The 53,296-nt window shown below is 42.7% G+C and overlaps 1 protein-coding gene across 1 annotated transcript; it reads left to right on the top strand.

Annotated features, from left to right (window-relative positions):
• The first annotated feature begins 6,553 nt into the window (after positions 1–6,553).
• SCGN (secretagogin, EF-hand calcium binding protein) lies at positions 6,554–31,123 on the top strand. The gene is made up of 11 exons (XM_062500612.1): positions 6,554–6,626; positions 7,148–7,218; positions 14,635–14,727; positions 15,291–15,380; positions 16,262–16,318; positions 17,208–17,285; positions 27,038–27,093; positions 28,554–28,599; positions 28,715–28,774; positions 29,651–29,719; positions 30,995–31,123. The coding sequence occupies exons 1-11, from the start codon at positions 6,554–6,556 to the stop codon at positions 31,121–31,123; spliced, it is 822 nt and encodes a 273-aa protein (XP_062356596.1).
• The last annotated feature ends 22,173 nt before the right edge of the window (positions 31,124–53,296 follow it).

The raw sequence follows: 53,296 nt of genomic DNA, 5'->3' as shown, positions 1-53,296 counted from the left end.
CACTGCTTATTAATTTATTAATGTGGAGATAATTTCTCTCTCCTATTGCAAACAAAAAAAAGTACTGAGAATAATTTTTTTTTTTTTTGGAAAATAGCAGAAGGCTCTGCTTCTGTTTGAAATTTGTAAGAGCTGTGCTGCTTTCCCCATGCCCAGGCATGCTAATTCTGGGTGGGTTGTGCCTGAATCCCACCTCTGAAGATTATCCTCTGCTTGTGCTGAAGCTTGGGGGAAGGTTTCAGGTAGAAGCACAGTCCTTTGCTTCTCCTGGAGCCATGAGCCAGAATAGTAACAAATAGCACAGGCTAAGTATCAGATTATCATTTAATGCCTGTCTGCTGCTGATCAGGCCTGGAAAGCAGAGCAGTCTTTCCCCATCCTAAGAAAATGGGGAGGACGAAAATCGCAACATAAACAAATGGTGCCAACCTTCTCTTTCCTTCTAATGTAGGAGCTCCCCATTCCAGAAATAAGGCATCATAGGAAGATCTGCCAGGCACTTTCATAGCTTTCCTATTTATTTCCTATGTCCTCCTGCAGTTCCTCATGCCTCTTCCCAACAGGGTGGCCCTCTCACCAGCACCACAAGTGCCTTTGAAGCCACCTGAACCATTCTCCGTTAGTGTCCAACATTTCCAAAGCCTCACCACAGGCAGGGAAGGACTTCACAGCAGCTAGGGTGTCTTCCCCAGTGGGCAGAGAGGGATGCGCTCATTTTTAATTGAGAGCAATCAGCTTCACCAAACAGAGAGTGCTCCTGGAGTTCCTCAGGCCATTATGGCACCTTGTTTCAGCAGGCAATGCCAGTGACAGCTTAAATGTTTCTCTTATCATTGCATATGAAAGTCTTCTTTTCGCTTCCTGAAACTAAGATTTCTCCAACTCTGGAGGTCAGTTTTCCAGAGCTGCACGGTCTGTGTATTCAGAGACCTGGGGAACAGGCATCTGAATGGGTGAAGAAATGCAGAAGTGAGGCCTCAGGGTGATCTGCAGGGCAGGGAAACAAATAGTGTAAAAGCTGATGGTAAATCACTAGAAAGCAGCCTAGTGGGTGGTTGCATTCAAGTGCCCCTGGGATTGTGAGATATGCCCTAGATTTTCTGGGGTCACATGTGGTGAGGAGAGGAGAAATCTCAGCTGATTGAGAAAGGCTGGTGGCTGAACTCCTGATAAAACTCCTTTTTCCTCTGAATCCAGGACGAAGCTGTCAGTTCTCAATCAGCATCCAGGGACATAGTGGTCCTCAGGATGAGGCACTTGCTTGGGCAGGAACCAGGACCAGGATGCCAGCTCACCCCCTGGACTTTCTCACCTGGTTGGTCCTGCTGCATCAGGGAGATTCTGCAGGGGCTGCGAGTGTCTTGGTAGTGCAAATTCCCTCCATGCCAAGTACCAAAGAGAAATCGCTCTGAGAGCAATGATGCTCATCAGCACCAAGAAGCTGAACAGTGAGACCCTGTATTTTTGAATAGAGAGAAAACAATCTGTGAGTCTCTACAGAGAAGATGGTGTCATGAGGGATCTGTTATTACAGGACCTAATTTTTTATGATGTATCCCACAGCAAACTGAAGAGGCTCCTGCAGATGGAGTCTCTTCCCAATTAGAAAACTGGTTTTCTTTTGATACCCCTACATCAGCTGTCCTAGGGATTTATTACATGCAGGTTCCAACTGCCCATGTTTGGGAAGCCTGCATGGAAAAGCAAATATGTTGCCATGGTCTCTCCCAGCTTTGTGTTGAGGTTTTTGCTCCAATGCCTCTGTGCTGATGCTGCTTTGGCAGTTTATTATGAGTTCTGCCAGCTGACCCCGAATCCAATCCTTCAGAGCCTGATTTTTCTGCTTTTCCAGTAAGTTGAACTGAGAAGAATAAAGCTGCATGGGAGAAAGAGTATTTAATTAGATTGATAGCAGCCAGGGACGGCAGGAGAGGGGCTGCTAGCTTGGCAAATCCAATTTGGTTCCACTGAATGGAGGAGTCAAGTTAACTCTGTAATTTCTGTTTAGCAGCATTCCAGGAATGCCTCCTTCCTTTCCTGTTTGCTTAGCTGGGTGAGACCCAGCAGAAGGTAGATGAGAGTGCTGTGGAGGCTGTACAGCCCAGGTTTTATGTGGACAACATTTAATTCTAGCCAAAGACTGAAATAATGAAAGTCATGAACTGTAACTGAGACTGCAGTCCGTGGGTAGCATTGAGCAGCATATAGCTGGGGGAAATACCAGCTTTTATTTTGGGAAATCTCAGATCCCTTCTGATGGCCTGAGTCCTGACCCCTTCCCCCCCCCCCCCCCCCCCCCCCCCATTTCAGTGGAATTCTTGTGGGAAGAGGTTGTCTGCTTCCTTATAACACTAAAGGGATCCCATTGATGGTCCAAAATGAAGAAGACAACAGAGGAATGAAGCCTCACAGCTTGGAGGGCTGGCTGGGTAGGATGGAGAAACTTGGTTTTGATGGGAATCTGTGGATGGAAATGTCTGTGGGATGGTAGTCTTTGTGTCACAACAAATCCATCAGTACCTGACCTGAACTGTCATTGCACTTCTTTGAACCCTGAACCTACACACTTTGCACCACCTCAACTAGAAAGATGGATCCAGGATCTAGCCCAGCACAGGAATGTGAGATTTGCCAGGCAGAAGGAGGGAGCAGGATGGAAGGAGGGGCAAGAGAAGGGCATCCTTGTTGGAAAGTGGGGGTCTACTGCTAATGAGCATCTTGTACCCATCTGAGGGTGGGTTAGAAAGAAGAGTTTCTTTTCTGCAGCAGACAGCATCATCTCTGACTTGATTTCCAAGAAATGGCAGGAATAGTAGGGGACTTCACTGACTATTATTTCTATTTTGATTTCCTTTCAGTTTGCCTTTCATTGCTTCTGCAGCATTTTCCTTTGGTGGGATGCTCACATAACCCTTGCTGGGCAGGAGCACACCATCCCCACCCTCGGCAGCCCCAGATGTGCACAGCAGCTCAGCCAGCACACCCACCTCCCACTGCCCTGATAAAAAAATGGGTCTGGGCAAAACGGGGCACACCCAGGAGCTGGGCTGGGGCTTTCTGCAGGACATAAACCACCTGCTCAGTGAAGGATAAAGTGCTGATGGCTGATGGTGTTGGCTTCCTCACTGTCTCTGGTCAGTGCAAAGCTGAAGGAAACTGAAGCCATATGATGAGGAAAATTATTTTCATTAACTGTGTCTGCATGTATTTGGAATTTCTTCTGTAAAAGTGAGGAGCAAAATCATACAACAAATCCAAATATTTGGTTTGGTTTTTTGTTCTATAGTCTATTCATGGGAACCCATATGTTTCATTTCACGTCAATAATTTGAGTCTGGCCCAAAGAATGAGGCATTTGTCAGCTGCCCCTTATTTTTGTTTCCAGATCAGCAATCTTATCCATGCAATTTTATCCATGTTTTACCATTTACAGTTGCCTGATTAAGCCTTTTTACAATGTTAGACAAGGCTGGGGTTTGGCCATGAGCTCCTTATTTTGCTCTTTACTTGGCAATAATTGCCATTTATTAATCTATTATCAATATCAGTTAAATAAAACAGCCTTGCTGGTGTCCTCAGCTGCAGAGTTCCTTGACCCACAGCAGGAACAGGCAATGGTTGTGCAAACATTTCCAGCTTCAAGGGACCTACTGAAGCACATTCATTTAAGAGCCAAGGGTATCTCTGGTCAGGGTGAATACACCTGGTTTTGGGGTTTTTAAGCTTTTCAAAACACAGATTTGAGATCTTCAGCCTTGAACTTTACTGCACAGTGCAAAGCTGAAGCCAAAGTCCTTAATCAAAAGTGTTCATTACTTTTTAAAATACTGCCGACCTCTAACTCTTATTTATTCCTCTGAGGAAATAAGCCAAGGCAGAGTGGTTGCTGAGTTTGGTACATGAGCTGCGCACACAGCTGCTGTCTTCAGTGTATTGCTTTAATACTAATGCTAGTAAGTCCTCAGTTCAATATGCTCCTCAAATTTACAGTGTTCCACAGAAGGTCCAACTGAATGAGTAAAACTGTCCTGAGCTGGTTTTTTGCTTAGTTTGTTTTTCTTCTCATTCAGGTTTTACTGGGTCACCTAAAGCAATTGGAGAAGCTGAACACATTTTAGGCATGTAGCAGGATGGCCACATCCTCTTTTAGGAACCAGGGATTTACCTGCTTCCAGTCACTTTAAGTTAAATTTTGCAATTCCACCCCTAAGAACCCTAAATTAATTTTTTGCAATACTTGAGGTGGGGCAGAGCAGCTAAGCTGTGCATCTATGGGGTGCCTGTATCTATAGGGTATTTCAGGTAGAGGGTTTTGTGGGGAGAGAAAAGGCATAGCTGGTGCAAACAGAAGAAGAGTCCATCATCTCTGCTCCTTTCCCCACCTTTTCAGGTATGCTGGTGTGTGAAATCAAAATCTCTCTCTGCCAGCATTGAGTGCCTGGGATGACAAGGATGCTTAGATGGATGGACACGTATCATCCACATCCTCATGCACAGTTAACAGTGAGCTCTTGTGAGAGCCCCTTAAGCTTGAAGCTCCTTTCTTTCTCTCCAAGCTGGACCTGGTTTAACTGGAGTTGTGTGATGAATAAATGCTGAATAAATACAGGTAGTTAAACAAGGTGTCACTTCTTGCCTGTTCTTCCTCCTGTGAGAGCATGGGGAAGAACCAGCTATGAGAAGCTCTTCTCAATGTCCTGAGCTTTGCATCTAATCCCATAAAATCTAGCAGTCTCCATCCCTGCCAAATGGCCGGGTGCTTTCACTTGCAAAACATTTCAAAACATGGGTAGTGTTTCCTCTTAAGTTAGTTTTTTTAAAGATATCTTTTTAGTAAGAAACCAGTTGTCATAATCATAATACCAGGGGACCTTGTTGATTATCAGCCTTGGTGGTGGTTTCCAAAGCCAAGTTGTAAACCATGTAAGAAACTGATGAACATCTCTTTCCTAAAAACCCGGATCAGTATGCTCCCTGTCTGGGGCAGATGGGCTTTGGGTCCTGGGAAGAGAGATGGGGCCAAAAAGTGACCTTCATGCCATGGAGCAGTGCCAGGTGGCTTCATCCCACACAGGAGATCAGGCAGCTCCCATGAGGCACATGAGGCCACCACTGCCAGGGAGCCCTGGTGAGAAACACTGGAAAGAGGAGACTGAAGGAAGGGTTCCGTGAGAGCCCTCAACCGTGATAGCCCTCAAGCCCTCAAGGCCTTATTTTGGCAATGGGGCAAGGACAGATGATAGAGAAATCTGTGGAGTGACTCTGGTCTTGCAAGTGACTGTCCCTTGCAAGGGACTTGGGCAGGTGTCCCCCAAAAATTTAGCCTTCCATATCACTACCTAATGAGTTCATCTCCCACGCTGGGGTCCCCCACCTGAACATGGTCAGGGAGTGATTGCGACCCTGCTGTTTCATTAAGTCTTGATGATAATTCTTCTGAGGTCCAAAGGTGATCCCAAGGCTGCTGTCCAAGGAATCCCTGTACTGAGATGCTCCCATGCTGCTGTTTAAACACATCAGCTTTACAGCCATCTCCTTTTTCTTTGCACACTGGACAATGCTGTGTGATCTCTGATGTGATTTCCTTCAAAGAATTTCCTGAGTAAAACACAATTCTTCAGGGCTTTTTTCCCCTCTCAGATCAAATAGGAACCTTCTCAGGGCAAATATTAAATACTTTTTAATAGCCTTTTCTGCTGTTTCTGAGAGCCTCTCTAAAACAATCATTACGTGAATAAAATTGAAACTTGTATATATTGAATGAAAGGCAACCTAGAAAAAACTGTCTGTAAGGGTCTCAAAGTAGATAATAATGATTCTGGGACCACACGTGGAGACCAGCTCAGTTTTAGGTGCCTGAAATCACTGCAGGTGAATACACAGGTGACATTCAAATCCAATCTACTCCCAAACAGGGCCATCATGAGTATAATGCACTATCAGCACACAGACCTTGAACCCCACGGTTTCTCCATTTGATCAGTATTACAGCAGGAAGACGATGCAGGTTTCTTTTCATTGTGGTGAGGGATGAGAAGGCGAGAGAGCTCTGCCTGCTGCTGCTCCACTCTCATAAATCGAGGAGGAGAGTTACAGGCTTTCGAAAACTCCTTTTCCACCCCTTAAACCCCACTACTCTGAAGCCTCACATTTCCCTCCAGCACTTCTTCCTTCGTTCGTGGGGGTTTGAAACTTTAAAGGTCGTTTGCAAGCGGCGCACGGCGCTCCCGAAGCGGGGGCTGCTCCGGCCCACCTCGACGGCCGAGCCCCGTCCATGCCACAGCCCGTGCCCGAGCGCACCCGAGAGGGATCCTGGAGGGCGGGAGCTCGGTGGGACGAGCCCCGGGAAGGGGGAGAGTTCCCCCGGCGACCCCCGTGAGGCCGCCCCCGGGGCGGGGCCGCCACCCTGAAAGCCGGGCCCGGCGGCGGGGCCGGGGTAGATAGAGACTGTGCCGCCGGGTGAGGGGGAGCTGAAAGTGAGGTGGGGGCCGGCACCAGCACCACCACCACCACCACCACCACCACCACCACCACCAGCAGCAGCAGCAGCACCATGGAGAGCGGCGCCGACGGGCGCCTGGATGCCGCCGCCTTCCTCGGGGCCTGGCGGCGCTTCGACACCGACGGCAAGTGGGGAGAGGCGTGGGGGGAGCCGGCTGAGGGTGCGTGGGTGCTGTCCGTGCAGGGGGGGGTGGTGGCCCTCAGGGTGTGTGTCTGGGGGGGTGACAAATCCAAGTTTTACCCCCGTGAGGTCCTGTAGGTGTTTTCGAGCCCCGCTCTTCCTCCTCGTCGTGAATATCACAGCTGTAAATCCCCCCTTTTCACCCCAAAAGTCTTGCCTTTTCATCGCTTCCCCGTTTCATCTGCTGCTCTCTCTTTTGGTCCCAGTTTGGGGGGTTATTCCTGTTTCTGAAAAGTTTTCTGGTAAGAAAATCTCTGAACGGAGCATGGCAGCTGTGCCCGGCCCTCACATAAGAGTGAACAGATGGAACTGGGAATCATGGGGCTCCCTTGAGTGGGGCAGGCAGGGCTCCCAGCTGGGATCCTGACCCTGAAGCCTTGGGCTACCCGTGTGCTGCCACCCATGACACGGTTCCTGGAACTTGGGCAGTGCCCCTGACCATTAATATATTTGCTTTTTATTTAGACAATGGCTATATAGAAGGGAAGGAGTTTGACGATTTTTTTCATCATCTCCTGGAGAAACTGGGACCAGAAGTAAGTACTGTGTCGCTTTAGTTGTGCATCAGGTCCAAGCAGAAAAGTTCTGCTGAGAGATGGTTTGTGTTTGTTGTCCATTGATTGCCGACTTCCTTAGCAATCCCGAGGTAAAGAGCTTTTCTCTTGGCAACAGGGTGGCATTTAAGTCAGCTGAGCAGTTTGATCAGTTGTTTCCAGCCCAACAGCTGCTGGTCAGGGGGATATAGCAGTCGGCACCAGCTGAAGGGGCTGGTTGGCAGCCTGGAGAGAAAGTAATTTATTGTTGTTGAGTAGAAACAAATGAAAAAGCACCGACCCACAGCCTGGCTGGCTGAGCTGGAGGGCAATGTTCATGGTTTATTTGCTCAAGCCTGTGCTGATTAGTTTTGTCAATATGATAGGTTTCTTTCCCAGATCAGTTTTTAACTAATATACTGTCATTAATTTTAAATGGTGCTTAGGAAGAAGGCTTATGTCTATATTGCCACAAATGGCTAAAAGCCAAATGAGAGTAAATTCTGGTGTTTCTAAGATCCAGAGCTGGCTCTACAGGGTTTCTGGGCTTCTCCCCTGGTTTCCTTTCCTGGTTTTGGCAGCATTTCTCCTCTCTCAGTGTCTCATTTCTGTGTAAACGGAAGCTGCACTGCAATTTACAGGGGCTGCTTTCCTTGGCTCCAGGTCATTCCTTGTCTATGAGTGTCATCATCAGTGAAGGAGAAATCCTACTACTCAGACCAGTACTCAGAAGTATACAAAGGACATAGTAAGATTTTCACTAGACAGAGTCTGCCCAGATAGGAAAAGGAGGGAACATCTTCCAAACGGAAGGAGAGGGTGTGCCAAAAACCAGAGATGAAACAATTCCTTTAAGCAAAAGTAATTAACAAAGACAGAAAAGGTAGCTGATAAAAGGCTGATAAAATAATGAGTATCAAGTGTAAAATCAAAATTATACTTACAAGCCAATTATTATTCTTGGATCTCTAGGGCTGCTACTGTTAAAAAATAGAAGCTGTGAGTAATTTTTTTCAAGCATATTTTTATTTAATTTACAAGTGAGTTTGGATTGAAATATTGGCAGTTTCTGGAGAAATGTCTTCAGAGCATGGATGGTGAGATGAACAGATAGGCATGTAGAAAGGCTTCAAACGAATCAAAAAAAGACTCAGCAATAAGAATGTTTAGGGACACAGAAAAGCTGATTTGAGGAGAAATCAGAGAGTTCATGATGGTTTACCCAGGAACAAAAGATGAAACTGGGAGCTGCTAGTCTTGGGGTATTGAAACAGCAACACAAAGCGTGCTCAAACAAACTCAGCAACAGTAAACATGAGATGTTGAAGGAGATGTTTAACGTGAGGCTGCAGAGCTCTGTGCTGCAGTGAGATCTCCAAGTGGGGCTCTCTGGAGCGAGCTGATGATGATGATGATAAAATCCAGGATTAACCAGAGATCTCATTCAGGAGAAACTCCAAGCCTTGCTCTAGCCCATAACTGCACTTGTGCATCCCTCACATGAGGGTCTGGGACAGCATCACACCGGCTGAGTAGCAAACCTGGTGTGCTACAGCAGTTTTTGTAGTCTTGCTGATACCAGTGTGAACTCCATTACATTGTGCCAGTTATCAGCACACAGAACTTCCAAAATGAGGGTGTTCTGGCAATGGACTTCCTGCTTTAAGAAATCAGTAATAGTTTTATTGTTAGAAGTCCCTGTTTGGATGACTCCAGCTTAATTCGGCACCACGATCCAGTTTGCACCTCCTTTGCTCCTGCTATCTAAGTTTTGCCATTAAAAGAAATAGTTTAATACAGATTATTAAATGGAGAAAGAACCAACTCCCTCTCCTACTATTAAATAGAAGAAATAAGCTAATTCTGGAAGACAGTGCTCACTAACTTTCAGGGTGCTCAGACAGGCTCAAAAGTGCTTTTTTTCCCTCAAGTGGTTTTTCCCCTCTAGCCTTCTTGCCTATTTTTAGCAGTATTTCTGCTCTGGTAATATTAGGGATAGAACTATATGGCAGTGTGCAGGCAGAGCAGCTGTCTTTGTGGCAGAAAACCCAAGGGGAGCTTTGTTCTGGGAGGCCAAGAGCAGTCCTCAGCCCACTCTCTGGGGGCACTTCAGCACCAAGGCTACCTTTGTAGAATGAGTTTGTCTAACAACATTGAGCCATTTTTCTCTTTTTCTCATGATTTATATTGTACAGGGTTGTGATTATGGCAGGAGGGGTAAAGGGTCTCCTCCGTGTTGGTTTTACTATCCTATAGGAAGTGTCCTCTGTGATAAAAGCAGTGAGCTGGGACTGAGCATCTCTCTGCTGTACCACTCATCTTGACCTTTACTCCTTTGGGTTCTTAACATCTTTGTTTCCTTGCACAGTAAAAGGAGGAGACAGAAATATACTGGCACAACTTACAGATGTGTCACAGGTTTAATTAGTGACTGTGTCTGAAGTGCTACACAAGTGATAAATAATGTTATCAGCACTAGAAGTTGTCTCTGCTTGAATAGAGAATGGCTTCATAATTATATTTTTTCAGCCTGCCTTCTCTAAGCTGTTATTTTTCTTAATGACCACTGTGGTCCTTCAGCTCTGTTTTTCTTCCCAGTTACTCTGCAGCATTCCCAGCTGACACTAAATGCCACGGGATGGGAGCAGCTGGGAAAACAATGCAAAAATGAGCCTGTCAGGAAGCTGAGAGACACAGCTCTTCCTAACATCTCTGAGCGAGGAAAGAAACTTGAAATAGCATCCAGTGGTGGAGGCCAATTAATTATATTTTATTGAACCATCAACAATTGTGGAGGGAAAGAGAAAACTTTGCAACAAAGGTAGACCTGTAATAAACCAGCCAAATCCCAAATGCTGCTTCCTGTCCCTTCTCCTCCAGCAATGGGTGATTTCACCCAAACGCATGTCAAACAACTTTCAGCCTAGCAGAGAGGACAGAATAAAGAACCTGTCCAAAACCTAACCACAAAACCCTGATGGCACAGGGAAGGCTGCAGTAACCTTTGTTGGGTGCTGGGTCTACTACAGGAAAAAAAGCTTTCCCACATTTGTGCTGATGAGAGGTAGAAAAGGAGCCAAAAACGTGATGCGGGATGACAGGGAAAGTGCTCATCTATTGTTGCATGCAGGAGTACGGTAAATCCTAACCAAAGTACACGGTCAAATTCTCAAGTGATAGCACTGAAGTTAAATGAGAAAGATTGGCCCAAATGAGAAATTTGCCCTGGAGATATAGTGTGATATCCCACAGTTATGCAGGCAATCCAACCTACAACTCCATGGGGGTAACCAAATCATTCATGGGATTCATTTTTACAATGAAGAAATGTCTGGCCCCAAAATGAAAGGTTCTTCTTCTAAAGTCAAAGTGTACATTACTGGCCTCATATCTGTACTGTGTAGCTTTTGGCATGATAATAGTTGTTGGTTTTGTTTTCCAACTCTCCTTCTTGGCAGACACAATGTGTTTTCATAGATCTTGTAGGAACTGGGTATCTGTGTGACCCTTTGCCTTTCTATCATATTTGGCTGAAACACTAGAAGGCACGTGTTTGAGCCAGCATTTTCAGAAAATTCTCCAGGTTTTCTTCAAGAAACAGGGTATAATCATCACTTAAATGTAGTTTCATCTTTTTTTACATTCTAATCAATACAGTGGCTGCTTCTAAGATCACGTCAAGAAGGAAAAATAAATCAGTTTATTACAGGATTTTCTTGATCAGCAGGAATTAAATGAGACATCCCATTTAATCAAGTAGGAAAGGCTCCACAGTGCTCCATACATTCGCGTTTTGCCCCCCAGACCAAACTGACTCATAGTTGTGTTTTCATCAGGGCAAAATTCTGCCAAGCATATGAATCCCTTAAGGAGCAAAAATTGAATTAGTCAGCATGAGTCAGAGTGCAACAATATAGAAGGAATGGATTAACAAAGAAGACAGATTACAGCCAGGTTTCCAAACAATCATAACCAGCCATGAAAAAGATATTAAATGCTGTAGAAATTAAAAAAAAAAAGTGATTGTGCCCTTTCTGTAATTACAAACACTGTTAAAAACCAGATTACCTTTGTGATGCTACAAATACTTCTAAAGGGTTTTCACAAAATGGAAGACAAAGACTGGACATGGAAAGCAGTAAATTCATTTGTTATAGCAACTCAAAGCACAGAAGCTTTTCCCTGTAAAACTCTGTGGAAGAACATCTGTCGTAAGAAATTTACTTGTTAACCCTGAAATGTATGTTAACAAAGTCATGGCAATATTTTAAACTGTGTTCTTTTATGAGAATAAAAATGACATGGCCTTCTCCTCATGGTAAGTAGTAGAGATTTCTTTCCTGGCTGCAGTGAGTACATGCAGCAAGCCTTGGAAACCACACAGCATCCACAAACTCAGGGAGGTGCATGCACCTGGGAGAACAAGAAATTTTGAGAAAGGCTTCTCTGTACAGAGTGACTGGAAAAGATGCAACAGCATTCACTTAAATCCTCACGAAAGAGAAAGCTTTGCAAACCTTTGAAACTGGCTAAGGATCTGCTGCTTGAGACAGGCAACCTAATCAAGACAGCATTTTCTGATAAAGAAAGATGTGCTCAGCTGCAGACATTTACTTGCTGCCATTTCCTCCTGTTCCATCTTATGAGACAAGAGGCACATTTTGTACGCTGCTATTTGTTACATCATTATTTAGCTCAGCAGGTAGCCCTACACAGCCACTCACTCACTCCCCAGTGAAATGGGAGAGGGAATCAGAAAAGCAAAGTGAGAAAACTCATGGGTTGAGATAAAGATGTTTTCATAGGTAAAGCAAAACCCAAGGGCACAAGCCAAGGCAAAACAATGAATTCATTCACCACTTCCCATGGGCAGGCAGCTGTTCAACCATGCTGACTTCAGAAGACAAACACCACACTCCAAACATCTTCCTTTTCTCCTTCCCCCAGCTCTGTATGCTGAGCACCACACCATATGGTATGGTATATGTTTTGGGTCAGTTGGGGTCAGCTGTCCTGGCTCTGTCCCCTCCCAACTTCTTGTGCAGCTCCAGCTTCCTTGCTAGTGGATTGATGTTGGATCTCGGGGAAACAGAACAAACCATCCTCAGTGCAATATAAAACCATAAATGTGCATTACAACAGATTGAGGTGAGCCTTCAGATCACTGACCTTGCTTGGTCAAGGGGAACAAATCAGGTAGAATATGGGGGTTTTCCAGCCTTTTAAATGTTTTTGGAATAGAAAGGAAAATAGAGCAAGCTAATTGTTTGCACCACCAATAGGTCAATCTTGAAAACCCGATCTCCCAACCTTAGTTTCTGTTTGGAATGTCTTATTTGATCTGTTGGGGTTTTTTTCAGTCTTCTGGGACTTCTTTGGTCAAGAGAAAGGTCCCCTTTGAAACCTAACGGTCATAACATAAGGTGAATTGTTCTTAGTGTAAAAATTTTTAATATTGAAATAATTTTGTCTTGAGCATGCATCATGGGAAAGCCAGTTTGTGTTTTGTTATTTTATTCTTTGTGAGTAAAGGCTGGGTTTTGGTAGAACTATTACCAGTTGTGTTTCATAAGTAGAATATTTATGAAGAGAGAAAGTTTGTCCAAATTGAAAAATCCACTGTAATGTGACCCCCTCGGACTAAAAGCTTTTGAAGCTGTGTAAATATTTTAAGTATTCCAGGCATTTACTTGATGTATCCCATAGTTTATATCAGTTTATAAAAAGAAAGAAGCTGTCCTATCTTTATGCAGGTAACAGTGTCCCTGCCACAGAAAGCTTTAGTGAAATGGTTGTTAGTAGCTGACGCCAAGTTGAGCAATAAGCATTTTAACAAATGTGTATTTTTAAAATGCACAGAATACTTTTCAAATATCAGTTATGATTATTGTTTTGGAAATAATTCATCCTACTGGGCTGGGAGGAGGATCATTTCAGAGTATTCTGCAAGCCTATTGAAGCTGGCAACTGGTAGGCTCGCCGTACTCCTGGGACGTGTTTCAAAGTGTCAAGGTGCTACCAGAAGGCATTTTAAATAGCGTGAGGGTGAGTTATAATGCCAAGAAAATCAAAGTGTGTGTTCAGTGATGTCCTGTGCCCTCAATACCCAAGCCCACAGGACTTTCTGGCCACCACCATGGGAAAGGGGAGTCCTGCAGCCATGCCCTGGGACTCACTCAGCCACTCCTCCTGGGGCCTGCCACCTTGGATGCATCCTAGTGGGAACACTGCTTGGTGTTTCATCAGCAAACTGGGAGCTGCCACCCTTGGTGTTACACAGTAAGGATGCACCCCAAGGGCTGCACTGCATGGAGATGTGCACTGGGTAAATTTGGGGAAGTCACTCGTGGTCTTGTGTCACAGTAATAAAAAAGGGACTGTACAACCTAATGGAGCTTCAATAGCAGCTGGAAAGAATGAGAAACTGGGTTACAGAACACCCAGGAAGGAATAGCTGTAGTCCCACATCTACCTCGTTGTAAAGATGATAAAACTTTGAAGGATTTTTATTCAGGGATTGGCAAGAAGTTAATTTATTGTCTTGTAAAGACTTCTACAAAGGTATGCCACAATATAGTGTGGGTTATCCTCCCTTCCTTCCCTCCCCACCCACACTGTTGGGAGAGAAGCCAGGACCTGCTCAGTGTGAGTGCTGAGGGTAACATAGGACTTAATTGCTTGGGAAAGATTAACTAGGTGAGCTTCCCAGCCCAGCCACAAAGCTCGTATGACCAGAAGCCTTTTCATATGGTGAGGAAATGGTATTTTGCACAGTCCAATCAGAGTGGGTACCCTCATGGTTTCCCTAAAGAAACTGTGCCTGATGAACCTAAGCATTGTATTTCACCTGTCACAGTGATGCCTGTCAAAACACATAACCTGACAAGTCTGGAGAATTTCTCACTGTATAAATCGATTATGGGGTTGAACAGATACAAAGAGCATGTCAAGTGCTTGAAATTCTGTGCTATTAACCCAGAAACACTGACAGGGCTTGGCGCCAGGTCTTAAATCAGCTGACAGGCAATAATAAGCAACAGTCTAGCTCCACTGATACCTTTCAAAGCTGATGATCTAATGAACTGCAGCGATGTCATTCAAGGATAAGGATATCTTCCTGAAAACAAGCAGGATGGAAACTGCTGTAACACACACTTGAGCAAAACCAAACCCCAGTGATTTAATGGGAGCAGTTGGCTAAAGAAGCAGGTGTCACTGAAATGTTTTGGGGTTTCCAAACACTGATCTTCCAACTGAAAGCTTAGTAGCTGCAAAGATATGCATAAGACTTATTTCCAAAAATTCATCCACAATGGTGTGTCTGTGGGCTTTTAAAAGCATTACCCCCAACAGTAAGAATGCAATAATCCTGGTGATTATCTGTGAGTGAGGAGATATTTCTTGTTTTCCCCATGGCAGAGCACCATCACAGAAGAAGAAGTACAGAGGATGAAGGAGCAATTCATGTCTGTCTACGATGTCACCACAGATGGACGCTTGCAAATCCAGGAGGTATCTCAGTCCAACCCCAGACCAGGATTTCCTTTATAGAAGGATGGAAAATTAGAACAGACTTTTTATAGGGTCTGTAGGAATAGGACAAGGGGTAATGTTTTTAAACTGAAAGGGGGTAGATTAAGGAAGACTTTTTTTTTTTTTTAATGAGGGTTCTGGAGTACTGGAAGGGGCTGCCCAGAGAACTGGTTGATGCCCCATCCATAGAAACATCAAAGCTCAGGTCGGATGGGGCTCTGAACAACCTGATCTAGTTGAGGATGTACTTGCCCATTGCAGGGGAGTTGGATTGGATGGCCTTTAAAGGTCACTTCCAGGTTCTGTGGTTAGGACCAGTAGCAGACCTGGGAGATCTGGCAGATAGAGCCTGGGTGCAGAGAAGGTGACTCATGTAGTATTACATTGGCCAGATCCTTTGGTCTGAAGTTTATTTCCAAAGGAGAAACATGCCAAACCTGTATTTCACATACTGGGTCAGCAGCTACCCAAGTTTTTTCTTTTCTTTCATGGTATGGGTTTGATTTTTGTTGTGGGGATTTTTTAAAATGCTTTTTATCCAGCTTGCAAATATGATCTTGCCGGATGATGAGAATTTTCTACTGCTTTTCCGACGGGAAACTCCCTTGGACAACAGCGTGGAATTCATGCGGGTCTGTATTTCCACACTTCCTCTTCCCCCTTGCACACCACCAGCTTCTTCAACACCAACCCTCTGTGCTCTGTAAAACACATCTGGGGAAATGGATGGGTACTGTGGAAGCAAAACACGTTCTGACCTGTTCAGGTAGAGAAGATTTTACATACTTTACACCAGCAAAACAGAGGTGTGGTATCTAGGACTGGACCAAGGGTACCCAGAGAACTCATCACATTTCACAAACACTCTCAGCCATCTATCAGTCATTCCACTACAGACAAAACATCCCCACTCATCAATTCACCCCTGCAGCTCCTCACCTGCAGTACAGTATAAACCAAGACAGCAGAGCAGGCACATTTTAAGCACCAATTTATCTTGAAACCTTAGACTGTTAGGGCATAGAGAGGAAACCTCCATAAGCTGGGTCAACAAGCCCATAGAACTTTGCCCAGTCCTCCTCTGATTTCTGCCCCTAAGTATCCCAACATGGAATTTCAATTTTTCCAAGACTGCATGTGGCTACTTTTATTTCACATACAAGCCCTGAGCTTCTGCAGATCAATGGGCTGTTGTGTATGGCCTTGACTCAGAGCAGTTAAAGAAAACTGCATGTACAAATTAGGTAAGAAATGCAAAATGCAGCTTTTTAGTATTGTCTTCCTGTTATAGACAGTGTGTCTGCATTAAACGTGATAGCAGCATGTAGCATGTACGGCATCCAAGTGTGAGTAAGAGCTATTGTGTGCAAAGTTTATTTTATTTCATCTACAATTAATTAAATGTTGGCTAATGCAACATCTTGCTCATTATAGAAGTTCTGCTTTGAATCTTTGCAATCTATTATGAGTAACTGCAATATTTATGTGCTCATATCAATCTATCCGTGTTCAGATCTGGCGCAGTTATGATGCTGACAGCAGTGGATTTATTTCAGCTGGTGAACTCAAAGTAAGTTATTCTAACAAATCTCTTTGGGCTTGACCTACCATTCACTGATGTCAATGGGAGCCCTTCCATTGGCTTTACCAATTTGCTGTCTTTTTGTGTGATTGACAAATGGCATTTCTGGATTGTTCATAGCGAATTTAAGGACTTGTGCCTTCTGGCATGGTCTCAGGGGCCCTGCAGGAGGGAGGATGGTTTGCTCCACGTCCTGTTTCCTCCAGCCTTGTCCCATGACCCCAGTTGTCTTGGTGACATAAGGCATCCAGTGAGCCCCACAAGCACTGTCTCACCTTGGCTTTGCACATGTGCTTCTCCCAGCTAAATAGAGCCAAAGCCATTGTGTTCTATTAATGGGATTTCTTCACAATCTCTTCCTGAACGCGCAGGTTTTCTGAACACTGATTTCTCATTAAAGCTCAGGCTATTGAGGCAAGAGCCTGTTCAGAAATTATAACCCAAACACCTTGAGCCAGCAGTAACAAAAGTCCATCCCATGGCTGCACATCATGTGCTGAAGTCTCAGCATGTGGCTTCAACCTGTGTCCCAGCAAAGATGTAAGAGGAGGCTTGAGAGTTTTATTGAATGGCAAATGTTTTGATTTGAGATCAATTAGCAAGTATTGAAGGACTTGTGTTATCTTTTGCTTATTTTGTGAGTCTATTAGGATTCACTCCAGTATGCCTATTCTGATGAAATACAGTTACTTTCAAATTTTTAAAAAAACCCCATGTTTCAGCTAAAAAAAATTGAACTTTGTCAAACCGAAGACACGAGTACTAACCAGGAATGTGAAACAGATTTGTGTAACCCTGCTGAATTTGAATTGAATTTCCTACTGTTATTTCTTGAATTTACCCTAGAGAGTAAAATTTATCTCTTTTCTTACTACAGGATTTCCTGCGAGATCTCTTTTTGCAGCATAACAAGATGGTTGCTGAAGTAAAGCTGGAAGAATACACTGATACTATGGTGAGAAAAGATAGAATTAATGTTGTTTAGATCAGAGTACAGCCTGAAATCTCCTTTAGGCTCAACATCTCCAGGGCCATAAAAGCCCTCTTAAAAGTTATGTGTCAGAGATCCCTGGTGGGGAGTTAGCACACACTGCTGCTGACAGTTCTTTGCACTGGACATCAGCTGTGAATGCATTTCAAATAGTTTTGCTGAGAGTTGAACTCTTTCCTATGAGAAAAGAGCTCAACTTTACGCCAAAGCAGGCTGAGCTTCAAATCCCTTTAAATATAGGTGAGGTGCATCCTTCTTCAGGATATGTTCAGCTTCAGTCCTATCTCCAGCTCATTCACTTCCTCCTTCTCTCTCTTCCTCCTAGCAAATCCTTTTGCTCCCAAGACATGCAGGTATCTGGCTTTTCTGCTCTGCAAAGCTCAGCAAGCCTTGCTGGCTCCCTGCTGCTTCCCTGAAAGACTGAGAGGTTGAAAGTTTCAATTCTACACCTGGCTTATCACAATATAGCTTTTATACTGCAATCAGCAACATAGTATTTGGTGTGGGTTTAGCATCAGTCACCTGAATTTCAGAGGAGCTTATTATAGCTAAACATCTAAAAACAAGAAAAGAAAGGGAAAAAAAAAATCTCATTTTTGGATGTCATTCTCAAGGGTATAATTGGAATTCCACTAGCAGACATCTATCACTGCAATTTTCTGAATAGTTTTCAGATGGGACTGCCTTGTTTCTTGGCACAAAATCTGTGTTTGTACCTAAAAACCAGCTTGGTATGCAGGCGAAAAAGGAGCTGCCCACATATTTTGCAATACCATGTTATATATGTGTGATGTGCGTGTGCCTAGAAATGTGACCCTTTAGAGCAATGTGAGAAAATGTACTGTTACAGAAGAGTGTATATTTTGTTTTTCATATTTATAAGACAGTGAAGAGAGAAAAATGCCAGCTGCAGAAATTATTTTCCAACTGGCAGAATTTGAAAACAAAAAAAGCCCAGAAGTTACAGCTAAGACAAAAATCTTTTTGGTAGTATTTGCTGGTAACAAATATCTTTGCTCCAATATCTGCTTCATTAGGGTTTCCATCCCCGGTTAAGCATCGATCTCTGATCAGGTGCTGGGAAATAGGCGATCTGCAGCTTGTAGACAGTGGGTGGTTCATTTCCTCCAACTCCTTTCCCTTCCCTTTAATTTCCCAAGAAAGATCTGTGATTCCACTACCAGAAGGTAGCTAGGTATCACTACAGCCCAGGGCTGAATGCCAGGAGGTCTAGTTTCTAGTCCCATGGTTTCTTGTAGAAGGGCTTTGTATCTCCAGAGAGGCAGTTTAATCTCTATGTTAGAAGATAAGATTTGATCTGGGAAAAGGAATGGTTTGTATATGTAGGGAATTCTATGATCTGAAATGCAAATCTGGCTCCTGAGGACAAAGGTTTGCCAAGATGCAATGCCAAATGAATCAGGGATGTTAATGGTCATGTAAAAATGAGAATATGGCAGATGATTATTTTTTTCCTTGCAATTCTTTTCTCTAAGCTGAAGATCAAATATGTTTATAAACACACCTGATCCCAAAAGCTAAGGCAGAGTGTGAAATGAACACAGGCAGAATCTTATCTTATGATATCCTGGAATAGAATAGAGGATATGAATTCCATATGTAACAGCAAATTATCCACATGGGCATTATCCTGTAGCAGCAGATACACTCCAAACATTATTGCACAGGAAGTTATCTGAAGTAAGAAGGCAAAATTCCAAGGAGGGAGGAAAGATTCAGCCTTGCATTTGCAGGGCTGGATTAAAGAGGGGAAAAGTGACTCAAAGGTTTGATGTCAAGGCCCAGGGCAACCCTTCATTTCCTCTCTCTTCTTTCCCACTTGGAGTGAGGAGATGCTGGAATGCAGAGTCCCACTCCCACTGGACTCTGCTACCATTACCACTGTTTAGGATAAATGGGTCAGTGGCCCATCCATTTTATTTCCTGACAACAGGCTTTATGTTATAACTTTGACATCCAGAAGCAGTGATTCATTTTCTGCAGATTAGACGTATTTATATTTCTCTCCCCTATTGCTTTGCTCCCCCCCTTTTATCTTTTTAGAGCACAAAGTCCTTGGGAGCAGGACCTGTTTCTGCTGCACATAACTACAGGGTCTCTCACAGGGTGGCCCATCTATCCAGCTCAGGGCTTTTAAGGTCCAATGTAATTATTACTCAGTAGAAATAAACTGTGTCCCAAGGAGCTGTAAACCCATCTGTCTCCACAGGAATATACAGATCTCTGCCCTTTTTTCTGTACAAGCACAGCTGGCTGCACACATCTTAAGCAGCTACTGATATCCTGAGTAGACCCTAGGGCCTTTTGGAGATGAAGGGGGAAAGACAAAAACAATCACTTTAAAGAAGCTAGCCCAGGCTTGAGGGGAAAAGAAAAAAAAAGGCAGCATTTTATAGTTCTGTGCTGAGTATTTGAGTTAGTGAGCAACGTGAGCAGATATATCAACCAACCAGGGTGTGCTAAAATCTTCCCCCTTGTGCTGCTGTGAATGATCTCATACCACATTTTTAAAAAATTCTGAGAAGAGGGAGAGGGTTTTTCTTTTAGAAGAGATTAGTTGTCTCTGGAAAGGAGCATCACTTTATCACATTGCTTAGCAGCCACTTCTTAAGAGGCTATTCTGTTTTCTTGCAACCTTGACATCCTTTCTTCAGAGAACACTGATATAAATCAGGGATTTGATGAAGAAGTGATGAACTCCTATAAAGACAAGAGGTAGTGAACACCTCAGCATTGCACATACTCTGGCAGTCTGCTAAATCAAATCTTGAAGAGCACAAAAGTCACTGGGGAAAATTACAAAAGAACTTTTAAGTTCTCAAGACTCTTTATGGGGGAATTGAAGTGACAATGCTGTGCTGAGGAAGCTCCTTTGTAGGCACTGTTTGGTTTTTTTTCCCCATGCCTACACAGATACATATTTGTATTAATAATCATTAAGTGTGTATTAATAATTATTTACATGCACCCACTTGCAGTTCTGAGTCTTTGAAAACAATCTGTAGGTTTGTTGCCTTTCCATGGGCACCGACTAAGAGCTGTTGGCAAGGAGCAGGTGCTTGGAGGTTGAAGTGAAGCCTGGTATTGCATTGAGCCTCCTGAGAAGAGGCCCCAAGAGTCCTGTAGTGTGTGCTTTGGGAGGCAGAGTGAGCATAGCTGAAAATTGATGGAGAGTTTAAATAGCATGGTGAGAATTTTCTGCCTTCCTGATTTAACACAAGCTGGAGAAATGAAGACTGGCCCCCTTCTTGCTTTGTGATGAAGACACTCTGAATGATGACAGTAGAACAACTTTTTCTGATCCTTCCCACTTCCCTTCAGCCCCTGAGGTCAAGCTGTTAGTAGGTTTCTGGGTCCTGGTGAAGTTTCAGCTCAGAAATACCCATCTCACCTATGCATTTGACAATATTTTTTTTTTATGAGTGACAGATTGCCTACCTGTGCATGCACACAGCTGTGTACTTAAGCATAATATTGTAAATGCTAGGAGCATGAACTAGATTTAAGAAATGGTTTCTGATAGTCTGCAGCTTCCCAGATAGCAGCATATTACTTCTAGTTTGTAATCCCAAGTCTATAAGCTGCATGCAGGGCAAGTTCATTTCTGAGCTTTCTAATTTCTTCAGCAATTTAAGTTGTATATTCTGCTGAAGCAGTCACACATGCAATGCTGACATTCACTTTTTTCAGTGCCTTATGTTGATAATATCAGATGGAGCATAAAAAATTCCTTTAATCTGAGCATTATTATATTTCAGTAAAATGCAAAGGATAGTTCTTGTCCAGCCAGCATGCCATCTTTGCCTACCACAGGTTAATATTCCAGAGAGGAAATAATGTAAGTGCAGTGATTAATAGCCATCTTTGCCTACCACAGGTTAATATTCCAGAGAGGAAATAATGTAAGTGCAGTGACTAATAGCTCAACAAGTATTGATCGTGAATTACAGCATTTGAAAGCTTGTAGATGGTGATGACTGAGGATGAAATCTTAACCCCAGAGAAGTCAGAATAGATATTTTTCCCAGCTGTAATGACTACGGTTTTGCTGGCGTTATTTGCAAAGATTCTCCTGGGCATTGAGCTATGTGCCCTGAGTGTGCAAACCTGCAGCTGAGGGCTCCTCATCTTCTCAGTGCAAAGGGAGAGAGGCTGTCTTCTCCCTGAAGGATGATCTATGCCCACGAGTATGCAGTTTGGATTACTTTTATTGTGCATTGGGGGGATTTCTGGTGCTTTTGTGGCTGCTGTCTGTCCCATCTGCAAGGACAGTGCCAGAGTTTCAGTGTGCTCAGTTCCATGGCTGTGAAAGTCTATCTGTGCTCAGTGCTGATGCCAATGTACTCACATGGGTAATTAAAAGCCAGAGCACAGAAAATTCAGGTGATTTAGACCCTTAACATCTTACTAGTCAAGCTAGCATATCTTAGTTAACAAAGTCTCCTATGACCACCAAACAAAAGGTGTAATAACAGAAAGAGAAATATTTATTGTATTGAAAAAAAGCCTAAACAGAATTTGTTATGTTTGTGCACACACTGAGCAAACTTCCCAAACTCTAGAAATTCCATAGGAGTAGAGTGTGGCCTACAAGATTGGTTCCTAAAGTGCAGTCTTTGCTTATCCATTCTCCTCCTTGTAGTGGTCCATGCTGGCCTCTCTCCCAGGTGTCCGAGAGGACCCACACAGCTGATGAACATAAATCTGCTTCCTGTGTCCCTTCTGTGGTGTTGTCACCTCTGGCATTAAAATTGAGAAGGGATGCAGGAGAAAATCGCATTTAAGCTCAAACTTCATTTCTGAAGATCAAAACCAACAGAACTCAGAAGCCTTCAGGCTTTTAAACACCCCAACAGATAATGCCTTGGTCTCTTAGGAATCAAAACATGCTTAGAAATCCTGTATTAAAGAACTTGTCTGTGTGACACAGGTGGTCTGGATGGGCAGGACACTGAGCTTTTGTCCTGAGGGTAACTTGCTGGCCACTGGGCTCTCCTGCCACTCTGTAAATGCCTTTGTGAGCCCATCCTTCCCTATAGAAAGAGGCCATAGGGAGTCCTGCAGCTTGGGTTGATGCCTGTCTTTATACAGTCTCAAAAACGCCTGGACAACTTTTGTTTCAGCTGTTGGGCATAGGTACCCATTATATATATATATATATATGTATGTATGTATATTAAAATATATTTGTGAGAGTAGGAGGTCAAGTAAAACTGACTCTCTCAGTGTTCCACTTTATTCCACACAAAGAAAGAGAGCCAGAGAAGGTATAAAAACAGGTTTTAGTGAGTCTGCTAATCACAGTACTATTTATTTTGGTTGTTTACTTCTTTCCTTATCTCTGTCATGGAAAATAATTCAGATTTATATTGCTTTCCAAAGAATGTGTGTGTGTGTGTCATACTGTGGTGTTTCTGAGGTCTTTACAACACTGCACTGAGAAAGCAGAGCTATTTCCTTTGCTGAATTAAAAGCTGATGGCAGTTTTGATTTTGCACTTTAAAAAATGGAGATGTAACAACTTTTATTTGCAAACCAAGCTCTTACTTATTCTGTCTGTCTCAGAGTACATTCAGACAAACAGAGGGTGTGCCCTTGGTGCACTGCCATTAAAAAGTCAGTGAATTAATTTGTACAAACACTTTAAAACATGACTGTAAAGGCAATGCATCATTTTATAAAGCATACTGCTAGATGCAGCAGAGCTTTTAGTAAAATTGAGTGCTATTTAAACATGCCAGACCTTGTCCTTAACCACACTGAGATGTTCCGTATCTTCCTGGCAGCGTAAATATACCTTTCAAGAGTGTAAACTGAAAAGCCATCAAATTTAGCATATCAAGATGGTGTGTGAAGGCAAAAGTATGAATTAGAAACAACCTCATAACCATTTGAGTTTTCTGCTTCTCCCATGATGTATGCTTTGTCATATGGGGTGGACACCTTCTGTCATTCTTTGTGTACACATGCAGACAATTAGCATATCAGATCAAACACATGCTTAAAACTTGAAAGTTTAATTAAAAAACATTTCCCTAGGCTTTTCCCCTAGTAATGCAGCACATGATTGCCATGTAGTGGGTATGCATGAGCTCCACTTGTCCTGATAACAGGATTAGGTCTATCTTATTAGCTGTGGTACCTGAACTAATTCAGTGAACACCAGTCTTTCTTCCCTACATGTTTTCCATCTTTCATGTGTTAGTCACTGGGCAACAATTAGCTTGGCCTAGCTTTTTCCAGCCAGTCCTTTTTCTTTCTGTTGACTGGTATGGATGATCAAAATACTGCATTTGTTGGAAAATTGTATTTAGGATAGTTGCAGCAGAAAAAGGCCAAAGAAATAGAAAACACAAAAGTTCTCTCTTACAGAGCTGAGTGAAGGAGGTCAGGGAGGGGAGATGGTTAGCTGTAAGTAGACAGGGTCAGTCACTGAAAGTTTAATATCAAGCTGAAAGATAAGGGTGCAAGAGAAGAATGTTTCCTTCCATTAAGCAGTCCACCAAGGAGTTTATTACCTCTCTATTAAATGTGTTTTAATGGGATCTGCGCTGCTGCAGGAATATCATTAAGGGGTCAAAAATGGGTAGGATTGAAAACCATATGCTCACAAAATTGGTAATAAAGCAGGAAGCCTTTCACATCTAAACCACTATCTCCAATCTAGTCTGTTTCATTAAGACTTCACAGAACTCTTCAGCCTCCTGGTTATTTGCAGCTTCTGAAACCATGAAAATATGCTGCACCCACAAAGTAGAGCAGATGCAGGGCAGGTGGAACACATGAAGTCCCAAGGCAAGGACAGCCATGCTGTGATGCTTATTTATTTATTCCCTGGACTAGCACATGAGGCTGGAGATGCTTCACTGGAAAAGAAACATAAGACTTGCCCCAGACAAGCATATGTAAAATGAAAATTGTGTCCCAAATCTGGCTCTTGGGCAGGAAACCACCTGTACCTGTCCTGGTACCATAAGCTCACATGGAGATCAGGACACTGTGATCACAGACTTGAACTTCTTCCAGAAGCTCAGTGTTTGCTTGAGGCATCACAGAGAGAAAAACACATCTGAGTTTGAAGTCTAGCCCGAAGCACTGAATTTTAGTCTTAGGACAGTAATTCTGAGATGCAGGAGAAATGGGAGAAAATAAAATACACTTTCAAGAGCTCAGAAATATGTAAGAGAATCCAAGTGAAGTACAAAGACTGCCAAAGACAGCAAGTTTTAGTGTATACAGAATACTGTATTTTTGTATGAACCAAAAACCAGTGCCTTCAGCCAGAGCTGTCCTCACCTGGCATCAGAGTTCCTGAGACCTGGGCTCTGTGTTTCTCACCAAAAGCTGTCCTTTCCCAGAAAATTCTGTCTTCTCCCACCACACCAGCTGCACTGCTTTGTGGTGAGTTTCTGCAGACCATGTGGGTAACTAATGCTCCCTGGGGGCCAAAACCAAGAGATTTAGGGTGACATTTTCAAAAGCACTGAAGTTACTGTAGAACCTAAGGACTATGGTATTCTGACCACCCACATGCTGGTACTTCTCTAGTCATCTAAACAGAGGTTGCCTCCATAAGCTTCCTTTAGGCAGCATGTTTTAGAGCTATGATGTAAGTGGATGTAGCAAAGTCACCTGTGGGGGAGAATGTACAAAAGTGAAGCAGTAGGGGTATTTCTCTCTCTCCTCAAACAACAGGCAAAACCAGGTTACGCATTGATGTTCCATTTGGAGAGAGGCTTTTAAAATCTTATCTGGGCTTATTCATTTCTAGAAAGAGCATTAACAATTTTCTGTGACGTGCAGAATAACTCCTTTATCAGCTGAGAACTGAAGGCTCGGGTTTATCTCTCTGATGGCATTGGGAAGCTGTCATTGCAAGGATATTTCTCCCCTTGACGGCACCAGCAAAGGCAGCTTCTGCTCCCACCCCTTCCTCTAGCCTTGAACCACTGCTGCTCCAGAAGAGACCAGGGAAAAGTATCATATTCCTGTGGGAGGTCTAATGGGGCAGGAAGCAGCATGCAAGAAGTTAGATCAGATGGAAAGGAACGACTTGGACTGGTGCAACCAGAGACAACCTCAGGATGGCCTGGCAGCTTTATTTGTCTCCCTAGTTCTAGAGGGAAGGAAGATTCTGAAGTCTTTCCTCTGTCATTTAGTGGCTCTGCACACAGCATGTTTTTGGCAGAGGCAAGTTAAATGGGAAAATAGTTTTATTTGTGTCACTGAATACCCACATGGCTCTCATGATGCCATTTTTCCAAATATCTTAATATGGGCATTCAATAATTCATACAACTTTCATGTTGTATTTCAGTGGGAGGAAAAGTGAGCCCATACCAAGTATCTCTTCAAAAATTCCACCCAAACCTCACAAGTGTAAAATACTCAGAATAATTAATGGTATAGAGTCTGTTGCAGAATCTTAGTCTAAATTTTGTACAATAAAGGGTTACCATGGACTTGCTGTCCTTGCTCCCCTTGAGCAATGGGCAGGGAAGAGGCAGCACTGACAAAACAGGCAAAATCTCCCTGAGAAATGGCTGCTCTCCAGATGCTACCTTTTCTCACATGATTATTAGGCTCTGCCCTGGCTCCACTGCTGGGAAGTGCTCAGGACATGCTGCTGGTTCCCACAGGTTCAGGCTGTGTCATAGGGGATAATCCTGCCTGTCTGAGCTTTGTCAGACAGGGCCTGGTCCAGGCCTTCCCAGCAGCTGTGCAATACACAAAAGATCTGTAGTGAACCAATTACTCTGCACAACCACTAAACAAGCAAATGTGATCTATCAGAGTAAGATTAATGCATATTCCTTAACTGAGTATTTGACAAAGAAAGTTAATCTGTCATAGTAAAATACTCATCTTCTCCCCCCACCCCCACAGTGTGGAATATATTTTTTTAGAAAAAAAAATATATTTTTTGAGCCATGTGTTATTCAGGTTTGCAAGTCATTCAACATCTCCCCACTCCTTTCTTGGTAACAGATCCTTTTTTGTGTCTTGAAGAGAAATGCAGAATCAAATATAACAAATAAATAATTTTTCCCTTTTTTGTGTATGATGACTCATCAAAATTATGCTGTTCAGGAAAAGAAAAGGATACATTTTGAATTCACATTTAACCTCTTATTGTTGACAGCCTGAACCTTCTTCCGAGTCTTAGTGCATTCTAGCAGCAGGACTTGAGCCAAGCAAGCCCCATAGCTTTAGTGGTGTAAAATCCTGACCTCAGTGCTGATTAGAAGGTAGCATTTGCACTTCAGCTGCTCAGAAGCCACAGCAACTGTCAAAGATAAGGATGGAGTCCAGGTGGAAGTGTTTAGAAATTTCCTCCTTTCTCTCTTCTCAGAGCCAAGGCAATGTCAGTATTTAGTTTCTGAAGGTCTTTTCTGCAGACTTGCTTTATTCCCATGTAAAATTTATCCCTGCATTATCCCCAGTATCAGGGAGCACTACTGGTATTTGATTGCTTTGGGTTGTTGTTGTTAGACAGTTGGTGGGTTTTACTATTCCCCTGTACCACCCTTGCATTTGGTGCTAGCACAGGATGCCATGCTGCCCAGGGTGTGGGCAAGCACCCTGAGCAAGCAGAGGGAATGGCACAGGGCAGAGCAAAATGTATACTAGCTTTTTTTAGTATGTGTGTTCTCCTCATGGCCCATCTATCTTATCTCTGTCTTCTTGATTTATAGATGAAAATCTTTGACAAAAACAAAGATGGACGACTGGACCTGAATGACCTGGCAAGGTAGGATTTAATAATGTTGATGGGGTGTTTCAGCTCACAATGGTAGATCGACTCAAGGTGATGCTCTCCCTCTAGGGATGTGCAATTGAATTCTACCTCCTTTTGAATCAGATCTGCTCTGATCCCACCTCTCCAACACATGGTCCCCATTGCAATAATCTGAGAATCTAGAGCCAGTGATAGGGGCAATGCCAGGATCTATCTGTATAACATCAATGTACTCTGGTATAATCTGAGGTGCTTCCCAGGAGGTGGCAAAGCAACCAGTGGCTCTGTTTCTTCAAAAGAAGGGTGACAATCCTTTCAACAGGGTCACAGAAATTAATTTATTTTTCATCATTATGTGCAGCAGGGATTACAAAGAATTTTTACTGCATTTTGAATAATCAAAGTGCCACCACAAAAGAGTTTGGCAGTGGCAGTAGGAAAGAATTTGGAGAGCCAAGGCGAGATGCTTGTGAATGAAACTGGGGATTCAGTCATGGACCTCTGTCTCTTTTCTGTCCTTGATACTTCAGAGGCTTTTAGATGATTTTCACTGCCTAGGCATAGAGAGTATGCCTCTTTCTGTAAAACTATGTGCATTGGTTGGATAGGACTTTAAATATGCAGATGCAGTCTTAAAATACAAGTTTAGAAGATGAGGGGACAGAGGTGCTGGTTTGCTATTCTTGCTCTCTGCTTTGGATCCCAACAAAAGCCAGCACAAATAACTGAAGCACGTACAGCAGTTCCCCTTGACCATGAAATATATGAGGAGAATCTGAGGCAGGATGGAGAATATCTAAAGGGGGTTGCTGTTACAATTTTCTCTTAAATACAGTTCACTTTTGGGAACCAGGCCATCTGAGGCTCTCCCCCAGTCTGAGAACATTTCTCAGACTCCAAGTCCCTCCATCTGTGGACACAGCTCTGCATGCCCTGTGCCACAGGCTCTAAAAACCTCAAGGTTAGCAGAGCAGTTGGAGAGAGAAAAGGGTTTATCAGTGCTTGACAGACTTTAGGAGATGAAAAGAGAGGAATTCTGCCAGTCTTGGTGCACAGGCCAGTATTACTTTGTCCTTTACTTTTACAACCACCAAGTCTCCCTCCAAGAGGGAGCCATAAATCACTTTCTTTAATGCAGCACAGCAATCCAGTTACAAGGAATGATTGTCTGGTAGCTCTTGCATCGGAAGCTGACACCCTCTGTTGTGCAGGACCATCAGAAACTCTCTGGGAGAAGCAATGGTGCTAATGGGCAATTCTGTAGTGAACCAAAGGGCACCATCTGTGCCCCATCAGACAGGGAGGAAAGCGTGTGTTCCCACAACAGACCTCTGTAAATAACCCCACAGGCAATTTTCTCTTTTATAGACCTTTAATCTAACATCCTTTTGCTTTGCAAACAAGGATAGCTCAGAATAGTTAGTGTGCAGATGATAAAGCAAAAAGATCATAATTTAAATCTCTCCATTCAGGATTCTGGCACTTCAGGAAAATTTCCTTCTACAATTTAAGATGGATGTAAGTAGCAATACTTTTTGATACATTGATCCTGTCTCTCTCAGCTAAAATGACCTGGGCCCAAACTTGAAAATTTTGCTTTAATTTTTCATTTGTTTGTCCTCTCTGTACACAGGCTTGCAGCCAAGAGGAAAGGAGGCGAGATTTTGAGAAGATCTTTGCACACTACGATGTTGTGAGTCCCACGAGTCAGTTCATTCTCTTGCAGTTTATAAATGACAGATACAGCATATGCTGCTGGGACTTATTCCTCCTGCTGGGTGCTGCTGTGGTCACTGAGGAGTGGCAGCTGTGCCCAAGCCCATGACCCATGAGCCCAGATGCCAGACTGAGAGGGGTAAAGTAGGGACAGAGAGGAGCGATCCTCAGAGGTCTCGTGTCAAGGACCTGTTTTAACTTTCTCCATTGCCACAGCCAGTGCTGCTGCATTAGCAGATTTCCAGCAGGAGATGCAAGGGAGGCAGAGGAGGTGGTAGCTTTAGCACGGACAGTCTCTGGCAGTTCAGGACCTGCATCACCACCAGGCTGAAAAATAAACCCCCTTCCGATACCGAACCCGTGGTTGTTCAGGGAGTCTGGCTCAGGGCAGACACAACCATTTAACTCACTGCCTGTTAGACATCAGCAATTCAGTGCTGCTTCTGACTGTCACACTCCCTCAGGGTGGTGGGAGATGTTGCTCCCATTTGGTGGGAAGAGATCGTTTGGGAAAAACAAAGGGATCTTAAATATTAGAAATAAATTGTTTACTGTGAGGGTAGTGAAGCACTGGAACAAACTTGCCCAGAGAAGATGTGGATTTCCAAATCCTGGAAGTGTTCAAGGCCAGGTTGGATGGGGCTTTGAGCATCCTGGGTTAGCGGAAGGTGTCCCTGGCCATGGTTAAATGATTGGAATTGGATGATCTTTAATGTCCCTTCCAACCCAAACTGTTTCATGATTCTGTGAACTTTATGCTACAAAGCTTGGTGACCAGATGGTGATACTGACCAGTAACCACTGTAGTGGTTTTGACTCATTGGAGAGTTTTGATGTTAATTCTTTATTTCAGAGTAAAACAGGAGCACTTGAAGGCCCAGAAGTGGATGGGTTTGTCAAAGACATGATGGAACTGGTCAAGGTATCTTCATGACTCTGTTAATATTCTGTATTTCTTTAAGATGAGTGCTTTTGGAAAGGCTATATACAAGATACACTAGTAAGAACATAGAGTCAAATTTTAATTTGATCATCAGCAGAAGGGAATGCCATCATCTCAGTATATATACTGTAGAGTATTTCACTGTGTCGCAGAAATTTTGTCTTACAAATTATTACAGCTTCCCTCAGCAATTCTATTTTTAAAAGGTCCATTCTAGTTTGTACTTTGCATTAGGCAGCTGTTACAGCATGACATGATATGAATGGGTCATCACAATTTCATTCTTCTGTATTCCTTGTGGATATGGTTCTCTCCAGACTGACCTCACGGTTCATTAGTTCATCCCAAGGCTACAATTGAAAATGAGGTCTGTCTGCAATCAAGAATATTCTATGTGTTTCTTCAGCTCCTGATTGACAGAAGAATTTGTCTTCATGGGATTATCTTGAGTTTCCAGATGCAGTCCAAGATAGAGCTTTTTACCCAAACAGATTGTGATCTTTAGATTCCTCTCAGCCTGAGCTGTTGCATTTTCACACAGTGTGACCTGGCACAGGGATATCAATACTGCCATGTCCATTCCAGAGAACAGCAACTCTGTGCTGATGACTATGTGTGTGTTCTGGCCATGTAGCAGGGAGGAGTGTGGGAATGGACAGAAGGCTGGATCTGAGCTGTTGAGAGTACGTGTAAAGGAGGGAAATTTGTACTTTGCCTAAGGGCCTTCTGCCCTTGGACACCAGAAGCTGTGCATGTGAATTTGATCCCCTCCTGAGAATGTGGGAAGCAGAGCAAGCAGTAAAGCATTAGGAGCATACAGAGGTTGTGTAGCCTGTAAAATGTGTCTAGCCTGTAAAATAGCAGTATTCTGACAGAAATGTCACATTAGTCCTTGCACAGCAGGTTTGAGAGAGGAAACCAGGAGAAAGCACAAGTCTGGTAGAGCAGAGATCTGCATTGCACAACTTTCTGAAGTTTTCTTTTCTATGGATCAGATACTGATGGCCTTGACTGAGAACAAAAGTCACGGTGCATTTCTATACAGTCACTTACAGTTCCATGAACCTTCTGCTATTGAAAGGCACCCTCTCCCCATCTTCTGTTTACTTTCCCATGGCATATGAGATGATGTGGGGCCTTTTGGTCATTCTTCCTTGGGTGGATTTCCGAGTTGCTGCATGGTGGGCTGCTTTACAAGCTGGGGAAATCCAGAGCCATTTTCTCTCTCAGCACTCTTTTTCTCTTTGCCTGCAGCCCAGCATTAGCGGGGTGGACCTGGACAAGTTCCGCCAGATCCTGCTCAACCACTGCGATGTGAACAAGGATGGGAAAATTCAGAAATCTGAACTTGCTTTGTGTCTCGGGCTGAAAATTAACCCATAGCTGGGAAAGTGCTTGTGGTTGTGTTTCTCTTGAAATATTTGCCTGCTGCTCCTCGTAGAAGTGTGCTCTGTGCTGCTGTGGGAGTGGTGGGGAGCTGAGGCACCGTGCCACCAGACTGGAAAGTGGGATTTGCATGGGGGCCCCCTCACTCCACCATCTCCTTTGTGATGTTCACTTGCTGCTGCCTCTTGTGGGTCCCCTTAGCAATGTCTCTTCCCACCAGCAGATGAGCTGCTCAGAAGAGAGGTTGCTGTTCTGTTCTCGTGAAACACTGCCCTGCTCATTCTCCTAGGATAGGAGCAAGCATCTCCTTAAAAACCTCCCCTCAGTGCTCTCAGAGTGCAGCTACTAAGTGTTTCTGATGGTCACTTTATATGTGTGAAGACATTATTTCGGTGAACATTGTGCTTTGTGCATTTAAAATCCTGGATGGATGACAGTGTATTTGTGCAGAAATAAAACGGCAATTGCAGAAATTCAGTAACACCAAAGTTTACGTGTTATGTACAGAAAGCCATCTGCCACAGGCTGGCAGACTGTACATAGTAGCCTTTTATGTAATATGTAACAAATGACAAGAGATTTTGTGATGCCTATCAGTTGTGGGGTTTAAATCTGTAATGAAACATGGTAGATCCTTCCAGTGGGCAAGCCACACACACCAGGTGTGGTTTGCGTGTTACCCTCACACTTGTCACCCTCAGGATGAAGCCATAGAGTAACATCACTTCTGGAGGACATTTCTCTTCTGACCCAAACTGAAATAATCTACCAAGTTTCAATAAACTGGAAAACTGGCAGGACAGAGGCCTGATGAGAGCAGAGCTCTTACACATGCTTGGGGTTTTTTTCAAATCTGTTAGACTTGGTAGATACTTGTAATCCTTATTGAACTTAAAACTTCCTGTCACTCTTGGACTGTGAGAGTAGTTCTAGGGCCCAATGACAGCAACATCATTTGTGCTACTTATTTCTCTAATGCAAAGGCTTTGACTGAATATTCAGAGTCATGCCTACACTATCATGCCTGTATAATTCTTTCTTCATTTTCCAAGAGAAAATTGTGGAGGAGGGGTTGTTGGCAAAAATTCCTCACATTTCACAATTTCTGTCTCCTACATGTGGCAGGCCCACACTTGACATTACTTGGCTCTTTCTGGTTATGTTTTCCACACCAGGAAGCACAGAGAAACATTCCCATTATACTCAGTTTTGTAAAAATTAATCAGAAATTGCTTTCAGTCAACATGAATAGAGATGTAAACATGGATTACATAAAGCTCCTAAGAACATACTCAATTTATGCTCACTTTCTATTTTCATTCATTATAATCTCACAGACTAAACAAGTGCTAAGTGCTTGTTTAACCCCAGCATGGAGCTAGAGCTTTAAATTCTGAAATGGCTTTTTATCACCCTGACAGCAACACAAATCACAATCACAATAAGAGAGCTTCACAATGGTTGAAAAAAAGCCATAAACAAGGAAACAGGCCTTAGCATTAACTCCTCAAGCCAGCAGGGGTGCAGTTTTGGTCATGCATGCTCACACCCCTGGAAGGGAAAAGCTGTGGTCAGGAGTGCAGGACCACCAGCAGAGAAATCCCCCACACTGCTGCTTGTCAGATGTGCTTTCTCATCATCTTTGAACAACTTGTTACAAATTTAGCAGGGTACAACTATTGTTTTATTGTACCTCAAATAGGATGTAGGATGTGACTTATCAGCATAAAGAGTTACGCCTTCAAGTATATTCTTCTGTTTTTCTCTCTCTTCCTTCAGTCTTTGTATCATTCTAATTGTTATTATTACAGGTTTTGGGTTTTGGGGTTTTGTTTTGTTTTTTTTTTTTGTTTTTTGTTTTTTTGTTTTCATTTTGGACATGAGAGACATTTCTCTACCATCCCCTTTGATATGTTTCCATATGTAGATGTAGGGGCTTTTTGCTCTTCATATTTCCTAGTGCTGGTAGGTCTATTTTCCGTTTCCCTTCTGTTTAATCCTACTCATATCAGTAGAACTTCTTCTTATTTATTGAAGTATAAATTGAAACACATCCTGTCCTGCTTCACCAAAACAACAGCAACTCTCAGCCTAAAGGGAAAATGATTTTTTAAAGACTTTATACAACCGTAGCTCTCATTTCAAGAATTATAAAGTACTTCCACTTTATTGAAACCCTATGCTTTTCACATCCTCTGCAACTGATAGTTTTTATTCAACAGACACTGAGCAGTAATGAATTAGAGATGTCAGTGTCACAATGTATTTTGCTTCTTTTGTATATATCTGAAATTTATTTTTTTTAAATACTGATTTTGACAGAGGATTCAAACAACTAGCTTTTAATAAGCTTTTACTATCTTTTAATAAGTGAGTGCATAACCTCCTGTAAGTGAGTTTAAGAGCATTTTACAAAACATTAGCGAGAAGTAATTTGTAATCATGGATTAAAAGGTTATATATAGGAATCAGAGAATGAGGTTTTATGTTTTTTTTTTGTTTTTGTTTTTTTTTTTTTAGTTAGTTAGTTTTCCATTCCCACAAGGGTTTGTTTTTTTTATTGTGTCCTGGCCAGAAACCAGAGAGCAGGAAAACAGATATACATGATGTCTTGTTTGCAAGGACCATAAGAGAGAGCCATATCCCAGTGGGACTACAGCCTCAGAGAGCTGTAGATCCCCTCTAAACAAAGCAAAATGTCAGGTGCAGTGGGATTTGAGCCCACATTACAAAGGTCAGTGAGGCAATCACTAGTGAGACATCCTTTTATAAACTTCTAGCATCTGAAGGCCAACATTAAGGTAGGAAACAGGCATTTTGAGACCTCTTGCAGAGAAGACCTGTTCCCTGTACAGCGCTTTTTTAGCTGTTGTTTTTGTTGTTTTAAAATTATTATTTTCATTTCAATAATAAATTATCTACTAGGTCCTTTGGTCTCAGGCTCTGGTAATATCAACCTTTAAGATTCCTGTAGATATAAAGCTGGGAAATGCATCTGATGAAGTATAGCTGTTTTCCATTTTGCAAATTCAAAGGGTACTTCTATGTACTCCTATGTACAAAACACAAGATAATATTTCACATTTGAAGGGTTACACAAAATACTTGTTTTGCATTAGATTTATGAAAAAAGCAACAATTTCTATGGTTATCACTCACATTTTAGGAGGCTGTATCATGGTAACTAGTATTTGGAAGCAGAAAGTGAATAAAAATCTTTGCAAATATAGTTTTTCCTTGGTATTTTCATATTTTCTTTTAGAAAGCTGGAGTTAAGGGATTCACGGTTTTCTATCTCTTCATAGGATGCAAATCTACTGAAATAAACTTTTACCTGACTCATATTTTGTTGATGTATTTCCAAAAGATATTTAGCAGCCACAGGTCAATATGCATGGTTGCTCCCAAATGTGCATTTTTATGGTTGGTTTTCTTCCTTTGCTTTTGTAACTGCTGGATCTGGAAATCAGTGTGTGAATTTCCTCAGAAAAAAGCTGTTCCTTTGCTTCCCTTTTCACTGTGGGTTGTATGAAATCATGCCCTGCACTCCTGTCAGGCTCCCTGCATGTCTTGGCACTTCTCATTTTTGGTACTTGACATAACTTTTATCTGGATGACTTGACATGACACTGTCATTCAGGAGAAGCTGATTCTGACAGCTTCAACTGACTGTGTAGAAGAGATACCCATGAAAAATTAACATTTTTAGGGCTTTTAAAGTCAAATCCATCCCTTGTTTAACTTCCTTGGTTCTGCTGGAAATGAAGGTCTCTTTTTTTCTATCATTTTGAAACTCAACTCACTCTTTGCATGTCCCAAACCACCATGACAGGGACTTGCCACTGGAGCCCCACATTCTCCTGAGTCAGCCTTACAGCCACAACATGGTTCATGCGCCTGTTGTACCTTGGCCTCTGCAATTTCTTGCCCGAGATAATGAACCCACGTATGCACGCTCACCTCATTCCCGTGGAGTGTGAACACACTCCAGCAATCTCACATCACCGACACACAAATTGGAAACAAATGAGATGTTTAGGAATTATAGCATTTAAATTTCATCAGTGTTTTATTTTCAGATTTTCAAAAAATAATGATCTCTGTTCTCACAATTTTGCTTTACATAACAGGTGTGAAGCTGCCTGCACATCTTACAAAAACTGCTGTTTATTCCAACTGAAAGCTAAGAAATGAGCATCATTCCAAAAGAGGGGTTCAGAGCATAGGAAACCAGCACAGCATTTTGATTAATCTCCTTTTCTGTTTGTCTGGTAAGAGAATAGTGTCGATATTAATGAAAACAATTGTGACTAATGCAGTCAGCAAGATTATCAGAGAATCTTCCGCCACATTATAGTAGGAACCCATCACTAGAAACACCTTAATTACAGCTATTATCTCTTGATATGTCTGAGTAACTCTTAACATTAATCTGATTTGAAATAGAAAGTTTCCATTATGTAGTGAGATGTTGAACAGGGCTTTGCTGTGTAATTACATGGGGTAAAGTAACTATGAAAGTTGATTTTGTATGAAGGCTACACTGGCCGCTAATGAAAAGATCTCATTTTCTGACACCTGTATTTTCAGTATTTCCGTGGAGAATTGAGTCTCATTTTAAGTAGCATTTTCACATGGGAAAAGGAGAAATAAAGAATGCAGTTATGAGCACTATGAGAGAAAATAAGGGAACAACTTGTTAATGCCAAGAGACATCTACAGGGAGCTCCAACTAGGTCCCAGAGGTAAAAACATTTCCCTGCACTCTCTTTCTTAGCTTGAAATCACTGATTTTCACAAACTTGTTCCATGGTAAAGCATCCTGCTTGCTGCCTGCCATATGCTTAGCCTTTACACTGGCTTCAGGCACTTCAATATATTCCTTCAAAATTGTTCTAGTCCATAAAAGTACACCCTGCAGCTGTGCTGGACACCTTGCATAGATGATGACAGAACCAGAGTGGATGTCTCTGCCCAGAAAAAAATGTTCGGTGCAATAGCACACACACTGTGTGGACAAATTTTCAGGCTGCATCTCTGACATCATCTGGCGTCTCTTTAGATGATCTGTTTCAGGAAAAAAATAATTCTAGTGGATTTTAGGGAAGCACTAAAAGCCCGTGAGAGATAATATTATTAGTCTACGTGTCTGGAGAATGGCTGTCTGCTCCAGGCTCAGAGAGACCTGGTTTGGGGTCACTGCTTTCCCCAGCATTGTGGCTGTGAATCTGAAATATTTTCAACGTGCTTAGCCTTACCAGGGAAGGGTTTCTGTTGTGGATGATGAGACCACATAACCACATATTTGAAAGAAGTCATTTTGATTTGGAAGTGTACTTTCAAGGGCTATATTCACAATAACAGCCATCATGTTCCCACTGAAGGACAGCTGGAGGTCCCAGTGTCCGCATGCAGTGTGAGGGACTGCATGGGCTGCACTTTACTCTGAACCTGGTCAGCCCTTTGAGGTCCTCTTGCACTGGACCACGGATCCAAAACCCAGGGAAGGATCTCCAGAGGAAATACAGGGAAATTAAGTGCTAAATTAATTTTCAATGCAGCTGCAGCCCTGCACAGTAATGTTTGTTCCAACTCTTCTATGGTTCTGTTTTGTAATCAACACTAGAATGTAAAGAGAGAGAAAAGGGTCACTGCTGACATAGTGTGAAGAAATCACCCTTCCTGCATTTTTCTGTGAGGTGGGAGATGGGCTTTAATGACAGAAGCTGCATGGGGCAGCCACAAGCTGAGTCCTCTTCCCCCAGCTGCTGCCAGCCTGCAGAGCCCCCTTAGCTCCAATGGAGCAAGATCAGCACAGGATGGCAGGAGAAATGGCTGTGGCTCTGTTTCCAGGCATATCCTAAAGCTTTTAAAGATGAAGGCTTCTAAATTGGTGACAGTGGTACAAAGTGGCAGCATGAAGGTGTGCTCAGGTTGGCACCTCAGTGCTCTGAGAGAGGCTCTTGTCTGCTCTACACAGATAAAGGGATGTTACAGAGTTATCAAGGGTCTTCTAGCAGCTGGTAGAGCTAAGGAGAACAAGTTCTCAGTTTTTGATTCCCTGCCAAGTTTCATGTAAAATTTTACTCCCAATGCCCCGTAGAAAGGAGGATAGGTATGCACTCAGCAGTCTTGTTTAGGTGGCTGAAAAGATTGCTATCATCTGTCACTTTAGCCAATATGTCTCTTAATTTAACAGTGTGACCAAGAAGTTTTCATTTGTTATTGTTAATACTTAGGAAAGAGGTTCATTTCTCCAGCATATTAAAATTAGGAGCCAGGAGACTGCTGGGGTGTTCTGTGCCAGGGTCAAAAAGAAGCCTGGGAAAATTGTGTTTTAAGATGAAGATACAGGTGGCAGCTGGGTGGCAGAATCTGGAGGAACATAGAATCTCTGGTTTTTTAGAGAGACAGAGCAAGGGCAGCCGGTTGTTGCAGATTAGGGGGAAGATCAGTGCTTTTCAGACATGTTAACCAGATCATTGGGAAACCCACACACATGAAATTCATGCCAAAACTCATTCTTTTTTCAATTTCTCCTGCAAGAAGAGAAAACTCATGCAATGGCTCAGATGATACGCAGAACTTGCCAAGGTGCCACAATAACTTGATTCTTTGCCTAAAACATAATTAATGAGATCATCAAAGGCAATTGTTTCTGTCTTCCTGGTAAGTGAATGTGCATAGGAACATGGACATGAGTCTGGGACATTTTCTGGTCACTAAGCTGAGAGTGGTATGCTTGGGTTTAGGCTGTGTTGGAGATTCTGAACAAATCAGTAGATACTTCCTATCTATATTTTTATCATAAGGCACAATATGCTAATATGGCTGGCATATTACAAGGACCTTAAATGATTAATATGATGACAAGATGGCATTTAGAGACTCATTCTAGAATTTCTTTAACCATCTCTGCCTAATACATCTCTGTCTTTACAGTAAGGATTTCTTTTCATGTCTAAACAATGGAAGACTCTATCAGCTTGTCATTAACATTCAGAAAACTGTGTTTTATTTTTTAAGAACTAGAAATTGCCTGGTGTTAAAAAGGTCTTGTCAGTGTTATTTTTAGGTTCCAATAAATTAGCATGCATGGTCTGCCTTCTGGATTTCTGACTATGAAGTTTAGCATGTTTGCCCTGGCCACCATTTCCACTCTCTGGTTGACAGGATCCCAAAGGTCTATTGCCAACACCAGGCATGCAGTGCTTATGAATCAGGCCACACCAGATTGAGCAGCTGGCTTTAAAACTGTAAAATCTCGAGTTTCCATTATCTCATTGCCCCCCTGCATCTTTGCCTTGTTCATCCTTTTAAAGGAACCTGTGGGACTCTTTCTGTCCTGTCTTCTATTTCTGAAACCTCTTGGCTCCCACATCCACAAGCTTTTCTCTTCCTTGATTCACTGCTTTGGGAGACAGAAAAATCCAGTCAGGTAGGTGGAAAGAAGAAAAGAAAGGTGAGAGTATGCCAGTTCAAGACAGAGGGATATGCCATACCATCACCAAACATGCATCCTTGCCTGAATTCACACCTTTAGACACCTCTGTGAAGAAGTGCAGCTCTTCCCCTGTACGCCTTGGAGCTGCTGGGGTGTTGGTTAAAATCCTACTGGGCTCCCATCAGAGCTCAAGCTCAATGAAGCAGAGAGTTGTATGGCTTTTCAGTCCACACAGAAGGATGTGAGGGATGGCATCCAGCACAGTCCTGACAGATGCCTGAGACTTTCCCCTCAAATTCTTTCTACCACCTTTGAGGCTACTGATGCTGGGGGTGTCCTCTTTTGCAGCCGTAAGTATATATTTTGTTGGCCACATTCTTAGTTCTTAAAAGTCCTCCTGATCCTGGTGGGCATTTGGAAGCAGGACTGGATGTTGCTTGGACTCAAGTCATGGGGAACCATATTGCTGAGGCTGCCCCTGACTACATAAGATCCCCAAAAGCTATGTGTGAGGAGCTACCTCTCATCCCAAAGTACAGAGTCCCCTAGGGCTGCCTGCAAAGATGCTGTGGCCTCAGCTGGAGCAGGTAGCTGAGGAGCCAAAAGTCCCTGGCATCTGTCACACAGCTTTTCCCTAGTGCATTTCCTTACATCCAGTACCTTACAGAGGAGCACCAGCAGTACACAACTGATGGCCCAATATCAAAACCCTTCAAAGGGAGAAGACAGCTCACATCAGTGGGATATTTATCCTTTCCTGAACTTCAAGCTTTTGCCTGCAATTAATTTTTTTCATTAAAAGGGCAGCAAAAAAATCATCCACAACAAATGTGTTTGTTGATGCAAATTTTTACCATTTCATCACAGAATAATCCAGGTTGGAAAAGACCTTTCAGATCATCAAGTCAGCTGCAGCTTTTAATAAAGAAAAAACCCATTTCAATTCAGCTCCAATGTCTTAGCAAATACACAGAAACATATATCACTTTGGCATAGGACAATATCAGTAATTTTCCCAAAGTGATAGATTTGGGACGGAAGCAGAAACTGAGACAAAGTCTCATAACTTTGTGGAAGAGTTTTAGTGCCAATAGGCAGCACTGAGGCAGTGCTGTTATACATAGCCCCTCTCCCTGGATCCCACTGTGTTGGAAGGTCATCCCTTGGTCAGAGACACCTGGCAGGGCTGACAAACCTTGAAGTGTTTGCAGAGGTTCAGAGCACCTATGCTCCTGGGACTTTTACTTGTCCTGTGCTTGTGCCTGGCAGTGGCTTTGAGTGCTGCTCAGCTGTTGCTTTTCCTTCCCCAGCTACACGATGTCTTTCTTTAGCTTTGCAAATAGGCTTTCCTTGTTTTTCTAATCTCTTCCTGCTCTGCTTAAGGAGTCTTAAATCACTGCGTGGCAACTGTGTCTCTGGGGGATTTGGGGTTCAGACATGGGTTACTTGTGATAACAGTTCTTCTTGCCAGCCACAGCAGGCTGACAGCAGCATTGCAGGAAATACAGGTTATTTCAGGAAACAGCTTGGGAAAAGGAGATACTGGGTCTGTCCAGGCTGTTTCACAAGGTAGGATGCACTGTAGGAATCAGCTCCATATGAAATGATGCAGTTGGTCCCTGCCAGGCACAGCAGCCACCAAGCAGGGACTCTTCCCCGATGTCACATTAGAATCTCAGGTTCACTTATGGCCAACAGTGTCATCAAGCTGGTTGATTGATCAACACCAACATTCACCCTTTAGGTAGCATACCTGGATGTTTTCCAGACCAAATCCTGCCCTCATGTCAACACATCCAAGCCCATTAATGTTAACTAAGAAGAAATTCAGCCTCAAGTCTGTAAGGGACACCAAAATTGCAATACCCTGGACTCCCCTCCTGAGCCATTTAAAGCCAACCAGTAGCACAGGAGTTACACAGGGATCCCCACAGGGTGGAGAAGCACTGAGTAGAGATGAGCTCCCTTCCTGTTAACTTGGTGGGCACAGCTTTTCCTCAGCAGCAATGAATGGTTTAACAAAAACATGGGTCCCCAAAACCATGTGTGTGGGTAGAAATGGATCTGAAAAGGCTGATGGACTAGTCAGTGACAGAGATGTTTCTTGCCTTAGTGGAAGAGTAACAAAACAAAATGGCTTGTGTAAGCATCCTCTGCGTATATTATCTTCTGCTACATAATAGTGTATTAGTAAGTTAAAATATAGTATCTATCTGTACATCATCTCCTTTGGGAGATTGTCTGGTTTTCCTATTTTTTGAAGACCATTTCAGTAAGAATCAATTTCCTACCACACTGTTTGTTTCTTTTGAGTTTTAGTAGGGAAGGAGTCACATGGTAGCTGCCAGCTCCAACTTTTGGTAGGCTCCTCCATCTCTGATTCGAACTATCAGCACAGCTAACTTGGTGTTCACAGAAAAATAATAGGAAACTCAGCTGATTTTAACATGCATAGATAGGCTCCCAAACCACCCAGACATGAAAGACTTCTTACAAATAATTGGTGTTGAATAATTGATGCAATTAAAACATCAACTTTTCCTATCCATGGGAGCAGATCATTCTGATTTCTGATTGCTTCAGCACTTTCTGGGGGATCTTTGATCAGCTGTATAAAGCACACTGTACTTTTCCATTTTCTGCTTCAGATAAGTTTTATCACTGGGCCAAGGGCTTAAGGAATTAATTTAGCCCATGAGTCTGTCAGGCTTAGATTTCAGTGTAAGAAGAAATGGAAATCTCTTAAATGTCAAAGCCTTCCCTTTAACGGCCATGTAAATCAGCTGTAGGTGCTCTGCTTTGAAAAACGAGTGCATGCAAAATGCAGCACTTGGGTGCAGACATAACAAAACACATCACTGGGACAAATGCATCAGATATTTGTTTTTGTTTTTGAACATTCCTGTTAGAGACTTTTAGGCCACACCACTAAATAAGTAGGCATGTGTCCACTTGTTCCTGTGAGTCATATTGCAGTAAAGGGAGTTCTTTGAAAGAGCAGGAAATTAGTGATTCATTAATTTAAGTTGCTGCACATTCCACTTGAGAGTTGTGTTAATGGTACTCTGTGCATCCAGATCTCAGTTCTTCTAACATTCCTGTAAATTGCAGTACTACATCCATATAAAATCATCCCAATGCAGGACATCAGCTTTGAAAAAAATCATCTTAATCTCCCTTTTTTGAGTTCTCTGTGTGATTTTCCAGTTGGGACTATTTCACAGTCTTACAATTCACTTACCACAAACCAGTGTGAAAGGCAGACTTCAGTTAGTCTGAAGCATACAAAGAAGGAAAGAACACAGATCAGTGATACTTGATCATTCAGCCACATTTCTACAGAAAATTTTGCATGGGCTAATATTAAGATAAATTATAGCTTTGGGTAGGCTTTTTTTTTTTTTTTTTGAATGTCAGAGCTGTTTTCTTGTCAGCACAGAATCTATAGGTCTTTTTTGCTGTACATTAAACAACATGACCGGTGTCCATTTTGCACAGTTCATCCTCTCCCTGCTCCTTTCCAAAGGAAGCAACTATGTGTGTAGCATTACAGTGTGGTAGGATTTTGTAGTTGATGTAAAGGACTGCAAGGAAAAACAGCCCCAGTTCACAGGTTAAATCAGTCCTGTGGATATTGCAACAGATGTGAGCTAATTAAAATTAACATTAAATAAAATTAACTTTAAATGGACTACATTATATTTGAAAATCCACTTGAATTAAATGACTCCTGTTTCCTTCCCTTTTTTTTCCTATTACTAATATTGCCGTTTAAAGGTCATGCTATTTTCTGAAGCCTTTTTGTGAGGTTTGTTGTTTTGATGGTGCTTTTCAAATCCCACAGTCCAGATGTGCAGCAGTCTGTATTTGCGTGGTTGAGCCCCCTTGCCCACAGACATGACTCCTTGTGCAAACAAGCATTTGAAACTGCATATTAGAAAATTAGATTCACTTGCCTCATGGCATTCAAAGAAATGGCCACTTCATGCAGAAATTAGAGGTCTTGCCAAAATTAACATATGGAGCAACACGGAGGAGGATGGGCTGAAAATGCCACCTGCAGAACACGTGCACACAGCACCCAGGCTGGCATGTGCAAGCTCTGGGACATTTTCTATTTATTGCTGTAGCTGCAGTGGGCTGCACAGGCATCCCTTTATGATCTCCAATTAGGGTTAAATGCACTATATAGAACTGCAGTCAGACCTCCAACCTGTGGGGCTCTTAGAGCTTTCCATAACTTTCCAAGGATTATTTTCTGGGTTTTTCTTTGAATAAAGAAAACCATTTTTGAGGTATCTGTCAGAATGCAGCTCTTTTCAAGAAGGACATGGCCCATAACATCTTCTAAGCATCAGCTTAAGCTTCTCTAACCTTTATTTCGTAGGCACTGTGCACTTGTTTGCTAATACCAACCTAGGAAGGTTTATGTCCAGGGGTGATGTTAGTCTGATTTTGACTACAGTATCAGTTGACATTTGTATCTCCAGCCCATGGCACTTGGCTGAATATCTCCCAGACAGACACAGAGTTAGCAAAAAGGTGGAAGGGCCCAGCCTCTGCCAAGTCAGGCTCTTCCCTCATGTCAGTCTAATATGCCAGTCTCCCACCAGGGAGGGAATCCCTGTATTCCATTTTCAGCATAATTTCTGAGGACACAGTCCCTTCTCCCTCCTTTATTTTTTTTCTGTTCTTCTCTCCTGTAAGAATAGGCCTTTTTTTTTCCTTTTGTAAATGATGATGAAGGGTAACAAAACTGTGTTTATGGCATCTATGCTTAGCAGCCATAAAAAGGGTCTGTTTCATTCATAATTGGAGAAAAAGGAGCAGTAAGAGCCAGGAGATTAATTCAGGTTATTACAGGTGAAGAATTTGGTCTCTATCAGGAGGCTTTCATTGCTCCTGTCCCATTGTGCATGAACACTGGGAGCCAGTGTTAAACCAACAGAGAGTTTGAGAAGAATTATCAAGGTTTACTGTTTTAACCTGCTTATCCTGCTCCCCACAAAATTCTTGCCCAGAGCGCTCCTAAACACCTCTTGCCTGACAGGGAAAGGGGGTGCATGGGTACTCAAAGGGGCTATGGGTGATGGGGAGTCAATGGAGCACAGCAGCAGCAGCCTTAGTGCTGCATCTTCAGCTCAGAGGCTGCTCAGCAACTCTTTGGCACAACACAAGTTAAAAATCCTTTATCAGGCTGGCCAGAGATCACAGCTCAGTGGCACAAGCCTTAAGCTCTTTTCTGGGGCTGGAATGTTCACTCAATGTGAACTCTCATGTGGCTTCAAATGCCACATTAATACTTCCCAATCACTCATAACTGATCAAACTCCAAGTAAATATTTTGCAGAAGACACTTAAGCATCACTGTAGATAAACTCCTATTTGTAGTCTAGGAGCAAATGTGGAAAAGTCAAGATGTGCTTTACTCCAAATGGGGTGTCAAAATAAATCATACACTCTAGAATTTTTCATGGTTTCTTATTGATCTTATTTAGCCTGTTTTGCTTAAACAAATTAATATTTCTGCTCACATTGGTATGAGGACAGAGCCACAACCTGCAGGTTTGCCAGCCTTGCCTGGCTCAGGAAGGCTTTCCATCAGGCACAGTTTGGGGTGAAAACACCTTGCCTCTGACTTGAAGCCCTGTGTACCAAGGAGATATTAGTGCTGGTAACAGCTTCAGTGCGTGACAGGGCTTTGCAGACAGGAATCCAAAATGCAGCTGTAACAAGCCCAAATTTCTGAGGGCAACATGTATCAGACACACATAGCTACACACAGTGGCCATGTATATGCAAACGTACCAATATATATGGACAGATTAAATGCCAGAATTCCTGTATAGGAACTAAGCATCTGGATATTTATTTTATTTGGAGGTTGCATGTGCTTTTCAATCAAACAAAATAACAACAGGGATCTTATTAGCTAAACCATGATGGAAGCATGCATGGGATGCCAGAGACAGTGAAATTACCCTCTAAGCAATTCAAGTCTTCTGGAGGTTTGCTTTACACTGTAATTTAACATTTCTGGTGTAAGTAACTCAGTCAGACTGACATTTAATTTCTATGGTTTGGAACTGTGGAGCCACTGTGAAGCTGGGAATAGCTGGCTGCCACTGAGTCTGGTCCAGCCTGCTCCAGCAGCCAATTTCTGCTGTTGGAAGGGAACGAAGGCTTTGACATAGCTTCTCTCCAGCTGCAGGAGTAGCCAGCATGCATCCACCAGCCATGTGGCCAGAGAGCTCCACAGGGCTGCTAGGCAGGGTCCCTGAGTAAACAGAGTGCCTGGCATTAACAGCACCTTTTGGACTAACCAATTGTTAACGTTATCCTACATAATGATTAGTGCACAGGTGGTAATTATTAGTAACAAGCAATTATTAAATTACACTTGAAAACCCTGTTGTGCCAGCTTCTGAATAAATACATCTGAGGAAAAACATCCCTGCCCTGAGTTCTTAAACCTTGTTTGGTGACTGTTCCCAGGGTGTGGCCAGAAGAAAAAAGCAAATCACAAAATATGCTTTGAGCTTTATGGTCCAGGGGAAATTCTGTTCTAAGTACTTGCAAATACTCTGTGCCCCTCAGCCACTGGGTATCATGACTCACAAAGGTGAGCTGGTAGAGAAGTTTGCAAAAAGCCTTGCAAAAAACTTTTGAGATGTCATTCCACATTATGACATAGAGTCATAGAATATTTTAGTTTGGAAAAGGCCTTTAAGATCATTGAGTCCAACTATTAACCCAGCACTGCCAAGTCCACCACTAAACCATGTCCTCAAGTGCCACAGCTATGCATTTTTTAAATATCTCCAGGGATGGTGACTCCACCACTTCCCTGGGCAGCCTGTTCAGAAGGCTGACTATCCTTCCAATGAAGAAATTTTTCCTGATATCTAATCTGAAGTTCCCCTGGTGCAACTTGAGGCAATTTCCTCTCATCCTGGCACTTGTTACATGGGAGAAGAGACCAAACCCACCTGCTGCAATGTCCCTTCAGTTAGTTGCAGAAAGCAAAAAAGCACTGCTCCTGAGACTCGTTTACTCCAGGATAAACATCCCCAGCTCCCTTAGCTGTTCCTCAGAAGACTTGTGATCCAGACCCTTCAGCAGCTCTGTTGCACTTCTCTGGACACACTCCAGCACCTCAATATCCTTCTTGTTGTTAGGGGCCAAAAACTGAGCAAAAGATTTGAGGTGAGGCTGCACCAGTGCCAAGTACAGTGGGATGATCCCTCCTCTGGCCCTGCTGGCCTCACTCTTCCTGATACGGGCCAGGACTCCATTGGCCTTCTTGGCCACCTGAGCATACACTGGCTCATGTTCAGCTGCTCTGGACTAGCATCCCCAGATCCTTTCCCACTAGCAGCTTTCCAGCCACTCTGCCCCCAGCCTGTAGCACCGCCTGGGGTTGTTATGACACAAATGCAGGACCTAGCACAAAATGTCATACATTTGGCCTCAGCTGATTGATCCAGCCTGTTCAGATCCCTCTGCAGAGCCTTCCTGCCCTCCAGCAGATCAACACTTCCACACAACATTGTGTCATCTGCAAAATGACAGAGGGTGTGCTGGATCTCCTTGTCAGGTCATCAATATACAGGACTGGCCCTGATGCAGAGCCCTAGGGGACTGACCACAAACTGCATTTAACTCCAGAGGTACTTAATGCCTCCTTTACTGCAGTGTTTAATAGTAAGACCAGTTTTCCTAGGGGTACACAGCTGGAATACAAAGATGGGGAGCAGAATAAAGCATCTACAATTGAAGCAGAAATGGTCTATACCACCGAGACACACACTGGTCCTGCATTTGGGTTACAACAACCCCATGCAATGCTACAGGCTTGGGAAAGAGTGGCTGGAAAGCTGCCTGGAGAGGGATAAGCACATCCAACATTTTGAAAGAAAGTGTGCAAAACATTAAATATCTGCAAAATATAGAAAGACTAAGTGATGACATATAGATGAAAAGCATGCTTTCACTGCCTTTAGCCTGATTGTAATTGTTTTTTTGCAGTTGCAGGGTGGATTAAAGACAGGATTTGGATAACACAGTATCATGGTCCCAGGGGACTAGTTATTCAAATTTATCTTCATATAACCATTGCAGCGTACAGTGTAAAATAGGGAAAGGATTTTAATCTGTTTCTGTCTAGAAATATTTCCTCATCACAGAAAGCACCACTAAAATTTTTAAGTAAAGAAAGTATCCTACCACCACTGGGGTAGACAGCAGCTCATTTTGGGGCTGGAGTGGTCCTCACTCAGGTTGCTGTACTGCTGGCCATTTGCAGAGTGGATGGCCCTTTCCTTTTAGCATCAGGATATCTTTCTCTCCTAAGTTCTTCATTTCAAATGAAGATCATAAAAAGGCAAATCTTCTTGAGATGTGTGTTTGTTGGAAAGTTGTGAAAACCTACCTGAGCAGAAACAAACCAGACAAAATGGATCCCAGCAGGTCACAGCACCCTCTGCCCTGAAGAAACACTCATGTCAGGCTTGTTCCCTTAAAGGCTTGTTCTCCTTCTGTTACCTTATGAAATCTACTATCCTACTTTGCCTGGGATCATTTTTTCATAACATCAACATCTTATTTTCAAAGTAGTGACATTTAAAAGGTATTGCCACAGGGAGGCCAAATTAGATCAGGGTCACTGCTGTTCTAGGCACTGTGCATGCACAGAAATAGATGTGTGGCTGGGAGGACTCTTTTTTCTCTTAACCTCTTCCTACCAGACCCTCAGACACTTTGTTGAAGCCTGATGATGACCATTGTAGGTACTGTCAGTGTCTGGTTGACCACAGGGTGGGGAAAATCACATGCAGCTGTGAGGAGGTGGAAACTCCCTCAGCCACCTATGGTTCATCACTTTAAAAATTCAACCTTAGCCTGACCAGAGTTACTACTAAGAAGGTCAAGTAAACCTGTTTTAAGGACACAACTAAAGCAGTGCAGAGAGCCTTGTCTGCTGGTGAGAGAAGATGGACCCAGAGTGATATGTTTAAGCTGTATAAGCGCCATGCAACAACATCAGCCACAGCGCCAGAAATTCCATCTGTTATTATGCAACTGCTCTTCATAAGATATTAAGTGATCTTAAATATTAAGTATTTTTATACCCCTATGCTGCTCTTCTTCATGCTACCAAACATGTAGGACAGTGAGGTCCTTTCCCACAGTATTATGGAAGACTGTTTTTCCTGAGTTGGTAAGAGAAATTCTCAAGGTAGGTAGGCATAATTTCTGCATCATCTATGGACTAATCTAGTGTCTGTTACTGATGATAGGGAGGTAAGCTGACTTGCTTTCTTCAGCTTGCACTGTGAAGATCTTCCTCTAATATAAAGACATACCTAGTGCAGAATACAAAAATCAAAATATTAACTCTCTTCTGTGACACTCCATTTCCTGCAGAGACCATATAGGGGAAGCACAGAGCTGGGCAGACAAATTTGTTCTGCTTCAAAATGGCCCCCAAAGGGTGCCCTGGATCAAGGTACTCCATGGCAGGCGAGTGGCTCTATAGCACCAAAGTTCAGTTGACAAAATTTGTCTCATCTCTGAAGAAAACTGCACTGAACAGAAAGATCAGAGGAGGAAAAAATGACAGATGTTAACAGCAATTACTGTTTTTACAGATAATTGTGGTCACTGGTCCTAAGCCAGATTTTAAGACAGTGTGAGCTTCTCTTCCTTGATAATATTTGTACTTCATCCTAAATCCCAGGTCGTGATAAATGTTCTAAAGTAATTTATTGTTCATTTGCATTCTGTTACTTTTAATTAACTTGGGTATTCATGGATGTACATTATCTATGTTCTTAGAGGAGCTGAGGTGCTTTTCCTGCTGTGTGGTGTCAGCTGAGAAGACAGGATTGTATTAGGTTTCATTTACTCACATTTCTCAGTTAAGCTACACTCTAAAACTGCCCTGCCATCAGTAACACATTTAGATGTACAAAGAAAGGAGTGAAAGCATATGGGGAAATTCAAGTTCCATCAAAGTCCCTGGCCCTTGCCTTTCATGGGAAGGGCTGTATCCAGACCTCCTGCAGGAAGTCCTTCACCCTGACATTCCAGTTCTGGCAACTAAAGTCAAGGCCATGATAAACTATCCAGGCTACATATGGTGTTCAGAGCAAAAAGCTGGTATCCCGATAAGAAGGAAGCCTGTAAAGAGAAGGTTTCCATTCTTGGCCATAGCTTTGCTCCTAGAATACATGGACTTCTGTAGGGCAGGGCACCAGTTCCCTGGGCTCTGTTCTAAGCTGTTTGTTTAGCAATGAATTCACAGAGAAATGAATGAAGCCAGCATTGCTTTCCTAACTTCAGCTGTTCTGGGCAGTATCACGGACTTAACGTGCTGCTTCAGTTATCTGAGTCCTCTAAAGGAAGGGCAACAAGAATCGTATATAAAGGAGATAATTTGCATTGAGAACTATTTAGATTCCTCTCAGCCAGGCAGCCTTCAAGAACAGAATACAGATGTCAAAACTCTCCAAGCAGCCTCGCTGAGGCAGATGACTGTGAGTCCTTTGCCAGGTTGTTTGCCCCAGCCCCTGAGCAGAAGCACATGCACCCTTGCTGTTAAGTATAGGTCTGCTGTGTAACCTGGTTACTCTGCTCAGGCTCATTGTGGCTTCCAGACAGCTCCTTTTCCTGGTCCCACATGAACTCTCTGTCTGGTGTAATTAACACACCTTGTATGTAAATGACTACAATACACCCTTGGAAAGAATTATTTGCTTACTTTTAAAGAGGTATACTGATAAATAAGCAGATTATAATGTTGTTGTTGCCTTAATGCCGATGTGAATGTTTAACTAACTCACTTAAGTGTGAATAATTGGTGTCAGCTGGGTCAAGAAGCTTCCACTATCCCTTTTAAAGACAAATATTTTAAACAAGACACAGGAAGAAAAAGCAATAGCAATTTAGGCTTGCTTGACCGACTGTTCACACTCATGGCCAGGGGAGCTTCTGGGAAAGCCTGCATGGTCTTGAGGCACTCCTGGGAAGGGGGCAGCCTGGAGTATGCCATTTCCCAAGAGTCCCTTGGTGAGGCTGCAAATGCCACAAGGGATTATAATTTCAATATTTCTGCTCTAGAAGTCACTAAACCACTTAATTTTATTTCTTGACTGTAACATAGAGATAAGGTTCTTGCTGTGATAAATGTGTAGGAGATGCATAATTAGGCTTCCAGTGGCATACAGATGATGCAGTTTTCCTTAGTATTTAAGGCTGAGGCTGACAGCTCAGCCTTGCCAACCAATATTCTAGCCTAGAGGTATCCTTTAATCATGACTTGGATACCACAGTGTAACTGCTGGCAACATTGTATTTGTGCTATTTTTTCCTCATGTTGTGTACGCTGAAAACAAGGCATTTGAAACTGCAAAGCACAGCTGATGTAAATAAAAAAAATACAGTTGTTACCAGGAAACAGCTGATCAATATGCAGTGACACAGGAGCATATGAAGAGTAGAATAAACCTAGAGTAGAATAAAGGATGGGCAGGCGCCATGCCCAGGGTATTCTGCACCTGGGGGACAGGAAAAATATCCATAAAGGGAAGGAATGATTATAGATAAGACCTCTTCTACAAAAGCAAGTTTTCAACTCACCTGCAAGAGATGAAGTTCAAAACAGAAGAACTGAACAGTATGGACCTCTCAAGGAGTTTGGAGATTAACCATCAGAACAGGTCCAGATGCAGCTGCTGGTGATTAAATGCTGTTAATTTCAAAGTAGCAGGAGGACGTCAGGTGTCCTCAGCTATATCACACAAAAAATTTGGACAGTGATACTTAACAGCAAAGCTTGCAGGAATGACCCATCTAATTATTCCTTCCTGCTCTTCCTTAGATGTCATCGGGGGATCAGCAATTCTCTTAGGTTAAAGCAAAGTGATCTTGTTCTGCTGCCTTGTAAAAAGGATTCTCTGTCTTTACAACTGTCTCAAAGATTGGTGAAGGCACTGAACAGCTGGAAGTCATGCTGTTTGTCTCCCTGTTTGTTTTGTTGTTGTTGGGTTTTTTTTCTTTTTTTTTTTTTTTGTTTGTTTTTTTTGTTTTGTTATGTTTTGCAGAATTACTCTTTTCTGTCTTTAGGAGTAAAAAAGTCTCCTTTCGTTAGGCAGATCTTTACCCTTTCCTTGGTTATATACCTTCTTCCCTTGCTCATCTGTCCCAGGTAACTAACTGGGATCACCTACATGAGTAAATAGTAAGTATTTGAAAGAATGGAGGTTTATATAACATATTTTATGCTTCTGTCATCTTTTATACTTCCTCTACACTGGTTAATAAGGTATTTTATGGAAACATTAGGGCACAGTTCTAGAACAAGAAATTTCCTTGAAAAATTCAGTTTGCATATGATTGTGGCACCTAAGTCTGTGCTAACCTTCAAACGGTGGAAGTACCCCTATGAAAAATAAATCTAAGTGAGGTTTGGGAGCTTGTTTTATTTTTTTTTTTTTTTTTTTTTTTTTTGTGTACATGTTTCCCTGTGGTCCTTCACTTACACTGTTTATGGTGAAAAAGCATTTTGATCAGCCAGGGGGTTGGTGGAAATTCTTTCTGCTCTTATACACTGTACCCTTTGCAGAGAAGAATCTGGAGAGCAAAATGAAATACTGGATTACAACTGACAAATTAACAGGACTGATGCACAGTGAGCTCTGCATCTGAGATGCAGAAAAAATTACTCTGAAGAGTGATTTTCACTTCTTGTATGAGAATGTCTTCATTTTATCAATATTCTCTGGTTTATGCAGACATCTTCACACTAATTAATCTGTCAAAATAGTTGTTGTGCAGGATTTGTAGAAATTTAGTCAATCCTGAGTCTAGAAAAATCACTATGATCTTTATCACTTTCCCAGTTAATTCTGTGCTGATAAGAGTTTGTATCTCATAGCACAAAACCTTTCTTTTGTATTGCTCAATTCTGCCTGCTTCCCTGAAAGACTAACACAAATAATTCCTTCTGAGTGGAACAACGATTGCTCGCTTAAGGTCTGAATCCTGCAAAGGTATAAGATTGTATTTAACTTTGCTCTAGATTTCATTCCCATTGACATTAGGAGAGCTGTTCAGACAGGGAAAATGTTTATGTGCTTTGTAGCAATACTAAGTTTTGCATTTCCTCTTTCTATCAGTTCTGGCTCTCCCAAGTGCCTTTGGAGGTATGAGACTGTCCAAGCATAGATTAGCCATGAAATAAGCTCTGAACAATTAAAGGGGAAGTCCAGCTGTGCATCCATGGCCTACTTTCAAATGTTGCTTTTAACAGTGTAGCAAGAGCTGTTTAAAACAGCAACATTTTCTTTGAGAGAGAGAGAATTTGTATCACAAAGATAACTCATCAAAGAGGCAGGAGCACACTTAGTTAACAGGGTGATTCCAGTCTTCCTTTCCTCCTTTTACACAGCTGCTGCAGACACACAACGGCTTTAATGCCGGCTGCTGATGGGAGAAGGTCAAAGCCTCTGGCTCAGGACTGAAGGATCCCAGGCACCTTGCCTGCAGCATAACAGGGAGGCAAAGCCCAATGAAATGGTTGCTTCTGGCATGATTTATTTGATATAACAGAAACCTAGTTGGAAAACACATGACAGTCACAGGCTATGTTAATACAAGTGGGGGAAAACAGAGAACTGCAGAAGCTGTCGATCACTGGGGTATCCCTGAGCATGTCTGAAAGCAGATCATGATAGAGCTGACTTTGCTGTGGATAGTCTCAGGAGTATTGAGAGACTGCCAGAGGGTGAGGTATAGGAAAAAGATGAAATCATCTTTAATTCCACTAGACAGGATGGTGTCTGTTAAATTCTGGGGCCCTCTTGGTTTTGTCTTATGTTAGCTATTCTGCTAAATCAGGTAGCCCACTGGGCTTCTCTCACTTGGAAGTTTTACTTACCCATTCAGCATGAGCCTCCCCAAAGCAGAATTCTTCCTCTCTGGGACAAGTGGGCTGAGTTGCTGCCCTTCTCTCCACCACAACTGACCACAAATGACCATGCCAAGCAAGTACAGTCAGTGCTTTGTGATGGGACAGGGAGCAGGTGTAAGGGGCTGAGTGAGAAGCTGAGAGCCAGAGACAACCTGTGGGTTTGTGAGCCTGAAAGCTGTGTCCTTCTGGTCAGGGAAAGGTACAAAGAAGAATCTGGTGACAGGAAGACACGAAGCTTTAAAGATGAGGAGGGAAAACTGATGTCTGATTTTGCTCCCCTTGCTCAGTAGGGGATGTAATGCCAACATCATCAGACTGCCAAAAACAAGAGGCTGGGTAGCTCTCCAGGTGATCATTGGGCTAGGGCTGCCAAAAACCAAGGCACCTTATCCTCTGCATGAGCACACAGTGCCACAGACCAAGCTGTTCCCAGGCTATATCTTTTTACCATGCTGAAAAAACACCTTCTAGGAATCAGGAGTCTCTTACCCTGGAGAATTTGGCTGTTGTAGAGCACCAGAAGCATCTTTAGCCAACCATGGGGGTAACTTCTGCCGAGCTTGGTCACCTTTCAGTCTCGTTAGGAAGCACCATACTCAGCAATGGATAGATACCAACAGTGTAGCTGTGAATTTACTGTGATGAACATCTCCTGAATGCACCTTGACATGTCAGATATAAGGATCCTCTAAAAAGTGATACAGATGACATTAACAAATTTAGATTCAATATCTTAATGAATTCATAGCCATTT

The sequence above is a fragment of the Cinclus cinclus genome, chromosome 1, assembly GCF_963662255.1.
Source record: "Cinclus cinclus chromosome 1, bCinCin1.1, whole genome shotgun sequence".
Lineage (NCBI taxonomy): Eukaryota > Metazoa > Chordata > Aves > Passeriformes > Cinclidae > Cinclus > Cinclus cinclus.
The sequence above is the reverse complement of the archived record's forward strand: the minus strand, read 5'-3'. Positions and strand labels throughout refer to the sequence as shown.

Coding starts and splice junctions, on each gene's coding strand:
- SCGN (XM_062500612.1), top strand. CDS start 6,554: ATGGAGAGCGGCGCCGACGGGCGCCTGGATGCCGCCGCCTTCCTCGGG. Junction 14,728..15,290: donor GACGCTTGCAAATCCAGGAG/GTATCTCAGTCC, acceptor CTTTTTATCCAG/CTTGCAAATATGATCTTGCC. Junction 15,381..16,261: donor ACAGCGTGGAATTCATGCGG/GTCTGTATTTCC, acceptor ATCCGTGTTCAG/ATCTGGCGCAGTTATGATGC.